The sequence below is a fragment of the Quercus robur genome, chromosome 12 (assembly GCF_932294415.1).
Source record: "Quercus robur chromosome 12, dhQueRobu3.1, whole genome shotgun sequence".
NCBI classification, from domain to species: Eukaryota; Viridiplantae; Streptophyta; class Magnoliopsida; order Fagales; family Fagaceae; genus Quercus; species Quercus robur.
This window is the reverse complement of record NC_065545.1, coordinates 7,770,351-7,842,439: the sequence shown is the minus strand read 5'-3', so window position 1 is coordinate 7,842,439 and position 72,089 is coordinate 7,770,351. Positions and strand designations below refer to the sequence as shown.

At 35.1% G+C, this 72,089-nt stretch overlaps 5 protein-coding genes across 6 annotated transcripts in view; 2 read left to right on the top strand and 3 right to left on the bottom strand.

Moving 5' to 3' along the window:
• Positions 1 to 4,110: 4,110 nt before the first annotated feature.
• LOC126708092 (uncharacterized) lies at positions 4,111 to 5,138 on the bottom strand. The gene has a single exon (XM_050407912.1). It carries the CDS (start codon positions 5,136 to 5,138, stop codon positions 4,206 to 4,208), a length of 933 nt encoding a protein of 310 aa, XP_050263869.1. The 3' UTR covers positions 4,111 to 4,205.
• A 12,239-nt stretch (positions 5,139 to 17,377) lies between these two features.
• On the bottom strand, positions 17,378 to 20,014 carry LOC126709075 (uncharacterized). Its single transcript, XM_050409155.1, has 2 exons — positions 19,882 to 20,014; positions 17,378 to 18,854 (listed from the first exon to the last, which is right to left on the bottom strand). Exon 2 carries the CDS (start codon positions 18,582 to 18,584, stop codon positions 17,643 to 17,645), a length of 942 nt encoding a protein of 313 aa, XP_050265112.1. The 5' UTR covers positions 18,585 to 18,854; positions 19,882 to 20,014; the 3' UTR covers positions 17,378 to 17,642.
• A 16,909-nt stretch (positions 20,015 to 36,923) lies between these two features.
• LOC126709650 (60S ribosomal protein L30) lies at positions 36,924 to 39,724 on the bottom strand. Its single transcript, XM_050409959.1, has 5 exons — positions 39,552 to 39,724; positions 39,351 to 39,456; positions 39,145 to 39,246; positions 37,297 to 37,365; positions 36,924 to 37,205 (listed from the first exon to the last, which is right to left on the bottom strand). Exons 1-5 carry the CDS (start codon positions 39,570 to 39,572, stop codon positions 37,165 to 37,167), a joined length of 339 nt encoding a protein of 112 aa, XP_050265916.1. The 5' UTR covers positions 39,573 to 39,724; the 3' UTR covers positions 36,924 to 37,164.
• Positions 39,725 to 42,995: 3,271 nt separating this feature from the next.
• Positions 42,996 to 51,620, top strand: LOC126709083 (aspartic proteinase-like protein 1). Its single transcript, XM_050409172.1, has 10 exons — positions 42,996 to 43,611; positions 43,711 to 43,855; positions 45,381 to 45,622; positions 45,774 to 46,001; positions 46,118 to 46,256; positions 46,333 to 46,403; positions 46,489 to 46,588; positions 47,374 to 47,434; positions 47,580 to 47,651; positions 51,159 to 51,620. Exons 1-10 carry the CDS (start codon positions 43,283 to 43,285, stop codon positions 51,389 to 51,391), a joined length of 1,620 nt encoding a protein of 539 aa, XP_050265129.1. The 5' UTR covers positions 42,996 to 43,282; the 3' UTR covers positions 51,392 to 51,620.
• A 19,038-nt stretch (positions 51,621 to 70,658) lies between these two features.
• The window catches only part of LOC126710002 (heavy metal-associated isoprenylated plant protein 24), a 1,759-nt gene continuing 328 nt past the window's right edge, over positions 70,659 to 72,089 (top strand). The window contains exons 1-3 of one of the 2 annotated variants that reach the window (XM_050410385.1): positions 70,659 to 70,741; positions 71,379 to 71,592; positions 71,885 to 72,089. The exon at positions 71,885 to 72,089 is cut by the window's right edge and continues 328 nt beyond it. In XM_050410385.1, the coding sequence (XP_050266342.1) occupies positions 71,436 to 71,592; positions 71,885 to 72,089 (362 nt within the window). In that variant the 5' untranslated portion in view covers positions 70,659 to 70,741; positions 71,379 to 71,435. Of the gene's footprint in view, positions 70,742 to 71,133; positions 71,593 to 71,884 lie in introns of those variants that run through there. The other variant, XM_050410384.1, reaches the window with a different exon arrangement.

The following is a 72,089-nucleotide window of genomic DNA, read 5'->3' as shown; positions in this document are numbered from 1 at the left end:
TTTTCAACTCATTTAAAATTGCTATCGAACATTAGAAAATGAGATAGTTTTATAAAAAATGTTTCTTGGAAAGTGACTCATTTTTTAGAAAACATCACCGCTGAAACAAACAGAGTGTTAGCCTTCCACTTCCATCTTATCAAATTTTAGCATTTATGTAAAAATATTAAATAATTGGTAAAGATACAATAAAAAATTATTATGTGATATAACATTGTTAAAAATTACACTATGTGTGAGTTTGGATAGCACATTTTGCACTATCTAGTGCGTTTGCGTTTCAAATTTGTGGGTCCATGGGTACTGTTCATGGGACCCACAACTTTGGAAAAATGCAAATTTAACTTTAAAATTAGGTCTCATGGTACTATTCACACATTTAAAAATTATTTTGCTACAATATTTTCAGTTTTTAGTAATAAGCGGTATCCAAACAGACTCTATGTATAATTTGAAATACAAATTCTCTATCTCACTTTTTGTGTTCCATCTTATTTTCACTTATTAATTATATATAAGTTTTAATTAGATGAGAACATCAAGACGCAACAGTGTCTCAACTTATAAGTGAGGTTTTCAGACCCGGACCGTTCATTGAACCATAAAAGGGAGAGATTCAAGATTTTTGAGGTCGAACCAGGGTTGAACCGTGATGACGTCATAATTAATTTAATAATTAATTAAAGCCTAAATATAGATATTAAATTTATAAAACTAGCAAAATTGACAATATATCTATATGTGAGGGAAATTTAATAATTTTCAAGCATATATTTAATAATTAAATAAGAAAGTTAATAAAATAAAATAATAACCATGAAAACATTAAAATTTATGATTAATTTTTGAAATAAAGTTGAATATCTTTGAAGGATTTTAATTATAATTTTTTTTATTCCTTGTAAGAGATGGATAATTTAATTAAGTAGAATAAAATTGTGTTAAGTTGTTTTTATTTAAAAAAAAAATGCTAAGGGGTTTACGGTTCATGCCACCGGTTCATGCTGTCCAACACCGGTTTTAAGGGTTCACGGAATTAACAAAAAATCCGGTTCTTTATGCTTAAAAAATCGATTTTCATCTCAGTTCCCGGTTTTCATGGTCCAACCTCCCAATTTGGTCCGGATCTGAAAACCTTGCTTATAAGTAGAGTGAAACAATAAAAGTGAGCGTGCTCCTAATACGTTAGACGATGCCACCTCCCACTTTACTTTAGTCCACCTAGCATAATTGTATTTCAACTAACCAACTCACTTGTCTCTCCCAACGTTGGGGATGAGAACCCATGATTTGATTTGTTGCAGATTTAACCCTATCTACACTCAGAGCAAATTCCTTTATTGGTCCTGCCACCACGCTGCAAAATGGGAGCTCGTTTGGAATCTTTTATTTTTGGCATGGTGTAATGATTATTTATGTAAAATAAAATTTTTAATTATTTTAAAAAAATTTATATGGTAAACAATTGATTAGGATAATGTTTTTTTGCTCAAGTTTAGTTATTTTGGCCACAATGAAAACAAGATAAAACCAAAATCAGAAGGAAAAAAAAGTTTAAGAATATACGCAATTAATACTTTAAAAAAAAGTGTGCATTAGTGGAAATAATTAAATATTGGGGAAATTACACTTTGCCCATCTGTAGTTTACCCAAAAAACCCTTTACTTACTTGTGGTTTAAAAGTTGATATTTTACCCACCTGAGACCGTTACCCACTTTTGTTATAAATAGGGGTAAATTTGTCTTTTATTACCCTTTTATGTCTCTCTCCTCTCAAAACATAAAAAAATAATAAAAATAAAACTAAAAAAATTAAGGGAAAAGAAGATCTAAAAGCTAGGTTTTATAAAAATTATAACATAACTTTTACATCTTCTTTTCATTTATCAACTTTGAGATCTTCTATTTTAACACATTAAAAATTGAAATGGTGGTATCATATAAAAAAGATGGTGCACTCATCATAATCTACCATCGCAAGAAGTTCTGAAATTTGTGTAGCATTATTGAGAATTATAACGTTCTTTGAACTTGTACCGAACACCAGCTTCAACCAAGAAAAATCTCTAAAGCCCCATTCAATAATGCTCATGAAATTAGTTTGAGAGTAACAACTACGATTTTGTCAGTAGAAGCTTTACAAGAAATTCTCATAAATGAAACCATATTTTTTTTTTCTCAAGGTACAGTAAGCCATGAAATTTTAAATCTTTTTTTTTTTGGATAAGAAATTTTAAATCTTCAAACAATTGCTAAAAGAAATAAATAAATACACACTGTGATTCAGTCTCCATGTAACTCAAGTCTATGGTCTTGTACCCATCCCTGAAGTCAATCCACTGCCCCCTCCTCCACACTATCTTCTCCCACTCGACCATATACCAAACAATCCATCAATACAAAATAGAATATATACAAAATGTGAATTAAAGAAATGATTATTTAACATTTTGAAAAAAAGAAGAAGAAGTTCAGACCTGGTTACAATGATCTTGCACTCTTAATTCCAATAACAAAACTATTTTGAGATATTTCATAACTTCTGACTTGCCAATAATTTGATTTTTTATTGCTCTAGTTTTGGTAATTAATTGATTAGTTCAATCTGGGGAAAAAATTATTGTGTTAAATAGGATCATAGATTTGAACAATTTGAGACTTTGGTCAATATCATTGGTAAGGAGCTCCTTGAGACAACACAATCAGGGAGTTAATTGGGACAGAATAATGAAATTATGGATGCTAGCAAACTGCATTCAACTTCAAAAAAGAAAAACCTCTATACCTAATCCTTTGTATTCAAGAAAGAACCATTGCAAACCAAATTCCTTCCTCGGTCTTCTCGTGCTCCACAAATCTTCCATTACCGCTTGAATCTGCTGCCATCCAGGAAGTCTTGTGTTCGGACATAATGCCAACTTCAATTTATAATTGTCTCTGATATCTCTTGGTTTGGTTAAGTAAGCTAATACCAACATTCACAATGTCAGTTATACATGGTCTTATTCTAGTACAACTTTAAATTTCAGTATGATTTTAAGGAGATATGTAAAAGTTAGATTATTTTTTACAAAAAACCTAGCTTTTAGATCTTCTTTTCCCATGATTTTTTAGATTTTTATGTTTTGAGAGTAGAGAGACATAAAAAGGTAACAAAAATACAAATTTACCCTTATTTTTAACAGAGGTGGGTAACTGAAGACAAATGGAGCTAACTTTAGGTAGGTAAACCACATGTAGGTAAAGTATTTTTCGGGTAAACCACAGGTGGGCAAAATGTAATTTCCCCTTAAATATTTGTCAACAAACATTAGAAATAATACCATATTCTTTTTTGTAGAGAGTTTCAACTTATAGGGTCCGCTCTTGATGATAACTCTTTATCATATTCTTAATTATATTAATTTTAGTAATTTATATTTTTCTTTTTTATTACATGAATATAATCAAAATTAATTTAAAAAATGGTAGAACACAATGAGTATTATCTATGAGTCATAAATAGATATTTATTTTTTATTAAATGAACCCGCGCATTGCACGAAACATTAACTAGATAATTACAATTGCTGAGAGTACTCAACGTGACACAAATATGTCACATATTTGATTCGATGCACTGGAGCACTGCTCGGAGGTCTTGCCCTACAATTGATAAGCCCTCAAAGCTGGTAAACAATTGATTAGGATAAAGTTTTTTGGCTCAAGTTTAGTTATTTTGGCAACAATGAAAACAAGATAAAACCAAAATCAGAAGAAAAAAATAGTTTAAGAATATACGCAATTAATACTTAAAAAAAAAAGTGTGCATTAGTGGAAATAATTAAATATTTGTCAACAAACATTAGAAATAATATATATATATTTTTTTAAAGAGAGTTTCAAATTATAGCGTCCACTCCTGATGATAACTCTTTATCATATTCTTAATTATATTAATTTTAATAATTTATATTTTTCTTTTTTATTATATGTAATATAATTAAAATTAATTTAGAAAAATGGTTGAACACAATGAGTATTATCTATAAGTCATAAATTGGTATATATTTTTTATTAAATGAACCCGCATTGCGCAAAACATTAACTAAATAATTACAATAGCTGAGAGTACTCAACGTGGCACAAATATGTCACATATTTGGTTCGATGAACTGTAGCACTGACCAGAGGTCTTGCCCTACAATTGATAAGCCCTCAAAGCTTACACCACAGTAGTCACTGGACAAAGAGGAGCCGAACCAGGGAGGGCTAAGTATGCGTGAACGTGTTCATGCTTATTGGCATTGCAATATGAGCTTGAATTGTTCAAAACCATCCCAACCGTGAGGCAGTTTCCAGGCATGGAAGAAGCTAATAAAGTCGCAAAATCCGCTTCCAAGTTTTCATTCACTTTATGATCATAGCCATCGTAATCAGCTTCAGTTTCTTGATGTTCTTCTGCACCATCTTCTTCTATCTTTTCAACCACTTCTTGATCTTCAACAAGCTGGAGATCTTCAAGCTCTAGCTCCTCATTTTCTTCGTAATTAATGTTATCGTCAAGCTGAACAAGGTTTAAGACAAGCCGACCATTTTCCCTGCGTGCTTCGAAGTACTCATAATGCTTCACTCTCTCAACTTCAAGGATTAGCTTTCCATCAGTGTAATGTCTAGTAAAAACCCAAGGCAATGGAGGTACTGGAGGTGGGAAATTCTTAGTCATTGCACAACGACGATTCAGCTTATTAACATGTTCACTATTGTAAGGCTCATGTTCCTCCAATACTTTTATGTCATATTCACTAGCGCTCAAGTAAACCACTCCACTCTCTGTACCGATCAAATCGTCCATTGTGGAAGACCCGGATGAAGAACAAGTCGAAGGACTAAGCAACATTGATGAAGAAGAGGGTGATATTGCTGGTGTTGTTTTGGAATGAACAATGTTAGCAAGATGATCTGGACTTTGAAGGCTCATTGCTTGTGGGTAAACTAGGGTTTTGAGACCCAGTTGGAGATATTGATCATGATGGGTTGGAAATTCTTTTGGGGTTTGTATAGAAGAAGGTAGCTTTGATACCCACAGCATAATTTCACTAAGTGATGAAACTATGGATTTAGCCTTACACAATAAGCTTTCGCCAAAGAAATCCATGCTTTGCATATGGACCTTGAAACCTAGCTATTTTTTTTTTGTTATGAGTGTAAAAGAGACTGTTGGGTAAATCTTTGGAATAGTTTTGGCTCAGAGAAATTCACCTACCAACCTGGTAATAATCAAGCTGCAAGATAAAGAACAAATAGATTAATTAGATTACAATTAGGCTAAATAAGAAAACTGGACGCTGTATTGAAGAATTACTATTATTGTTGGATTGTCTGACTAATATAATAGCATAATTATAAGATGAAGTTTGGAAGGTTTTGGGGATTCAGTTTTGGTGATTTGGAAAAAGACAAGATTTAAACGTCTGAAATGTGTGAGGTTGGTTCAGTGGACAGCACGTGGTTTTGATTGCAGTGTGTTTCTCAACACAAAATTTTGTTTATATTCAGCTAGCTAGCACTGCTCTTGTAACTGACTGATTTTTCTGTAAACACAAGAAACTGCCACGATAGCTTCCAAAATTGAGCCGTTAGATAATAAATAATAATCAAGTATGAATGAGAAAAAAAATGTTGTCAAGAAAACAAATAAGATGATCACCTATATTCGTATAGATCATTGAGCAATGATGAAGATTCCTTATCATAGTACACAGTTTACCATATATGTATACAGCAATTGGAGGATGAAATCAAATTTGTATATTCATATATGTTTATTTCTTTAAACCAGAAGATCTATCTAAAAACTACTAAAAAAGGTGGTAATCAATGTATACAACCCAAGTATCATGAGGGAACAACAGGCATAAATAAACATTGAATTATTGCAAATATAAATTTTTTGCTAGACCATGATCGATCAGTTACAGACAGTATTGATTTCATAAAAATAAGTTTAAAAAGTGATGAACTTTGGAGAAATATATGAATGAGATGGTGAGATCAAAAGTTAGAAAGCACATGTAACGTTGAGAAGAAGAGTAATAGGAAACAACATTGAGAGTTCTTGCTTTTGGTTAGAGAATTAACCCCTCAAAAGTGACCCTTTCTCTCAAATGTCATTCTTGCACCCTTTTCTCTCAAATGTTATAACATATACTGATAATTTTATAGAAGAGGTAAAAAAGAAAGATGAAAACAAGCAAGGAAAAAAAAAATCCATCGAGAAACAAGCTAAAACCATAACTCAAAAACATAGAAAAAAGAAATATATATGGAGACTATGACCTGAAAATTGAGATCAAATACCTAATGACATTGGCAATATACATAGAGATCTAGAACTAAAGAAGAGAAACATCTTACTCCATGGCAGCCCATTATTATATCATTTTCTCTCCCTCTGGAAAAAGAAACACAAAACGCTTCTCAACTCCAATCAAAGTTTCACCCCTCAGCAATTGTCTCAAACTGGGTAACCTGTCCCATATATATAATATCATAAAAGAAACGTTTAGCATCATAAAAGAAACCTTAGGCCACCAAACATTTCTCGAGGCTATGAAGGTCATTTAACTTGTTATGAGAAACGTATATATTTGTATATATATGGGAACTTGGTTCTAATGTGAACAACCTTGCTCTTAATTCTTGCACCAGAAGCTATTGTTTTGTAAACTAACATCTAAACCCAATTGTCTGTCATTGTGTGATTAATGGATTATAGAACCTTTTATAAATCCAGAGAGTAGGTGTGCAGTGGATCACTCAATGAAACAATCTATCTATCAAACTGAATTTGTTTGGTTCCGTAGCTCTGGCATCCATGTTCAGTGCCAAGTCTGTTGTTTGTTTTCTTCACTGAAATTTTTGTGGGACGCGTATTACTTTCCCTTTGTATTCCATCCCAATTCTTTCAGTACTTCCAAAATACAAAAAATTTCAAAACTACCGAGATGAGATGGTATTTTATCATTCGTGTTAATAAAAATGATATTAAATATGAATTCATGTAAAAGTGACTTACTCCCATCACAATTTGCCAAATCTATAATTGTAAAAATATTGTGACATTTTTGTATCTATAAAAATTACTCTATTTCTTCTTATGGTAAGTGTGATTCTTTTTTCTCCCTATATATATTTAGATATATAATTATATTTGTTATAGTTAATACACCGTGAATAAAGTAGTTTGTTAAAAATCTTGTAAGTCAATTGATTAACACTTATTTATAATTTTAATGTAGACATTTAGGGTTTAAATATGTCAACTCTTAAAATAATAATAATAATAATAATAATAATAATAAAAAAGTACTCTGTGTGATGATCTCACTGCAATTCTTGTCGGATAAGAATTGCTACATATGCTTGTAATACCCAAAAAAAAAAATAAAAAAAATACAATAGTTGGGTTAATTCTCATTTGAGTTTATCATTGATATTAGTTTGAATCTACCATTCATAACTTATCAAATCAACAATTGTGAAATTTTTTGTAAAATTTTTTTTAATCAAATTGAACAAAATTGCCCCTCTAAATCTTTCTTAAAAAAAGGGGCAATTGAAAATTATCCAATAACCTCTAAATATTAATGCAAGTGATATATCAAAAAATTTATTTTATGGATTAGAGGGTTGACCAATGACCATAAATTTAAACCTACCCATATATTTTGGCCTTTAAATGTTCATAAATAGATTTACATGTAAGTTACCCGCCGCCGCAAGTAATTGAAGAGCACAGCTGTACATTTGTAAAAAAGTCAAAATTCTTCCTAGCAAAAATACCTTTTAGTTTCTCAAAAAATCAATTTCCAAAAATATAACATGTCTTGCCAATTTTTTAGCTACCAAAGTAAATGAAAGGTAATTTTGCTAGGAAGAATTTTGACTTTTTACAAATGTACAGTTGTATTCTTACTTACTTGCGGCTGGTAACTTACATCTAAATCTGTTTATGAACATTTAAAGGACAAAATATATGGGGAGGTTTAAATTTATGGTCATTGGTCAACCCTCTAATCCATAAAATTAAATTTTTTGATATATAACTTGCATTAATATTGAGAGGATATTGGATAATTTTTAATTGCCTGTTTAGGATTGATAGTACAAAAATCCCCAACAGTTTGAACTTTGAATGCAGATCAACATGTCGATCAAATGAAACAGTGGAAGAAAATTTCGTTTACAATCCTATATCATGCGATTCATGTCACTATAACTCACAAGTATTGATTCTTCATATTCCATCCTGCATACCAATCTGAATGCCTCTAGTCTAATTTCATTTTTATCATATACTGCAACTAAATTCGTCTAATCAAATAAAACAATGAATTGTTAGTGATCAAGTTTTGTGTCACATACCTTTCAACAGAAAAAAGAAAAAAAAAATGTCACATTGTATCTATCTTTTTTCAAACTGTAATTGGGTTAAAGTTTTACTCCCTCCGTCCCACTTTGTTTGTCCTCTATTCCATTTTAGGATGTCCCAAAATATTGTCATGTTTCTAAAAATAAAAGCTATTAGTTTACTAATGTTCCTATTATACCCCTAAGCCTCATTAAGAATAACTCTTTTTAAAAAAAACTAATAAATTTATTTAAGGGTAGTTTTGTAAACTTATATATTTTTATAAGACAGACAAGATAATAAATGATGTTCCCTTAAAATGTTTGACTTTTCAAACAGGACAAACAAAGTGGGACGGAAGGAGTATTTTTTTTCCTAAACTAAACTCATTATATGGTGAATCGTGAAAATGGTATGAGAGAGAGAGAGAGAGAGAGAGAGATATTTATTATATCACATATAATGTTCCAGAGAGAGAGAGAGAGAGATATTTATTATATCACATATAATGTTCCTTAAACATGACTGTCCTTGTTATTGAAATAAATGTTGGATAAAATTAAAATGTGTCAACAATTGAGCTAATTTTTTGACATTCAAATGATTAAATTTGTTATTTTCCTCTCAAATGAATAATTAAACCTCTCTAGTAATTTTTCAAGTTACGACAAATTTATAAGTAGTACTATCAAATTATTAATTTTTCCCAAGTCAGCGAATCGCGACAAATTCATACTTTTGTATTTTGATCTAGACATTTAAAAATGGCATACCTCGTACTCTCGTTGAATCCAAGATTCCAAATATTCAAAACATTTTTTTATTGTTTGAATAAAGAAAAGGCTACACAGGAAAAATATTTAATTTCAAAATTTGTTGCTATCGTAAAGGTATAAGACTCAAATACTGCAAAATTAAATTTGTCGTGATCATGCATTATCAAATTTAGGAGCATATATAGACCAACCAATTCCAAGTTGTCTTAGGCCTTAGCCAATCAAGTCTATAGTTTATAACACGATTGTAGTACTTGCTAAGCTTAATGGCTGTATATATGTCTTCTCGAAGACTTTGAAATATTCAAGGTTGAATTAAATAGTATAATGGAGATTTAGAGTACTTTTATTGAATTAATGTTATAAGTAGATAGATTTGGAATGGGTTTTAACTGATAAAATTTCTGATGGTTGAATAAGATATCTGAGATTTTGGTTACATAAAAAACTGATTGATGTTTTGCTTTGATTCTAAAGAGCTATCATTAGGAGCAGACGTCATAGATTGAAACTCTCTAAAATATATATATATATATATATATATATATATAAATAAATATATATATATATATATATAGATTTGGATTTGGATTATCATTAATGGCGTGTATGGTAGAATTGATTGCTGCAACTAATGGAGATGGTGTTTCCTCCTGATGTATTCAAGTTATTATTTGTGATTAGATCACGATGATTACTTGTAAATTGATCTTATAATGGAATTTTTATATGCTGGGTCTTGATTTCTTTTTCTTACTTTCTTTTTTGGGCAGTATAGGGGTTATAGAAACGTTTCTTTCTTCTTTCAGCAAGACGGTATTAGAAGTACTATAGATAGAAGTACTAAATTTTTGCAATGAGATTTTGTGGAAGCCGTATTGAGGCAGCAACCTCTACTAGCTCGGACTCGGAGTTAATTTTGAGGACTTAAAATTATATAATTTCCCATTTTTGTTTCCGTTTCTTTTAAATTTCAATTTGTACTATGATAGAAACGGTTTTTTTTTCTCCCTTTATAAGAAAGAAAAGAATCATATGGAAGTACCCAGCATATCGAAGTACAATTTGTGTTGCTTAAATTAGTTGAAACAATTAAATATTTATGGATTCACTTAAGTAATATGATCATACTTTTAATTATATTAATCTTGATAATTTACATTTCTTAAATCATTTTAGTGACACACAATAATATATATATATATATATATATTTTAATTGGAAGTAATGTTGCACTACTCAATAACTTGTTATAAAATTTATATTTTGAAAATTCTATTGTCGAATTACATATTCTATATGTTCTTAACATTTATGCCAATTGGATATTATTTATCATACGATCCATAAACTCATCTTTTATGTATTATTTTCAATTATAAAAACTTGAATTTAAACAATTGATTGATGATATGGTTATTAATCTTTGATCACCTTGAAATTTTGCAAGTATAGAGAATATACAAAGATAATATAATCTAACGTATAGTGGATTTTTCAAAATTCTCAACCAATTAAAAAAATATTGAGTGGTGTAACAATACTTAAAGTTGCACCAAGTGTAATTTGAACCCAACCATATACATATATATATATATATATATATACATACATATATTAATGCATTATTAAAATCAAAACTTTTATTTATTTTAATGCATTAATTAATTTTCATATATTAATGGGGTAGATGCATCTTTATGTCATAATTACTTATAAATGGTGCACTAACTATTTATATAAAAATATTTTTTATTTTCATTTTTATAAATTTTATATAAGAATACATATTATCAAAAGAAAATTAATTAATCTGAAATATAACGCTTCTCTTCATGTTACTTTGGCAACAATTGAAAAATGAAAAACAATAAAGGCAAAAAAAAAAAAAAAAAAATTAGTGACACATGCTATCAAAAATAAATAAATAAATATAATTGTATGCTTAATTAATTGAAATAATCAAATATTTGTGAATTTATTAAAGTAATATGTTGATAATATTAATTATATTAATGTGGGAGAGGGAAGCCTGAAGAGAGGATCATAGAGTGGAATACACTTGAGGGGTAGTTGGGCCCAACTATTGATCAGATTAGGCTCAATCCAATCAGGATAACCCAATCAGGGAAATCGAGGAGGACGGCCTGCCCGAGGAGCCTAAGGAGTAGATACTTCTCAGGAGACTGGAGATAAACCACCAAGGCCATAAGGTTGAAAGCTGAGGAAGGAAGAAATGACGTGAAAGCAAGGAGATGAGAAAGTTTCCAAATAAAGCATCCATGACCTCCACATTTAATGCACCATACCAACTCAGCTTGTCGTATTAATGGCAGACTGACTCTTGAATAGTGCTCCCACAGCCTGTAGCCTACTCTAGCCGCCACTAAATATGCAATGATAGGACAAGTATTTAAGAAGGGATCAACGGCCATTTAAGTGGAACGCTAGAATACAATCCAAGCAGCTATATATAGGAGGAAAGAACCTCCTAGATGGGGAATCAGAAAAAGTTCAAGGAGAGAAATGGTAATATAGAGAGAGAATAGAATCATTGTAAGACCGAGAACTGTATTCCTAAAGAACTTCACTCCTCAGCCAGCTTGAGAAAGAACTTAAATAAGAATATTTCTTTCCTTATTACATTTCTTTACAAAAATTGTCATTCTTACTAGTTTTTCTTCTATAATTATCAAATCATGGCAACAAGAGTTTGAAGGGTTGATCTTGACCAACCACCTCTACAAATTAGTTGTATTGGGCCTCCATTCTAACTCACTTTCATCCATGTTGGGCTATGAAAGTGAGTTAGAATGGAGGCCCAATACAACTAATTTGTAGAGGTGGTTTATGTAACATAAACAAGTTGTGAGATGTTACATAAACAAAGATTTTTAGATTTGTTTATGTAACATCCCACCGGTTCAAAAATCTAAAAATCAACTCTCTAAAATTGGGGATAATACCACTTAACTTATCAACCACGGAACCACCTCTTCTGTACCCCACAAAAATAGATGTTTTTTTGGGTATAGTAGATACAATCTTTTAGAGGTGTATTTCAGATATTTACCATGCATGATAGAATAAAACTTACTATTCGGCAACTCTGAACAAAAGCACAATTTCTCATAACAATTTACCAGTTTTTAAAAAGGTTGCAGGCAGTAATCTATCAGACTTGACAAGCGGACAGAACCTGACAAGCGAGTTCAAACAAACTAGCTAGGAACCAAACGACAAAATGCAAGCTGTGATCCAAACTCCAAATATCGAACTTCAATTCTAGACTCTAGGACCATCAAACCATCTGCACCTTTATGGTCACTAATGATCTAGAAGCGATAAATTAAGAACTTAAAGCAAATATGAAAGCCCCAATGGTGCCAAATAACTAATATATAGCTTGTTCATTAATTTTTTTTGAGTAGTAAATACTACAGTAGAAAATAGTCAAAATACTAATGGAGGACCTAGTTTTTCACACTCCAATAAGGTGAGAAGGTATGGAGATTCAAGAACATGCAGTTGAAGTATTGAACTATAGGGGCTAAAACCTCCGGGGACCGTGGTTGAAACTTGGACCACCAGAATGACTATGAGAGTGACAAGCAAAGGGTTTGGATGTGAGCCTTGGTAGACGTACCAGTTAGCCCAGGCTGTCAAAAATTTATATAAATTTACTCTCTGGGTACGTGGAATATTTTCAAATAGTTGCATGAGAATTCGAAGTGAGAGCTAGCTAGCTCGGCAGCCCAATGATGAGGTCTGACAATAGTTGATATTGGGAGGTAGCTGTACCTCATGATGATGAAGATGGTGATGATTATTGATTACTTTTATTACATCCCCAAAGAAAAGAACAACAAAATCAAATAGGGGTAGGGTATAGACCTCGGAAATTGTTCTCTCTTTCACTACCTGATTCTGTCAGTGCCACATGCTCTGGATTTTTTGAGTAGCGTGGCCACATATCTCTTAGTAAATGCTTGATGGATCGAACGTAGAAATGATTCACTCCAAAGTCCTATCTGATCCAGTACTACTGCTCGTTCCCGATCAGATACTGAAGCTTTTTCTTGTCCACTATAATCTATATACATGCATCCCTCCACCTCTCAGCCCCACCAAAAATGGAAAAATTCACTAGGATATCGGAACTTCCAAGTGTATTTGTATCTAATTAATGGGTCATTTTGAAAACTACAAAATTTTATGTTATTTTATTCCTATTGAGAATGTGTGATATATCTAATTAAATGGGTCATTTTGAAAACTACCTAATTAAAATTTGTTGTTTTATTTTGATTATTAACCATTAGCAAATTTATTCAGAAACTCTCAATCTACCTCATTGCAGTACTTAAGGATAATTCACTTTACGTTCCTGAATTTTTCAACCCTATACTTCACCTGCTTGTCCATGTTGGAATAACCGAATAAAGTGAAAATTTTTTAGCCTTTATAAATGTCGAGAGGATTGAAAAGTTGAGAAATTTGCTGTTGTGTATTCATGTTTGTTTGTACAGCAGAGCAGCTAATCGAGCGTCTAAAGCCTTAGGGTTCCCAATGTAGCACACGTGTATTTTAATACATGGTAATGGAAATGTTAAGGGGCTAGTGGGAAAAAACGTGCACAGGTGGGATAAATGCAATTTCACATAACAATATGATCACCTAATAATAATTTTAATATGCATAGCAAATATGGATCCACCTTTAGGGAGTTCAAACTTACTAAGATTGATTGAGAAAATATTTTTGACTTGAGAAAGATCTCAAACAATTATTAGGAAAAAAAATTAATCTAAAAGAAAATAGATATAAAACACCAAGAATTACGTAGTTTGGCAGTAGTCTACATCCATGGGCGATGACGAACAAATTTCACTATATCAAATTTGGGGTAATACAAATTGGTGTAAATGCACTCTCATAAACCCAAATCTCAAATACATCCAAATGGCTCTCTTTCACAAATACAAACCAAAGAACCAAAGGTTCACAAATACCAAATACGAATTGCGTACAAACCAAAGAGAGAGCTACAAATCAAATCCAAAAGTTGCAACACACCAAGAGAGAGCAAATCACCAAACCGCAGAACCAAAACCAAGTGGCAACAAACCTCTCTCACTATTCTACATTGCAACCCACAAATATCAAAAAATCAAACCAAGAGAAAGCCTATTTTTCTCACACACACAAAACTCTGTAAATTTTCCGCAATACACTCTATTTATATAGGATATTCAAGTCAACAAAGATGCAAGTCCACAATAGAATTTGTAATGCAATTTCCTTGTGTCCATGTGCACCATACTAATCTAAGCAAAAGACAAAGTCTACTCCAAGTATAACTCTAAATCACATGGCTGTCTCTCAAGGTCGGCTAAATCAAATCAATCTCATGTTGGACTCCAAAGTCAAGTAGAATTCCAAGAGTAATATGAGAACAAGTCTCCTTCACCATGTGAAAAGAGGTCCAATTCAAGTTGTCCTCCACCAAATGACAAGTCATCCAAAACAAGGAGTCCTAGTTCAATTTAAACTAGGCAAAAACAAGTGAATCCACTTATAGTGGAATTACTCCCATATAGATCATGTATGTGCATAAAAAGCCCCTAAATTCAAGCCATTTTCTACACCACCATATAACTTGATGTTTAGTACTTATTAGGAGAATTATAATTTTGATTTTACTGCAAAGAGAGAGACAAATTGTTCACTAACCAATCAATCGCTGTTTGTGAGGGAAATCGGAAGTTTTAAAGGCCTAGACATGCGAGAATACAAACCATCAAGTAAAAAACTATAATATGCAAAAAAGAAAAGAAAAAAAGATTCATATTACATAGTTCAAAACGTTCATTTATTAGATAATGCTTAGAAGCCTTCTTCCAATAAGGAATGTTAGGCAATTGCCTAAATGACCTAGCTAGTAGAAGAGTCGGTTTAGAGATAAACTAAAAGAGTTGCCACCAATGTATATTATGGTCTAGTTTTTTTCCCCCTTTATTTTTATTAAAATCCAAAATGAATTAATAACTTTGCATAAATACACACATTGATAACAATTAGAAATAAGGAAAATGGGATTTGGATTTGATACAATAGTTAAAGTTGTTACACCATGCAATACCTTTAAGAAGTGGTAATAAGTTTTAATCTCCACATTTTTTTTAATTAGTGGGTGATGTGGCTATTTCTCATTAAAATAAAAGGAGATTCTAGTTAAAAAAGTATTTAAGGTAAGCCAAACTCTTTATTATAAGGACCAAAAAATAGTTTTCATTTGTAAATATGGTAACTTGAAAACCACAGTAATCCATAGTATTATATAAAACCATGGTCTACAAAGTCTACAATATTTTTTATTTTGAAACTAACACATATACATCCAAATATAACATTGGTGTAAAAAATTGTTATGCATACATGGATGCATATAAATACAAAAAAAAAAAAAAAAAAGTTTAATGACAAAATTTATTATATTTATTTTCACAACTATAAGAGTGGTGTTAATGATAAACTAATGTTGCTTCAAATACTTAAAAAATAAAAAGTAAAAATTTCTCTAGCATTGCTAAAAAGTAAGTGAGAGTGATCTAATTTGTTATGCCTACCGGACAAACTTAGGATCCGTTTGGTCGGAGAGGTGAAAAAGTTGGAGGATAAAAAATGGTAAGAAGATGGAAAAGTGGGATGATAGAAAATATTTTAATTTCTCTATTTTTAGTTTGGTTGGGAGTGAAAAAGTGGTGGGATGAAAAAAATGAGTTTAAATAAATTTACTCATATACCTTTGTTAAAGAATGATGCCCAAAAAAAAAAAAAAAAAAACAAAAAAAAAGTGACAAATAACCAAAAAAAAAAATAACCCAAATTTATTATTAAAAAAATCACGTTTAGTTTTTTTTTTTTTTGGAGAAGGAGCTGAGAGGACTTTGGTTGCTATATTCTTCTTTAACATATATACAAGTACATTATACATTCTCTACCTCTTCCCAATATTTCCTTTCAAGGTATATACACAACACTTCAATATGAAACTTCTCTCTCAAAAATAATAATAATAATAATGTGGGTTCCAGTTAGCTCAACTAGTAAAGTCTCTGATGGTTGTAAAAGAGATCTGGGGTTCAATCCCCACCTACACCAAAAACTGATTGGTGTCTTGGTCTGATGATAGCTCTTTATCATCCACCCTATCATCAGAAGTGGACGCCATAAGTTGAAACTCCTTCTCTCTCTCTCTCTCTCTCAAAAAAAAAAAAAAAAAAAAAAAAAAACAACAACAACAACAACAACTATCATGCCCAGGCCCAAGAAAATCAAAAAAAAAATAAAAATAAAAAAGGCAATGTTACTGCCAAAAAAAAAAAAAGGCAACTGGACGAATCCCATGTGCAAGTGTACATGGGTATTTTTGTCAATTAAGAAAAAATGTATCCCCACTTAGTTTTCTTCCTATTTTGGGGAGAAAACATTTTGGTGGGAGCGGGAAGAAAACATCTGGGCCTCACCATTTATTTTCCTTCATCCCCATCCAACTAATTACACTAAAAAAAAAATTTCCTTCTTATTTTTTTCTAAAGTTTCTCATCCACCCTATTTCGTTTCCAAACAAACACACCCTTAGTTCACTTTGTAGGGGCAAAGAGAAGAAAAGATCAATAAACAAAAGATATTCAGGAAAGTGCCTGTCCTGTTGAAAGCTCACGAGTCATGACCTTAGAAAATGATCTTATATGAGCTTCCTTAATTTCCCTTTAACCAATCGGAGTAAGTCATAAATAAAGTCATTCGGGAGTCCTGGTACCAAGTCATGCGGCTAATGCATAAGTTGTAAGGATAGTCCCATGATCCAGACATTACTCAGTACAATCTAATACTCTTCATCAAGTCCACAATTTTGTGATACTATAGCCAAACACAAGAAATCTTTAATTGTGTGATTGTGCAATTAAACATTCATGAAAAATAAAACAAGGGAAAGACAATTCTAGGAATTTCTCGGGTCGAATTATGCATTAGAAAGCCCCTAAAATGAGATCATATTGTGAAATACTACTGATTGTGAAAAACTTGTATGATTTGTGCTTCTGCCAAACACTAGTAATTAAAGCCAGCCCTCCCATCTATCATGTATGGATATGAAATGCGACAATAGCCCGTGGCTGCAGTAATAAGCCAATTGTTTTCAATTGGAAAATAGGTACTTTCACTCTTTCAGTAAAACAAAAACAAAATTCTGGATGGGACAAAGACAATGATAAGCAATTGTTTTCAAATGGAATGAGCTACTTTCAGTTAAACAAAAATCATTAATTGTACGGTGGATCTCATCATTTGCCTCTGTAACCATCCTAATATGCAGCATAAAACAAATAGGACTAATTATGCAATGAATTTTCCTAGAAGAAAATAATGATGATTGACAATATTGAGGAACAAAAGCTAAGTGGACCTAAGCTCTACTAAGACTAATCGCATCACATAAATGTAAATTTGTGTTAGCTATGAACTGTCCGTATTGCTGGACTGGCACCTCAAAAATACACGACCCCGGTGACGCCACATTGTTGTAGTTTAAGTTTAAGCGCTTTCCTGCTGCATTAGTGGCTGTACCACCAATCCCACCACCTCCGATCTTCGTTGATTCTTCAACCACCACACTCCTATCCTTATGGATCATCTCCTTCTCAACCTCAACCTCATCAACATCAACATCGCCGTTATAAAATTCGTATCTAGTACACAAATCTTCCACTTTTGCTGGCTCGGAAAGAGGTGATTGGTACACAGTCTTACTAACATCAACATCATTGGCCACTTCATTTTCCTTTTCCGTCTCCTTTTCTTCAGTATCATCAATGTCTGCCTCTTCTTCATCATTTGTGCCACAATGGTCGCACTGATCATCAGGAACCCAAACCTCGTCGTCTAATGGTACAAGCTGCAATGTGAGACGCCCATCAGCCCTGTGAGCCCGGAAGTACTCGTGGTGTTTCACCCTCTCTTCGGTGAGAATCAACCTTCCATCGCTGGTGTAGTGTCTTTTCAGCACCCAAGGCATATGACAAGGCAGATTCTCTGTACGTGCAAGCAATGGTATTGGAGGTGGGAACTCTCTTTGCCTCATTGCCCGCCTTTGCTCTCGCTTAACTCTACACTTCTTGATATAAACCTCGGAGTCAGACTCACCCCCACTATTCTTATCCTTCGATGAATACTGTACCTCATCGTTAATATCAAGGCAGCTCTCCATGCCAATGTAGTCCCCAATGGACCATGAAGACGCAGTGGCTAACATGTTCAAGGTTGGTTTTTCTTTGTCAGGAGAGAGTGTTAGGGCCTTGAGACTATGGCCCAGTTCTTGATTTGTATGGGACTCTTTTGAAGACTCCATATTGATATAGATATTATAAGGGATGGTTTGGTTTTGTGTGTATATCTAGAAATGCAAGGGGGAAAGCAGTGTTGGCAGTCTTATAGCTTTCAAATCAAAGTAAGAGAGAGAGAGAGAGAGAGAGAGATGGGTGTGTGTTTCCCAGATGAGATTGTGGTAATGGTATTGAAGATAGGGAAAGATAAAGAGCACAGAGACAGCTAATATCTATGACGTAGAGATTGGGATTAACTTGGCCACAGAAATCTGAATTTATTCTATGGCTAAGACCTGAAAAATTAAGCAAAAACATTATGAGCAAGGAAAGCAAATAAGTAAATGAGATATTAATGTAAAATTCATGAATTTTAAAAAGCAAGAGATTATCTTAGTTGCTAGCTAGCTCAATTAGGAAACCAAGAAATCACCTCCTTAAAAGGAATCTCAATGCATTTTTATTGCTTAATTTGAAAAATGACAACCTGTGAGCGTCTATGATCTATATATGGTACTATACTTAGAACTTAGCATATTCCATTCTTTTGATTTTAGGTGTGAATAAACGTTCCCCATTGGCCAACGTATGGGCTGTTATAAAGCACCATGTATTGCTAATATTTCATCTAGCTGGATTTGTTTAGATTGAAATGTTAAAAAAAAAAAAAAAAAAAACGTAAACGTGCATTTGGGTATACAACGCCACGTCACAGCAATTATTATACTGAAAAAAAAAACCATATAATATAAGATAACCACAATTGAAAAAACGTTACGTTTCCTTTAAATTTTATTTATTTTTATTTGTCATGAGAAATAAAGGCAGTAAGGATAACAAATAAACAGAAAAATACAAAAAGAGAGGTATATACGCGTCCAAATTGCTTGGCAGTGAAGAGAGAAGATCTGGCATGCAGTCCTTGGAGCCAGATATGCATAACTATAAAAAACAAATTATATTTTTTTATTGTTTTTGTTTTTGACAAGTCATTTAAAGAAGAAAAGAGAAAATTGGAGAAGAAAGCACCAAACGGGCTATATGGTAACGATTGAAAGTTACTACTAGAATATAGTGACAACCCCAGATTTTCTGGAACAAGGCTATTCTAGAGATTTATGAGTCTTTAATAACTCTTATCAATACATTCCATTTACTATTCACAATTAAAGCCAGCGGTAACCTAATTTCATACATTCATTTGCAACTTGAAAATGAGAAACAGGCAATTCCATCAAAAACATAAATCATTTGACACCCAAAAGAGAAAGGAAAAAAAGATCATATATACGAACAAAGGTAATAGGATATCGAAGAACTTACATGTGGTGGGGGTGATCTTAATTTCTTCTGGGCTTGTGTTTCTGTGACTCTCTTTGGTGCAGTTATATACTACGAGAGAGAGATAGAGAGAGAAGAAAAGGGATGAAATATATATTTTATATATGAATACGACAAGTAATAATAAGAGAAAAAGAGAGGCACCGAGATTCTTTTTTTTTTTTTTTTGAGTTTTTTTGACAGATATGAATGTCGTTTTTTTGGAACTTAATTAGTACATATTGCTTAATTATTAGTATTAATTAATTATTGTCTCCTCTCCTTTCGGATGTGTTTTGTAGCAGTAATTTTTGGCGAGGTTTTAGGGATTAGAGTGAAAAATTGAATAACCGAGTGTGACATGGCGATGGCTAAAGAAACAAGCACATTTTGCCGCTTCGATCTATTTATGCTAATTCTACTCGTTTTAGATTTCTTTTCTTTTATCCATTTTCTTTAAAAGGGCTTGCTCCTTAATTCATGGATAAATATTGGACTTTAAATGTTATTAGACCGACTAACACACTCAAATCTCATTCTTATCATAGCAAACAGATTACGTAATATAAGGATGAGGATGATTTCTATTTCTTTTTTCTCACGACAAATAAAGTATATCTATAAAAGAAAAAGATGGAAAGCAACTATGTTAAGATTACAACACATTATGATTAGGATGAAGAGGATTTGAATTGCCACTATCCTATAGGGTGATTAGTAAAGTCATTAGCTTATCTCATTACTTCAAAAATCCGACCAGACAATGAATCAAAAGATAGACTAGTTTTCAAATATCTGATCGGATTAAGATTGGAGTAAAGGTGAATTCATAAAAAATATAAGGTAAAAAAACTAAAAATCCTATTAGAAAAACAAAATTTAAGGTCAAAACATAAATTACACCCTTTAAGTGTATCGAATTGTTATTTCGTCCTTTAAGATTCATTTATATCATATTAGTTAGGGGTGTATACGGTTCGGTTTGGTTAGTTTTGGAAAGGGTTTTTGCACCACACCTATAGGGTGCGGTTTCACCCTATGCTTGACTGCACATCACTTTTGGAAGGTAAAAACCGGTCTACACAAAGTGTGGTTAATCTTAGCGGCTTGGTGTGGTTTGTTTGGTTATATGGGTATGGAAAAAAAATTATGTGGTTGAGTGCAAAAGAGAAGAGAAAAATGGTTGGTGGAAGCCTGAAAATCTAAGATTGAGAGGGAAACACTACTAATTGTTCAGCAGGATTAGGGTTTGGAAGAAACATTATGTGGCTGAGAGCAAAAAAGAAGAGAAAAATGGTTAGGTGAGAGCCCAAGATTTTGAGATTGAGAGGGAAGAAAAATGAAGCTGGCTGATGACTGATGAGTGACTGAGTTCTGAGTTTGAGAGGTGAGACCGTGAGAGGAGCAGAAGTCTAAAGACTAAAGAGGAGAAATGAAATTATGAGAGTAGCTGAGTCTGAGTAGGAGACAACTCAAGAGAAAAGACGTGTGTGGCTGAGATCAAAAAAGAAAAAAAATATCTTGCACAGTAAGAGCTTGTTTGGATTGGCCCTCACCTAGTTTTCAAAACTCAAATACTTAAAACTATCACTCATACTCAAAACCCATAACTTATCACCCAAACCCCACTATAATGAAAAAGTCAAAAACTCTTGTTTGGTTAGAAGATTTCCGGTAAGCTCCCGAGACTGACAGTGCATAGAAGATTTCTAGTAAGCTCCCGCATCCCTTTTCTTTTTTGCTCTTCATCCTCTTTCATACTTCCCCAGAAAATGCTTCGTTTCCCATAAGCCAAAAGCAAAGTCACCTCCTACAATACCCATTTAACGCCTTCTTCCTCTTCTTCTTTTCAATCTTCTTTCATTTTCCTTTCCACAATACCCATTTAATCTAGGAAGTTGGATCTGAATGGCTGTCGCTGTCAGAGGAAGCTGAGGCGGCGGTGGAAGAGAAGGATTCTGTCTCGGTGGATTCAGTCTCTGGACCTTCTTCTCTTTCCGGATCTTCATCTCGAGCATGTTCTCTCTTCTCTTCATCGCCACTCTCTCTGTTGTCTTAACCAATCCTTCCACCCCTGACCACAACTTTGTAAGTCTCCTCTCTTTTTCACACTTTTTAAACCATTTTCCTCAATTGAGCAAAACTGTCATAGCAATTTTACAATTTAATAAGCAAAACCCAGATGGCAATTTCACAAATTTAGCAAAACCCAGATAGCATTTTCACGAATTAAGCAAAACCTAGATAGCATTTTCACAAATTAAGCTAAACCCAGATGGTAATTTCAAAAATTAAGTAAAACATAGATGGTGATTTCAAACATTAAGTAGAACCCACTTAACATTTTCTTAGGCCTGATTTAGTGCTTCGATCATGGATTGTTCGTCATGGAGCTAGCTCGCTGAGGATGAAGAGGAAAATGAAAATGAGAAGAGGCCTAACTCTGATGTGAAAGGAGGCTGAGAGAGGGAAGTGAGAAGAGAGAAAATTTTTGCTAAAATTTGAGGGAGAAATGAAATGAAATAGGAGAGTTGCAACGGTAATAACCCAAAGCCTGACTCTGATGCGACAATGCACTAGTAAGGGGCCCACATTGTAATCTTATTTACCAAGTTTGCCACTAAGTTTCAGTTTTCAAGTTTTGAAAAGACCCAAAACCTGTTTTTATTTTCCATCACCCACATCCATTTTTTTGAGTATTTGAGTCATGAGAACAGTGATCCAAAACTCATCCAAACATATGCTCATCCGTAGGACCCACTCGGTTTGGATGATAGATCATGAAAACTGAGTGATATCACTCAGCCCATCCAAACAAGCTCTAAATGAATCCATCAGTGACTCAAATAGTGACAATACGACATCGTTTTTTGTTTTTTATTTTTATTTTTTTAATATATTTTTTTTCAAAAAACACAAGTGGCAAGACAATGAGTCAGTGACTAATACATGCAACATTTTTTTTTTCAAAAAATGCAAGTGGCAAGACTATAACCCATAGGGCCATACAACATTTTTAAAATTTTTTTTTTTCAAAAAATGAAAGTGGGAAGACACTAGAGTTACTAGACAAGACCACTCACACTCAGTGATGAGACTATTCATCTATTCCTCCTGACACATGTTTTTTGAATGAGAAAGGTAGCCTACTCGCACACGTTAACTTCTTTTTAAATTCAATTTTTTTTTTTTTTTTTTTTTTTTGGGATAAGAACGTTAGGCTAGTTCATGGATAAGAATTCAAAAAAAAAAAAAATTTTTTGACTTGTTCATGGATGAGAACGTTAGGCTTAGGTGGCCTCTTCAGTCTTCTCTTCTTAGAATGGTATGATATTATATACATAGATATATGTATATATATATATACACATATATATATATATATATATATGATGCTCGGGTTGGTTCAGTCTTCGTCAATGTGCACATCTCGGTGCCGATGGCCACACCAATCCGGCGTCGGTACTGAAGATCTATCACTGACCATCGTGCCAAAAACCTTCGACAGAGCCCTGAGCAGGGCAGGGCGGTGCAGTCAGAATGGTTCTTTCGATGCTGGTATATCCATGAACAAGCCTAATTTTGGTCCCTCAAGTTCACATTTGTTGCTAGTGCTAATCCTTTTTCCATTCATACTCATTAATTGTTGTGTAATTGTTCGATGCTTCAAAAGCATATTAAATGCATACTTATCCCTCTCATAGAGAATAATGGATTCCAATTTGAATTTCATTAATGTGACCTTTTTTTTTTTTGTGTGTTTTGAGATAGAATTTTGCTCTAATCTAATATAAATGTATGTGTGTAAAACTCCCTCTTAGAGACTTAAACTTCGGCTTTTGTCCCCCATACTCTACAGGTACTTATACTTGTGGAGTGACCATCATGCTAAGGGTGTTGGTGGTATTAATGTGACCTACTATTATGTTAGAGGGAGGAGTATGTATGTATTGTGCGCCCGAAGTACTAAATAATTACTCTCCTACATGTATTTTTGGTTTTGTTCACAATTATTTGTACTAAAGAAAATGGGTCCGATTAACAGGTGCCCTTAGGACATTAACTAATGGATTATTTTAAGAAAGCTTTTATACCACTTTTATGAGAGATCTAAAAAACTGTCAAAAATCAATAACATCTCTATGGGACAAAGGGATTACATACACCCAAGAGAATAACCAGATATTCGAAGAAGTCTGGACACCCTTGTTTAAAAAAAAAAAAAAAAAATTTGTCAAAAATCAATTACCTTTTTTTTTTTTTTTTTTTTTTTTCTCATAAAAAGTTTTTAAAAGTATCATTTAAACCAATACCCTTAGACTATCCATTAACTTTTCCCAACACCCTTAGATTATCCATTAACTTTTCCCAATGAAAATTAGTTACACTCTAATTCTTTTTAAATTGAAGATTTTTTTTTATAAAATCAAAATAATCAGGTGGTGTCTCTAACTACACTAAAAAGCTTGTCCAAGTGCCCAAACTGTCTAGAAGCTCACGATTTGTTTTGGGGGCATCAACGACTAAATGGGCAGCAATTATGTGGTGGTTTGAATTTGATTGAAAAATTAGGTTTGGTAGTGGCCCAGTGGGTAATGGTATTGATTCTATTGAATGTTGTGTTTCATGTGTGAAAATATGGAAAAATTTTCACGTGAATATCGGTGGCGGTTCCTTGAATTTTGTTTAGGGGGTCATTAAAAAATTTTAATAAAAAAAGAACTTGAATATATCGAGTTATCGACAAAAAAAAAAAAAAAAAATTAATACATGAAGTTTTACAATTTCCTTCTACAAGTATTCAAATTTTGAATTGTTATATGATAGTTCATTATAAGTATTTATTGCCAATGTGGGTAGCTATGAGCCTATAATCATTTTATTTTGTTAAGTTTATCTAATATTTTTATTTTTATGCAGTTTTTATTATCTATTTGTTATTGTTTTTATAAAAATATTTTAAACTAAATGACTAAACTAAACTCATTGGCTTTGTATTAATTATTGATGCACACAACCACACTCATTCATACATAAAGTTATACACTAGTGTCTATTTAACCAATCAAATGCTTGAACAATCACTAACTTTACATATTTTTTCTTGAATTTTGCTAACTTTATTACAAAAAGTTATTATAAGATGATAACAATATACACACATGTAACAAACTATATCTATTTTCTAATTATTAAATTATATATATTTATATTAAAGTGTACACACAAACATCCACACACATCATAATTCACACAAATAATATTATAACAAAAAGTAATGTACACAATTAATATTATAACAAAAAGTAATGTATACAATTAATATTAGACACACTTACATACATAATATAAATTTATAAAAAATAGTAACACTTACAATTCACAAATACTTACTTTTTATTCTTAGAGTTGGAAATACTTGTAATAAAGGTGTGTAAAATTTAAGTTAAGGTGTGCAAATATATTTTTAAGAAAAAAATTATAGTATTAAACTAACTAAAAAATATATTTTTTATATAATATATATATATATATATATTTATATATATTTTTGGAAGCCAGTGTAGCGCCGCCCATGTGAAACTTACAAAAATGACAAAAAATGCTAAAAATGACAAAAAAAAAAAAAAATGAAACTTACAAAACGAAATGACTTTATTTTTAAGACGATGAAATGACAATAGATCGACTCTCGAACTTAATGAATATAATTTTTATTTTTATCTACATTTAATCAATGGTTATTAAATAATAAAAATCAACAGAATAGATTTATAATAACTAGTAACTTTCATTGAAATTATTATTATTTTTTTTTAAATGAAGTGAATTCCACATTCTATGTTTAAAAATACATAGATAAGAAAGTATAGTAAACAAATTAGCATTACTGCATTAGGGGAAAAAAAAACCTTCAAAGTATAAAGCATCTTATCATCTTGAAATTGAGGTAGTGATAGCATCTAACAGGTGGGTGGTACCGACACTAGATATAGATCAGTTGAAATATTTTAGTTATACTAATATGCTCTAATCCAACTTGTAGATACTTTTCAAGAATCTTCCCATTTCTAACCATTTTACAACATTTTTATAACAAATCATAGGTGGTTAGTTGTTATTGATTCAAATTTGAAACTAACATTAAGATTACTTTTTTGCCCTAACAATAACAACCAGTAACAACTTGCTACTTAAAATATCTATTGTAAAAATGTTGTAGACATTTCATTTCTCTTTTCTTCTTTATTAAGCCAAAGTTTTAGGAGGACTCAACAATCACCACCAGACTCGTGTGTGGCACGTGCAAATGTGCAATGAAATATATTCAAAATTAATGGTAGTCTTGTAACTGCAAGCACCGGCAAAAGAAGAAACACCAGCCACGTTATATTTTTAAAGCTGGGATTCTACGTTCTAACATTGTATCTGATAGAGAAAACATTTAAAAAAAAAAAAAACTTTGGAGTGTGATTTTTTGTTTTTGTTTTTTTTGAGATGGTTACAATATACATTCTGTTAATCCCACAACTCAAACCATTTTTTTCTTCTCTAAACTTTCAAATACTTTGTACATGAGTAAGTGCCAATTAAGTTACATAAAATTTGAAGTTAAAGCTTGCACTAGATTTATTTAAAGAAAAATGCTAAAGATATTGTAAATTTACTATATAACATTTACAATCTAATGTGTCCTTGGATGATAGAGAAGGTGGCGAGGTGAAATTGAATGAGAATGAAAGTTTGAAGGATGTCACCATTGCAGCAAAAATTTTGACTAAACGAGCTCGGAATATAGAGTCTGAATCTAATTTGGAGGCCAAAGAATGGATTTAAGGTGTGTAATGTGGGAAATCACACCATCTTATTCATTTTTGACAATGAGGAGGAGGTGGAGAAAATTATGGAGGGGGAACCGTGGAGTTTCGACAAGCACTTGGTGATGATTAAGCAGTACGACTATAGCATCCCAATTAAGGATTTAGTCTTTGATCATGTCTCTCTCTGGGTGCAAGTTCATGATATTCCAATAAAATACTTGAGTAGAGAAGTTGCAGAAAAACTCTGTGAAGCAGCAAGGGAAGTTAACAAGAAATCCAACTTAATGGAGGTGGACCATGGCAATGTCATGAGGATTAGAGTAAGGGTAAACACAACCCTTCCACTCTGCAGAGGAAGAATTTTCACACTTGATAACGGGTTGAAGGGATGGGTATTATTCAAATATGAACGTCTTCCAAATGTCTGTTATTGGTGTGGCCGGTTGAATCATTTTGACAGAGATTGTGAACGATGGATAGAAAGCAGTGGGACTTTAACATAGAAAGACAAAGAGTACGGCCTTTGGTTACGAGCATCTCCTCTACTTGCGCACAATAATTCAGTGATAATAGTACCGAGATTTTATAAAGCAAAAAAGAAGGAACTTAGCATCGAAAGGGAACGGAGACAGAAAGCTAACTCCTCGGCCCATGGAAGCTCAGACACGGCGGCACAGGAAGGGGTTCAGGGAGGCAGTCCGGTGGATGACGAATCAAGTGAAATTAATGCTCCAATAAATGAGGAGGATGTTATGGACGTTACATAGACAACGGTTGCAACGGGTGGAAATTTCAGAATAATGCAGCTGGATAAGGAAACTGTGAATAAAGGAGATTATTATGAGAAGAAAATAAAGGAGGTTGATGCAGAATTAATGAGATTTGAATTGGAGGAGGAGTTAAAAAGTGGACGTGTATTAAAAAAGGAAACGGATTCTGCCTTGAATGGGGAAACCAATAATTGTGGAGTTTTGTCAAATCAAGTAAAACACAGATTGGCTACTTGTGAGGAGTCTAATAAGGAGAAATTAAATTACGTGATAAGTGATGAAGGAAACCCTAGTGCCCAAGTGACTCACGTGCTAGGAAAAAGTTAGGTAGTAGCGGCAAGCTCCAACTCCACGTGGAAGATAATAGTGAGAAAGGAAGTAAACACCATCAGTATAATTCCTCCTCTGACAGCACTAAAACGCTCAGGTGCTAAACTCTTTGATGTTGAGTTACCCAAGAAGAAGAAACAGGTTTCTCAGGATGATCAAAACACAAAAATTGAATTGGCAGTGGCTGATAATCAGCAACGCTAGGAGCAATGAATATCTTATGTTGGAACTGTCGTGGGCTTAGGAACCCACAGATAGATTAGGAGCTTGGGGGTTGATCCTAGCACAAGATCCCTTAGTCGTGTTCTTAGCCGAAATATGGCTTGACAAAGCTAGGTTGGAAGAAATTAAGGTTCGACATAAATTTGGAGGTTTGATCGAAGTATCAAGAATAAGTAGAGGAGGCGGGGTAGCTATTTTTCGGAAGGAGGAGTGTGATTTTTCTATAGACACATACTCCCTTAACCATATTGATGCTATAGTGAATAAGGGGAGGGAAGACGAATGGAGATTTACTGGTTTTTATGGTGAGTCAAATACAAGGAATCGACATGAGTCTTGGGCAAAATTGAGGAAATTAAAAAATAAGTTCAATCTTCCATGGTTGTGTGCGGGAGACTTTAATGAAATCACAAAGATAGATGAAAAATTGGGAGGTAGGTTCAGAACAAGGAGACAAATGGAAGCCTTTCGGGATGTGCTTGATGAATGTGAGTTCAAAGATTTGGGCTTTGTGGGAGGAAAATACACTTGGTATAGGGGAACAGGAGGGGGCAACACCATTTGGAAGAGGTTAGATCGTGTGGTCGCCACCACTGATTGGATAGACATGTTCCCTGCTACAAAGATTGTGCACTTAGAATGTGGGTCATCAGATCATAAGCCATTAATCATGCAGTTAAAAGGGATTCAAATTAAGCAACGAAAACCATGGAGATTTGAACAGATGTGGCTTGAGGATGCTGGATGCCGGATGCAGTGAAGTTGTTGATCTAGCTTGGAGACAAAATTTTTCAGGCAACCCGATGATGCAAGTGGAAGGAAAAATAAAGGAGTGTCAAGCAAAATTAAAATAGTGGAGTCGAGATTCATTTGGGAGTATTACCCGTGCCTTGAAAGAAAAAAAAAAAAGCAACAGTTGAAGCAAGCAGAACTGATGGCAATTAGGGGAGGAACAATGGAAGCAATTAACCGATTAAAATGAGAGATAAATAGATTATTGACTAAGGAGGAAAAGATGTGGAAACAGAAATCAAGGGCTTTGTGGCTGAATGAAGGGGACAAGAACACTAAATTTTTTCATAATCGGGCATCCCACAGATACAAGAGAAATAGAATTGAGGAGTTGAAAAATGAAGCAGGAATTGTTTGCACCGATGAAGGGGAGATCTCAAACATCCTGATTGACCTTTATCAACATCTTTTCACTTCGGCCGCACAATCACATATGGAGGAAGTTTTAAGGGCAATACCAACTATAATTACCGAGGAGCGAAATGCCATGTTAGCTGTGGAGTTTGTTAAGGCCGAGGTTGATGAAGCACTGAGACAAATGGAATCATTAAAGGCACCAGGGCTCGATGGTTTACCTTCATTGTTTTATCAAAAATTCTAGCCATCTATTGGGGAAGATGTTTCAAGTGCAATCCTAAGCTGCCTAAACTCAGGTTCTATCCCTCCCTCAATTAATCGCACTTTTATCACTTGAATCCCCAAAGTAAAAAGCCCTAATGTAGTGTCTGATTTTCACCTTATAGCTCTTTGTAATGTCATATATAAACTTGCATCAAAGGTTGTTGCTAATAGGCTCAAAAAAGTTTTGCCAAATATTATTTCTAAGTCACAAACTACTTTTTAGTCTAACAAAGCAATTTCAGATAATATTTTGGTGGCCTTTGAACTTTTACACCATATGAAGACTCAAAAATCAAAGAAAGCAGATTTCATGACCCTAAAGTTAGACATGAGTAAGGCGTATGACTAGGTAGAGTGGCAATTTTTGATTGAAATTATGAAAAAATTGGCTTCTATGATACTTGCTTGACCCTCATATATGAATGCATAAGCACTGTGTCCTATTCAATCTTAGTAAATGGGGAACCCAAAGGTGAAATCTCTCCTACTAGGGGAATCCGTCAGGGGGACCCATTGTCAGCATATCTTTTCTTATTGTGCTTGGAAGGATTGAATAGAATGTTTCAACAAGCTGCAAGGGATGACCTGATTCGGGGTTTTTCATTATGCAAAAATGGACCAAAGATTACTCACCTATTTTTTGTAGATGACAGCTCATTATTTTGCCAGGCAAGGATGGAGGATTTGCAAGCTATCCAACATATTTTATCACTATATAAGGGGGCGTCCAGACAACAAATAAACCGAGGAAAGACAACGCTATTTTTTAGCAAAGCAGTAATGGAAGACAAGAAGGAGGAAATTCTAAATTTTCTAGGGGTCCCAGAAATCAAGGAGTATGAAAAATACCTTGGGTTGCTGGTTGTTGTGGGAAAAAAGAAAAAGGAGAGCCTCAATTTTATTAAGGAAAGGGTGTGGGCTAAGCTCCAAGATTAGAAAGAAAAAATCTTATCTCAAGCGGGGAGAGAGATTTTGCTTAAGGCGGTGGTACAAGCAATCCCTACATTTGCAATGAGTTGTTTCAAATTGCCGGTGGGTTTGTGTAAGGAAATAGAGATGCAAATCAGAAAATTTTGGTGGGGTGAACGTGGTGGTCAAAGAAATATCCATTGGAAGAGTTGGGAAGTTTTATGCAAACCGAAATCAGGGGGAGGAATGGGGTTCAAAGATTTGGTGAGATTTAACGAGGCTATGCTTGCTAAACAAGTGTGGAAGCTACAAACAGATCAAACTTCCCTACTGTATAAAGTTTTCAGCACAAAATATTTCCCCACAGGTTCAGTGTTTGAAGCAAAAAGTAAGAAAGGATCATTCACTTGGCAGAGCATCCTTAAAGCAAGGCATGTTATTGAGAAAGGGATGTTGTGGAGAGTGGGTGATGGGTCTAAGATTCGGGTGTTCCATGACAATTGGATTCCTGGGTGTTTTCCAACAAAGGTTGTACCATACACAAAAGACTTTAAAGATGACTTAAATGTTTGTTCACTCATTGATCAGACAACAAATGAGTGGAATGAGCAAATGATTGACTAGAAGATTGCTCCATTTATGGCTCACAGAATCAAAGTCATTCCTTTATGCAAAACGGCGCAGGGAGTTTGTTCACTCATTGATCAGACAACAAATGAGTGGAATGAGCAAATGATTGACTAGAAGATTGCTCCATTTATGGCTCACAGAATCAAAGTCATTCCTTTATGCAAAACGGCGCAGGGAGTTTGTTCACTCATTGATCAGACAACAAATGAGTGGAATGAGCAAATGATTGACTAGAATATTGCTCCATTTATGGCTCACAGAATCAAAGGCATTCCTTTATGCAGAACGGCGCAAGGAGACTGCTTGATATGGCTGCGAATTCGGGATGGTAGTTACTTAGTAAAAACGGGCTACCAGTTTCTTGGATAGGTGGAGAACAATGGGGTTGCATCGGGGTCCAACAATACTGAGCTGAAGAACTTCTGGAAGGGTGTTTGGAGTTTGCAGATTCCGAATAAAATGAAGCATTTCTGTTGGAGAGCATGCACGGAGTCCCTCCCAACCTTGGTAAATTTATATCGGTGAAAAGTAGTTGAGTCACTTTGTGCAGTAGCTGTGGAAGTGCAAATGAAATGGTCATTCACGCTATTTGGGACTGTGATAACGTGAAACAATGCTAGGACCTTGGCTTTAACAAATTACGAAGCCAACACCACACGTTGAGATCATTTGTAGACTTGATGTTCTTCGTAAGGCAACACGAGGAGAACGTTAAGTTGTTCACGGCTTTTACCTGGTCCATTTAGGGTAGGCGAAATAAATGTCATTTTAATAAGCCAACTCTGCCACCTGAGAAGCTTCATGAAGCAGCAGCAGACTACTAGCAGAATTTCAAGGGAAAGTTGAAGCCAAACCTGAGAGGAAAAAAATCGAGCCTTAGCTTTGGACACCACCAGAATAGGGAGTTTACAAGGCGAACTACGACGGAGCATATTTTATGGAGGAAGAAAAAGCTGGGATCGGAGTTGTGGTAAGAAATGACTTGGGTCAGGTAATGGGCTCATTAGCAGAAAAAATAGAAATGCCTTCAACTGTGGAAGTGCTCGAGGCGTTGGCTGCAAGGAGAGCATTGATTTTTATGGAGGAGCTGCGATTGAGACATGCTATATTTGAAGGAGATGCGGAGATTGTTGTCAAAGCTTTATTGGGTGATTGTCCAGTCTAGTCTAGTATTGGACATATTGTAAAAGACTGTAAGTCTTTAATGGGTTTGTTTCAAACTTGCACTTTCTCTCATGTTAGGCGGCAGAGCAATGGTGTAGCTCATGCTTTAGCTCAGAGAGCGAGGAATTCTTCCCCTTTATCTGTCTAGATGGAGTCTATTCCACCAAACATTTCCTACCTAGTCTATATTGATGTAACACAATAATTTTTCACTGATTAATAAAGTGGTTCTATATTTCTTCTCAAAAAAAAAAAAAAAAAAAAAAAAAGTAATCATGACATTTATTTATTATATTGTTTAAGAATTGGTTTGCGCCACCATAATTGAATAAGTGAAATGGATATTATTGTGTACTCTCGGAGTACCATAAATACGTATTCTCTCTTCTCACATGAATGGTGGGAACTAATTAAATTCATGGTGGGACCTATTATTCATGTGAGATGGGGGAGTACACATTTATGGTACTCTGGGAGTACCTAATAATTTTCCTAAGTGGAAGCCGTGACATAGAAATGACGTAATAATCAAAAGCATGAGCAAGGTGTGATCAAAGATGGAGCTTGGAAGAATTAGGTGGTTGTCTTCCTGTTCAGGCCAATATATATGCAACTCAGCCTGTAATAAGATAAGAGAAACCATCAGGAAGGTACAAGTTGGTTTGGCTTAATACAAGAATCCCTCAATGTTCCTCTGGAGAATCTAGCCTTTTGTCTTTATTTGGCAAAAAATTTGGCAATATGCCCATGTTTGCAAACTATATAGGTGCGTGCCCCTGTTTCGAAACTTGATTACCTTAAAATCGAGTTATGCCCGATTAAACTTAAAAATTAAAAAAAAAAAAAAATTGCATAGAACTCGATTTTATGGAGATCGAGTTCCAAAACGCCACTATAAGGCTTTAAAACGCCACTATAGGGCTCCCTCAACCTGCCATGGGACAATCACACTTTAAAAAAAAAAAATTGCAGGAAAATGCCGCTATAAGGCTTTAAAACGTCACTATAGGGCTCCCTCAACTTGCCATGGGACAATCACACTTAGTGTTCGTTTGGATAGCACTTAAAGTGATGCGCCTGCGTTTTTTCTTTTTTTTTTTTTTTTTTTTTTTTTTTTTTTCCTCTTTTCAGCCGCAACTGTTGACCTGGTCTTTTGTGAACGGTGCACTTGTACACTGTTCACGGGTCCCACAAATTCTATTTTTTATCAACTTTTTCATTAAAAATGGGTCCCACAGTACTATTCACACATTTAAAAATTATTTTACTACAGTATTTTCAGTTTTCAGTTTTCAGTTTCAGTAAAATAAGTTCTATTCAAACAAACCCTTAGAAAAAGTTTTTTATAGGAAAACGCCGGTATAGGGCTTTAAAACGTCACTATAGGGCTTAAAAACGCCACTATAGGGCTCCCTAAACCTGGTATGGGGTAATCACACTTATTAAAAAAAAATTTGCAGAAAAATGCCGCTATAGGGCTTAAAAACGCCACTATAGGGCTCCCTGAACCTTGTATGGGGCGATTACACTAAAATTTTTTGTGCATGGAACTCGATTTCCAGGAACTCGAGTTCTATGCATTTTTTTTATTTATTTTTTATTTTTTTAAGTTTGATCGGACATAACTCGATTTTCTACAAATCGAGTATTTAACTGAAACTCGATTTTAAGGTAATCGAGTATCGAAACAGGGGCACACCCCTATATAGTTTGGAAATAGGGGCATATTGCTAAATTTTTTTAAAAAAAGGGGTAAAATGCCAGATTCTCCATGTTCCTCTATATTATGGCTTGCTTTCTAGATTCTAGTACTTGTGAGTTGTGATAGACTAGCTAGGTGCATGATATAAGGGTGATGATTATGCATGTATTTCAAATTCTATTAGGAATAGAATTATCTTTTGTTATAATTGGAAAGTACTCTTTTTTTCTCACTTCCCCTATATAATATATTTAGGGTCTGTTTGGATACAACTTATTTTTACTGAAACTGAAAACTGAAAACACTGTAGCAAAATAATTTTTAAATGTGTGAATAGTACCGTGGGACCCATTTTTAATTAAAATTTGGGTAAAAAAAGATGTTTGTGGGTCCCATGAACAGTACACGGGACCCACAAACAATGCCATTTCAGATCAATATGTGGCCGTCCAAGTGCTAGTGGGTCCCGTGCACAGTGCACGGGACCCACTGACAGGTTTGTCCCCCACGTGAAACCAACTTCAGGTAAAAAAAAAAAAAAAAAGGAGAAATTGTGAAGGAGAAAAACGCAACGTGAATAAGCTGAATACAAACATACACTTACTGTTCTATTCAAGATTTTTTCATGGAAGAAGGGGAAGGGTTGTTGGGGAAGACATATATGAGAGTGATGTCACAATCACATGATTGGGAAATGAAAACTTTGACTTCACATTCTTCTTGTCACCGACATGAAATGAATCTTCCTAATTCATACGTAAGAGAAACTATATATATATATATATATATATATATATATATATAGACACACACCACATACGTACGAGAAACATTGTTTATATTAAAGCTACGTAATTTCATGAAATGAAAGAACTGTATATTAACATGCTAAGCTATCTATGCCAAAGGCTGCTGGTGGAGGCCAGCTGAGGAAGGAAATTTCAAAGTGAATTTTGATGGGTCAATTTTTACTGAAAAGAATAGAGCAGCTGGGATCATAGGAGTGATTGTGCGAGACCACCATTGAAATCCAGTAGCAGCAGCAATGAGCTAAGCTAGAAGTGAATTTGGGAAAGGAGCTCAGCATCAAAAGAGCCACGTTCGAAGGTGATTCAGAGAGAGATTGTCCTGAAAGCAGTCAAAGCACTGAAGGAGGAAGATAGTTGTTTGACTTTTTTTTGGACAGGTCATGGAATAGAGGACGCGAAGTGTGATGCTCAAGATCTCAGTTGGTTATCGGTTTACTCAAATCAGACGTGAAGGGAACTCCATAGTTCATGCACTAGAAAGAACCAGTCATAAACTAGGAAATGCATGAGAAAATGTAATGTAAAATTTGTTGATTAAAATCAATGTTATGAGTTTCATTTGGGACGTATTTCAGTTTGTTCAGTAAAACAAAATATTTCAGTATCAGCCTATTTTGATATATCATTTCAAAATGTTCTAGGGTTCGCAAGAAAATTTTAAAATTTTGGCTAGAAATGGAATGAAATCGATAACATTAGATTAAATAATGCATGTATTATTAAAAGCATTTTCTATTTTTATAAATTTTATGTAATGGAACATATAATGTACTCCCTCTGTCTCACTTTGTTTGTCTTGTTTGAAAAGTCAAACTTTTTAAGGGAACATCATTTATTGTCTTATTTACCTTTTAAAAATGTATAAGTTTCCAAAACTACCTTTAAATAAATTTATCAAAAAATTGAATTATTAATAAAATAAGGGTATAATAAGAACATTAGTAAATTAATGACTTTTATTTTTAGAAATAGGACAATATTTTGGGACATCTCAAAATGGAATAGAGGACAAATCATATAATTATAAAAAAAGTAATTTGATAAAAAATTCAAATCATATAATTATAATATTTTTTTGTATAAAAGAAAAAAATATTTTTAAAAATTTAAAATGACTTTTTTTTAAATATACCGTAATCAGTTGGTTAATGTGAACATTTCTAAGAATATATTTTTTTTAAAGAATAATGCTACAACTACAAATTATTTTACAACATTTTTACAAACAGTTGATATATCTAACTTCTAATTGGTTTTTATTTAGGCTCATCATTAATATCACTTTTTCATTTACCAATAACCACTCACCGTATCAGCAATTTGTAAAAATTTTTATAAAAAACTTGTATCTCTAGCATTACTTTTTTTTTTTTTTTTGAAAACTAGCATTACACTTTTTTTAAAATGTACAATTTCATTCTATGAAACACATATAACATGTTACATTAAATTTAAATTATTATATAAATTTAGAATTATAGCATTTTTTTACAATATTATTGAAACTTGTATTTTAAAATAATTTATTATTTTTATTGCTTTATTAGGGCCCATGCCTCTAATTAGTAATGCTTATTTTATTTGCATTTTTAAACCCAAAACTAAAGAAATAAAATTTCTTACTTTTCTACCCAAAATTAAGAAAAATATAAAATTTTGAGCCAAAAACTAAAAAAACAACCTACAAAAAGAATCAATTAAGATCCAACTAATCCAAAATGTACTGAATTGGATTAAAATGCTTATACTGAAATGGCTCAACAAAAACATAACAATAAATTTTTCAAGAGACCTACTCTTAAAACATGGCATTTTTAGCCCTTAGATTAGGAACTGAAACTGTGAAGAAATGGAATATATTGTTTATCTTTTTTCTTCTTTTCTTTTAAGATTTCTTTCATGAGAATGTTTCAAAATTTTATAATAAAATTAAGGCCAGACTTGCGTCTCAGCTGCCCTGAAACCAAGCCCAAAACCGGAGCACACCAGGGATTGAACACAAGCTCAAGTATTCATATGCACGGATTTTAAGAGGCAAGGTATGCAGGCCAACCATTCAGTCTAGTCCTTAAGGTATTCAGGCCAACCATTCAGTCTAGTATACATAACCGGGCTAACATAAATTGAAACCTTCAGTTCAATTTAGCTCAGTGTTCAAACATAATTCACCCACTAAAAAAGGTAAAATAAAAATCAGTCTATTTCTCAATAGCTTCTGTATTTATGATAGCAAGGATTCAAATTGTAGCAGCTTAAGTTGAAATAGTCTAGCATGTTAATCTTAAATGGTTAAGATGACTGAATCATTTCATTAAACAGGCATCAAATCAAGTAACAGAAACAACTTCGCGCAAATAAAAAATAGCAGGGTCTTTGAAAGCTCATTAACATAACAAAATTTTGCTAATGGAAGGATGCAGTGGTGTATTTTAATAACAGCTCAAATTTGAAACTCTACCAAAAGTTCTAAAGAACAAAATTATACTAGTTTTAGGACTTGATCACCAAAAAGCATCTCAATGATCACCAGGGAGTGACTTGATGATATCTGAATCACCTGTAGAAAATACCAAACCGTAAAAGAGGTCAAACCAATCTGTCACAACAATGATAAAGTCATATAATGAGAATACAAATTTGAGGTGTACCTGGATCAATAATGCTAAGGCATGACACACGAAAATACTTTCCACATGCTGTCCCCAGATCAACATTGTCTGGAAGCACAAACAAGCCACAATGGGAAAGGCAAAGAGTTTAAGAGATTGAGTACCATAAATCATATCATATTAATTATAAAGAAACATATCAATAATTGAATTATATAATGAATGACATCAACCAGTACAGAGTTCCTGCCATGTAAGTGAAAATAATCTGTCACGTTCTTCAGTATGGTTATAGACAATAAGAGGGAACAAAGGAAAATTTTTGCAAATATGCTTTAAGCAACATAGCATGTTCTGGATGAATTTTTTTTTCTTTGTATTTTCTAAGAACTAAAGCCAGCTAAAATCTCCTTTTTTTGGCCTCGGCAGCTTGGCATGAGCATAAACTGCTTAGCTTGTTAGAGGCATGCCTTTAAATTACCCTGCAACTGGTTTTGGCAGGTGGAGTCAATTTCCTGTAAGTTTTACTAGCTAGAGGTGAGTCCAATAGGCTATTATTTAGAAAGGTCCCTATATTATCAAAAGAATCTACTTCTTTTTCTTCGTTTTTTAATAAATCTACTTGGTTGGCCTAATGATTTCAAGGCTGATATGTTGAGGCTCACCAACCCAAAATATTGAGACTACGGATTGGTTGTTGCAATAAAAGCACTTCAAACAACAAGCAGAGTAGTCTTCAATAATAGAAATTCATACATATTAACAATGGCAACTTGATGTCGAACATTTAGTACATCACAGTAGGACAACTAATCATATAATCTTGGTGCCATATGTTCAAGAGTTATAACCCAGAAAAATGAGAGGAAGAAAAGGGGGCAGGCGCAGTTGACCTGAACAACTGATTATCCAAAGAAGAACAAGATGTGAACCCAAAAGGGTGGCTACTTGTGCACAAGAAAAATTGCAGAGTAGGTTTATGGAATTAAAGAAGAATACACCTAAGTGCTCTTCTATGGTGAGTAAACCAAGCCAGGACACCCCCATTAATTTTCATGTATGAGACACCAAAGCTTGCTTTTGAGCAATGAGGCACATGAACCTTTTAAAATTGACATCAAGAGATAAACATTCATTCAAGCAAAATATAAGGGAATTCCATGTTTACCATGTTTTGTCCAATGATAACACAGTGCAGAAATCCTGATTCCCTTAGGTAATGGGCAGGTATCATATGCATTGTATAGTTCATGCAGTTAATAAATTGCGAAAGACAGGGGGTCACTGCCTACCAAATGACCTGAAGAATTGTTCCAAATCAAAACAGTCTTTGAAGTTTGAACAAGGCTATGTACTTAAGAAATGTTATAGGATAGTCGTTAGGTCCAAACAAACCACAACCTATCAAGAGATTCCTGATTTTTGAGTTAAACAGAGTCCATTACAAAGCTCACTAAATAGCATCACACCATTTTCACTATTCATACGAAACCAATCAAAATCCATTTAGCCCAGTTGAATAAACATTCTCCGATCATCAGGCCGTAACAATGATCCAACCTAATTTAGTTTTAATAGGACCATCAAGTGAACTGGTTTTGAAATGTCAGTTTAGTTTCCAAAATTAGTGTTTAGATGTTCACATAAAGAAGACTAGCACACAATTATGAACTGTTTATACAAGCTAGTTCAAAAACTAAACAAAATTTTGATTAAATGATTGGTCCAGAACCAAATTGAACCAGTTCTACTGTTCCAATCCAATATCCAAGAATGTTGGCACTGTAAACCTCAAAATGAAACACATGTAGACAAAATCAACAAACTAGGAAATAGGAGCAGATGGTATGGTATGGTATGGTATGGTGTGAAGTATGAAAGACTTACTTCCGCTGAAATGGTGGACCCCAACCTTGGCAAGCATGGCGTAGTATTCAATCTCGGACTTGCGGAGAGGTGGGCAATTGTTAGATATCAAAATCAGCTTCCCTGCAATTCCCAACAAAATCTCAATCACCCATACTATTCAGAATCATTGAGAAAAATATACATGTAAAAAAAAAAAAAAAAGACCCAGAAAAGAAAAAAAGAACCTTTGGAGCTACGGAGAGAGCGGAGGACGGTTTTGTAACCGAGACTGTACTTGCCGCTCTTCATAACCAGGGCCAGCCTGTTGTTTATGTTCTCATGAGTCTTCTTCTGCTTATTGTATTTTGATTTGTGTTAAAAACCTTAGTAAATCAATTTAAACTTAGGCTATAATAGAAGAGTTTCAGAGAGAGAGAGAGAGGTACCGTCTTCTTCCCCGCTGCCATTTTTGCTGTTGATTGCTCAAAAAATACGATTTTGGAAAATGGGGTTTTGGTGAAAGAAGCTTTCTGCAAGCGGCGATGCGAGAATAATGATGTGAAGGAAGTGTGTGTATATCACTATGTTGTAGGGTTTTGGCTACAACAATATTAGAAGCTAAAAGGGCCATGAAGTTTAAGGTATCACTCTCGGCCTTGTCTCTCAATCCTTTTTTGTTCCTGGGCCTTGCAATCTAAGACAAGGGGTTTTGATAAAGTAATAGAATCTATTTTGAGGATGAGATATTTGAAACCCAATTGCCATATCAAATTTGGTCCAAAATGAACGGCCCAAAGTTCAGACTAAGTGCTGGTGGTGAGAGGCCAAAACGGCCCAATACCATGTTTTTTTGAAATTTTTAGCAACAGAGTACTGTTTCGGAAATAATTTGGGATCTACCACTTTTTGTGGTACTCGAACTTGGTGAGCTCGAGTACCACATTTTTCCATTCCACCGTCGCCCCATATTGAAGGAGCCCTATAGTGGCGTTTTTAAGCCCTATAGTGACGTTTTCGGATTCTATAGCGGCGTTTTCCTGCAAAATTTTTTTTATAAGTCCCATACCAGGTTAAGAGGCCCTATAGTGACGTTTTCGGGTCCTATAGCGGCGTTTTCCTGCAAAAATTTTTTATAAGCCCCCCAGGTTCAATGGGCCCTATAGTGGCATTTTTAAGCCCTATAGTGACGTTTTCGGGCCATATAGCGGCGTTTTACTGCAAAATTTTTTTATAATTCCCCATACCAGGTTGGCCCTATAGTGGCGTTTTTAAGCCCTATAGTGACGTTTTTGGGCAACTTTTTTTTTTTTTTTTTTTAGAAGATGTTGACCAATGAAAAGATGGTACTCAAGCTCACCAAGCTCGAGTACCACAAAAAGTGGTAGATCCCAAATTATTTCCGAAACAGTACTCTGTTGCTAAAAATTTCAAAAAAACATGGTATTGGGCCATTTTGGCCGGTGGTGAGATCTATCTCTCTGTATATTAGGGGCCTATTCTTATTGGATGCCATACTAATATATTTTGGCCCTACTAGCCTACCTTTTGAACGGTTAAACCTTATGAAATATCTTGTCGTTTGACTGCGTTTTAAGGATCTTTTTACACCATCCCATTATGCAATTTTGAGGCTCTTTAACCATCCATTAACTCCTACACTTGAGTAGATTCTCCTTAACCTAAGCCGCCCAAATTGAACAAATATTATTCCAAATTTACCTCATGATTGTCGCATTGTTCAATCCCCAACCCTTTTTCTTTCTTTTTAATCATTTTTTTTTTGGTATGGTTCCACCGTTTTTTTTCTTTGGTACCCACAATCTTCTATTGTGTCATTTATCAAAATCTATATAACATATAAAAATTAAAGCATATTATTTATTATTACTACGCTTCTATTAAGTCATATTAGCATAATATTTTGGTTTATTTCAGTTTATTCAGTCCACTTACTTAAAGATAATATATTTTCAATTTAAAAAATGTGTATGTAAGAGCATTAACATTAGGAATGCTAATTGCTAAAATTTTAGCATTTAGCACACTAAACACCAAAAAACTACCTACATCATTTGTGCCAAATCTCAACACATTTGGCATGGAGCTAAAATAATATTCTAATTTTTAGCATTAATTCCTCTCTCCCACTTAGACCTCTCACTCTCTCTCTTGTCCTTCTTTGGTGGTGGGTTTTTGGGATGGCAATTTATGATCTTGTTTTTTATGGTAGTAGTCCGTGAGTCGTTGATCCCTATCTCGTTCCTCTCTCTATGGGCTGATCAAGGAAGTAGTTTTGGGTTTTGATTGGTTTTGACTTTTGAGTGTTGAGTTATTAGATTGCTGTTCAGTGGTCAATGGAGTTGGGTTTTGAATGTGGGTTGTGGTGCTAGTGGTTGTGGGTTGCGAGAAAGGGAGTGGTAGTGCTAGAAGTTGTGGTTTTGGATGTGGGTTGTGATGATTGGGTAATACTGTGGTTGTAGTTTTGGCAGTGTTTTTGTTTTTTTAATAAAATGGTGGATTTTTTAAAATTATTTTAATAAGTAGTGTGTTAGAGTAGAATATGTTATGCGCATTATAAAAAAGTGTGTTAAGCTAAATAAAGTAAGTTTTAATGAGGTTTGGTGAGTCTACAACTCCACTACACACTTAGGCTGTGTTTGAATCGACTGAAAATCATTTCCGGAAATGATTTTCCGTAAAACTCACGCGTTTGGCAGCGACAGAAAATAGATTTTCTGGAAAATCATTTCCGTTTGACCAAAATTTACACTTGTTAACCCGGAAATCATTTTACATACTTATTTTACCTTCAAACGATTTCCGTAGCACGCGCAAAAGAGAGAAACACACTCAGCCAAAACGCAACAAAACACAAGAGGCGAACAAACGTAGCGAAAGAGAGAGAGAACGATCCAGACCCAGAAAGAGAACGAACCCAGAGCCCAGAGCCGTTCGACTTCGCCTTCGCGCCGATCGCCGTTCGAATCGCACCCTTCGTCGTCCCCGATCGCCGTTCGAATCGCACCCTTCGTCGACCCCGATCACGAACCCAGATTCGTCGTCCCCGATCGCCGCAGTCGCAGCACCAATTCGTCGTCCCCGATCGCGATGGTCGCACCCCAAAACCGATTGTCCTCGACCCCAAAACCGATCGTCCTCCCTCTCTTCCTTCTTCTCTCAATTTGACCGGAATATGATTTTTTTTTTCTGGGTTTTATTTGTGTTTTGGTGTTCTGTGTGATTTTGATTTTTGGTGTTGTTGTGGTGGTGGTGTTTTAGTGGTTGTGGCTTTTGATTGCCGGAGTTTGCTGCCGTGAGTTGAATTACCGTGTGAAAAATTTGTAGGAAAATAGCATTTTCAACCATACAACCAAACACCAGAAAATATTTTTCACAATATTTTCTGAAATGCAACCAAACACTTAAAAATATTTTCCTTTCCGAAAAATAACATTTCCGAAAAATAAGTATTTTCCAGAAAATCACTTACATGAAACAAACACAGCCTTAGGGGCAAGTTGCAAGTTGCGACAAAAACAGTGTATTTTATTGTAATACTAGAAAACTCTTTCACACACTCCCTCCCCGAAAGTCCAAAAGCCAGAGCGCAATCCCGGAAATCGAAAAAGGCTAAAACACGTAGGCACAGTCACAGGCACAGCACATAGTTTGCAGACACGTAGTCATCGGATCCCATTGCGTGGCACTATCTGGTTGCACCACCTTAATCCCAACATCATTACCCCTTTTTTTTTTTGTTCATCTTCACTGTCTTATCTTAATCCTCTCACTTAAAAAAATACTTCCAAAATCAAAACAAACACAAAAACCCAAAAACCCACTCCACGTCTCCACCCATATATAATAAACAAAAAACACAAATCATCACACACACACACAAAAACACTTTCAAACTACTCTGCATGTGATGCGCACTGCGCCCACTCTCCCTTCTCGAAATTCCCACTACTCAAGAGTCAGCCCCCCTTGCTCTCTCTGCCACGTTCACGGGCACACACTGTGCGCACTACACCCCCAATGCGCACCTTAGCGTCATTTTCCTCACTCTCTCTCATTTCAAATTCTTCATATAACAAAAAGCCACACTGATCAATAACACTTCACTCATCACTCTCTCAAGTCTCTCTCTTTCTTAACTCTCTCTGCGTTATTTTCGATGGCGAATCGTGCGGTTCTGTTGGTTTTCTTGGTGGTGGCTGGTTATTTCGTTGTTGTGATGAATGGGTCGGGTGGGGCTTTGACGTTGTCGTCTTCGAAGCTGATACACCGGTACTCCGAGGAGGCGAAGGCGTTGTGGGTTTCGAGGAGTGGGAATGTGGATGTGAAGTGGCCAAAGAAGAACAGCGTGGAGTACTTGGAATTGCTTGTGAGAAACGACTTGATGAAGAAGAAGACAAGGCAAAACGTGAAGCTCGTTAACCACTACGACTTGCTTTTCCCTTCCCATGGCAGCCAAACCTTGTTCTTCGGCAATGACTTAGCTTGGTAAACTCTCTCTCTCTCTGTTATTTTTTTTTGAAAATAATTTAAATGTCATTAAGATTAGTAAGAATTTTTTTTTTTTTGAAATGGTGGATGAGACAGGTTGCATTACACATGGATTGATATAGGAACACCGAATGTGTCGTTCATGGTAGCGTTGGATGCTGGAAGCGATTTGCTTTGGGTCCCATGTGATTGCATTAATTGCGCTCCCTTCTCTGCTACTTATTACAATAACACTATGTTGGTACGTTCTTTTATTTATTTTACTGTTTTTGTTTTTGTTCTTCACTTTTTGTTCTACTTCCCTGACATTCATTTTTTTTAAATACTCGCACTTTACTATGATTTCTTTGCTTATCTATTACAATAGACCATGTTTTGATTACTAAGATTTATTGTGTTTCTAAAACATATGCTAATAATGAAGTTACATTCTGAACAGTGATGAAATTCTGAATCTTACTAGTTTTCTGATCCGCACATAATATTTGTTGCTAGAAATTATACTTGATAGTGTGTTTAATGGATGAATACTTTAAAAAAAAAAAAGGTAGGATAAGAAAAATCTGTTGTGTCCCCAAGGTAGCATTATTGGGAGGGGACCACGTACCAGGAAGTTCAAATTCTATATTTATCCTCCCTCCATTGAAGACGGTATCTCATGCCCCTCGGTATATCCGTATATACATCACCCCTCTCTTCAAAAATTATCTAACAACAAGATATGTTCTTTTCTCTCTCTCTCAACACGTGGGTCCCACACAATATTCAATCTTTTAGGGGTGCTTACATCTATATATAAAAATGTGTTCATTTTTTGAATGGGTTGAAATGGGTCATGTTCACATGATTCAAATACATGTTTATTAAACGGGTTGAAACCCGCACGGTTTAGGGGTTTTGACATATAATTATTAAATGAGTCGGGTTAGGTTTAAGGGAGTAATATTTAGGAAGTACTTCCGGAGCACCGAGAATGGTGCTCTCTCCACTCACATTCATGGTGAGTCCACTCATTATATTTATTGTGGGGTCCATTATGAATGTGAGAGAAAGAGCACCATTTATCCCTCCTCGGGGGGGGGGGGGGGGGGAATCTAAGAATTTTCTAGGTTTAAGCTATGTATTTGAATGCCTTACCTCAGCACAACATGATCGCGACCCCTAACACGAATTGCTACCCCTACTATGGGATGGGGTCCACATGTTGTGAGAGAGAGGATATGTATGTCCAATGCATAAGATAATTATATATTGCTTTGCTCCCCTTGGAGCCAAAAAATTACATGTATAAAATAATTCTGTGTTGTGCTTAACTGCATCTCATTTAAATTCTCTCTCTCTCCCTCTCTCAAATGATATATTTTTCTTCCCTCCATTATATACTTGTTGCTTATTCATGTCACTTGAACTAAGAGTGCTTTTGCTTCTATAGATTACATGTTCTTGTTCACCAATAAGACCAATGGATTGGTTACTTGTAAAGGAGTTTAAATCGGCAAAATATATTTGTTAAATTATATTTTTTATTGTTTCTTATCCAAAAAAATTAACCTTTTTATTGTTATTTCTTTATAAATCTTTCCATCTGCTCTCCCCCCCCCTCTCTCTCTGCCCTTTTATTCTACATTTTAATTCCTGAATAAGTGTGGAATGTAATTGCTTTGCACTGGTGCAGTAGTTGAGCTAAGAATTGTAAAAGGTTTAGCAGTTAATTCCAGTGATTGATTGGCAGGTGCTCCCTCGTGTTTGGGGCATCAATTATGCAGGATAAGGATTTGAGTGAATATAACCCATCTTTATCAAACACCAGCAAGAATCTACCTTGCAGCCATCATTTATGCAAACTGGGTACCAATTGCAAAGGTCCTAAGGAGCCCTGTCCATATATTGTTGATTATAGCTCAGAAAACACATCAACTTCTGGATTTTTGGTTGAGGACAAATTGCATTTGGCATCGGTTAGCGATCATGCAACAAAAAATCATGTGCAGGCTTCAGTCATTTTAGGGTGTGTTTGTTTGTCTTCCTTTGTTTCTGCTGCTGTTATTATTATTATTACAATTCTTTTTTGGACTGGTATGTATAGCCGATTTCTTTCTGATGCTTAAACTTGTTACGTTTCCCTTTTTTTTTTTTGGTATTCAATTTTGTCAAAGCAGCTGTGGCAGGATACAAAGTGGTAGTTATTTGGATGGAGCTGCTCCTGATGGTGTTATGGGACTGGGACTTGGGGACATTTCAGTTCCAAGTTTGCTTGCAAAAGCAGGACTGACTCAAAATTCTTTTTCAATTTGTTTTGATGAGAATGATTCTGGGAGAATTCTTTTTGGGGATGAAGTGTTTGCCACCCAACAATCTACTCCATTCTTGCCTTTTGCAGGAAAATCGTATGCCTTCTATTTCTGACCGTTGTTTGCTAAGTGAATTCTCTTGGCAAGGTCTTAGTCCTAGAGATTGTATTCTTGGCATGCCATTTTCTAATTAGTCTGTTTTGCTGTTTCAGTGATGGCTATTTTGTTGGACTAGAGCATTATTGTGTTGGGAGTTTCTGTCTCAAGCTAATCCAATTCCAAGCTTTGGTTGACAGTGGCACATCCTTCACATATCTTCCAGCAAAAGTCTATGAAAAAATTGTTTTCGAGGTGCTTCCTGTTTTTAATTTTATAAAGCTTAAGTTCTTCCCTATCGTGGCCTGAAGTTTGTTTTTTCTTAGTACAGTTTGACAAGCAAGTGAATGCTACCAGGATTCACCTTCAAGAAAGTCCCTTTGAGTACTGCTATAATGCTAGGTTGGATTCTAGATGAGATGATTTTTTTTGGAATCCTCTTACCAGTTCTTAAGAACTTATAGTCATCTGTTCATTTGTGTAACAGTTCACAAGAGTTGCATAGCATTCCTAGCATGAGACTCATGTTTACCACGAACCGAAGCTATCCAATCCATAATCCCTTATTAACTGACTCTGAGAATCAGGTAAGTCTATATTGTAGATTGTATCCATTTTAACATAAACTCATGCTTCTACACTTCTCCAAGAACTGAGTTTGCAAGAAAGTGGACCGTGCGTCTAATATTGCATCAAGAAATGAAAGTCCACATTAAAAACAAAATTTATTTTGTCTGCATGTGGCACAAATGTGAAGTTTATTGTGTGTGCGCACCTCTGTGCACAAGCGTTTGCGACATAGTTGTCAATATCTAGTACTCCTTGGGTGGATCTACATGTCATTGCCACTATACTCATCCACGTTTCCTCAGAGCCATCTGGTGATGTGAAATGATATGAAACACATCAGGAAAAGTAAAATAACTGGTTGCGTTTCTGTAGTAGATGTAATTTGTGTTTTTATGCCTTTTTTTAATTTTTTTTTTCCTTTGGGGGTTGAGGGGGTTGGTCATATTGAGTGCATAAACCTCTTTATCCCCTGATTGTCAACCATCTGTGGATTTAAATCATTTCTTGTTCTTCCCATCTGCAAATAGATATTTGTTTCTTTCCTCTCAAATATATTCTGTATACTCACTCTCAATTTAAAAAGTTGTCATGTCTATGGGATTTCCAGAAAGAACATAAAAAAATCATCTTTAATTACCAGGAAACATGACAAGCACATTTTTTCGTTATATTTCTAGCAAGGTCCTACTTAACACAAAAAGATTTTTCTAGTAAGATCCTATAGTGATTTGATGCAGGGACTGCTCATATGATAGGATGCCGTTATAATGGATAGATATTAATTTTCTGGAATGTGGTGCAGGCATTTTCTAACTTTTGCTTAACTTTACTACCAACGGATGGTGAATATGGTATTATTGGACGTAAGTGTACCTCTCTGCTTCTTGTATTCCTAAACAATTCGCTTGCTTCTTGTCCTTCATCTTTATGTGTTTGTGTGTCACACAAACACATACTTGTGTGTACATATGATGTATTGATTTCTCTGGGTTAACATATCTGTTGCAGAGAACTTCATGAAGGGTTATCGCTTGGTTTTTGATAGGGAAAATTTGAAGTTGGGCTGGTCAAAATCCAATTGTAAGTAATGATGGTTTTCTCATTCTGCTTATTTTAGATATTCATTTGTTTAATCCCTTTGAAGGAAAACACTGTTTCTCATCTTCTTCAAATCTGGTTTCCACAAGCAGAATTTGCAACTTTGGGTTAGAAATTGGTTTTCAGTTTAATTACGCTGAATGTTAAAGCAAGTAATTGGCAGAATTTCTTTTTGGCGATCCTTTGAATTATTGCTTAGTTTTTTCTCCTCGGTTTCAAACTGCTTGTGAAGAATTGATATTATTTGAAGGATAGGTTTAGGTCTTTGCAAGACTTGTGAAACTTGGCAGAATTTTTCACCACTTTTTGTCATTCAAAGTCTGTCTCAGCTTTGACACAAGCTAGCCCTTACTAGACTTTTCGTATCGTTCAATGTGATATTAGCTGATCTGAAGTCCATAATGAAATCTGATTATCCTAACAGCAAATCCATGTCTAGCCTCAGGTTTATTTTTGGGCTTCGATTTTTCGTTAAAGTGAATCAGACTTGAGGAAATTATATAGAAGATATAATTTCAAGTAATTAAATAAATAGATGTATAGGTCAATTTAAAATTTTTGAAGAGAGAAGAATACTATAAATCTGTGGTACATGTTGAGTACAACAATAATGAATGGGTCATACAGTTGTGAATGAACTGAGCTGAGCCGAGTATTGGAAGTTTAGGATTTGTTCATTTAAATTTATTTTGAACATGAGCTAAGCTCGAACTCATTACCAAACAAAATTGCATGTTCAAGTTGGTTCATATTCTTGTCAAACAAGCTTGAGTTTGTACACGAGCTACTTGATTACAAGTAATAATATGATATCTTTTGAACGTGTTTACAAACCATGTAAGAGCTCCTATCTCAAAGTTAATTTTTATGGGGCCATGTTTAGGGAAGAAAATGAAGCGGGTGTAGGGAAGAAAATGCAGCAGATTAACTTTGAGATAGAAGTACATTATTACGTAAGAGCTCGGCTTGTTTAATAATTAAGCCTAAATTTAAGCTTGAGCTTGGCTCATTTGTTAAATAAATAAACATAAACTAGTTTTTTTTTTTTTAGCCGAGTTTGAGCTGTTCATTTACAGCTGTGGCCTCCAGCCTCCACAGCTACTGTGGTCTCTAGGGGTGTCCACGGGAACCCAGAAACCGACCCACCTGCCTAAACCGCTCGGGCCGACCCAAAAACAGGTCGACCTGACGTTGGTGACGGTCGGAGACGGGTCTCCGCCACCAAAAACTGACTTAGGCAGGTCGGATGGCAGGTTTTCTTCTTCAAAACCAGATATACCCGATTTGACTGACGAAACCCATGAAAGAAGGCCGGAGTTACCTAGATCCAGTTAGATTCATGGATATTCCAGTGAAGGTTTGGTAGTTTTTGGTTAGATCCGGTGAAGATCTAGGTTTTCTTCCTTAGATCCGGCGGTGAGATGAAGATTTTGCTCAGATCTACGCTTGATCTGGCAGTGAGATGAAGATTGTGCTTCGATTTTCACTTAGATCTGGTGATAGAGATGAATTTTTCGCTTAAATTTGAGCTTGATGTGATGGTTTTTGCTTCGATTTTTGCTTAGATCTGGTGATTTTGGCTCAAATTTGGGCTTGATGTGGTGATTTTGAGCTTCGATCTGGCGAAGATCTGGTGCTTGTGCATCAATTTTCACTTAGATCCGGTGATAGAGATGAATTTTTCGCTCAAATCTGAGCTTGATGTGATGTTTTTGCTTTGATTTTTGCTTAGATCCAGTGATTTTTGCTCAAATCTGGGCTTGATGTGGTGATTTTGAGCTTCGATCCAGTGATTGTAACTCAGTATGAGGCCGACCGACCCAACCGTTGTCCACTGGAGTTTGATCCGACTTGACCCGAGGTCATTTGTGGTTGGCGGCGGGTCGTTCAGCCATCCACCTGATGTAAGTGGGTCGGTTGCGGGTTGGGCATAAACTTGACCCGGACCGACCCATGGACACCCCTAGTGGTCTCCCAGCTGTTCAATTTTACTGCCTTCTTATACCTTTCACAATAATCTCTCCCTTCACCAAAGGAAAGGAAAAAGAAAAAGATGAAAGACCACATCTTTTCAAACCACTAGTATAATTGAGAACTTTCGAAATCTAAAACTAGTAAAAAGGTCAAAGTGTTTGGTGACTATTTGCAGGCACAAAGTTATCTCTACTAAAAAGCTTGACCCCAGGAGTTGTTTTAATCTGCTGATTGGACTGCATCTGTTCTAAGAGCACTGGTTTGTGCTTAGAGTGCGAAATGAAAGTGGCTACCCCTTGGACAGATTGGGTGTAGCTTGGTTGCATGCTTCTTCTATACCCATACCAGATAGATATCCATATAAATATAATTAAATATTTGGGATTAATAGGTGGCCCATCAGTGTGTGCAATAACTTTTTCATGGAGCCCTTCAACCTTAAAAAAATCAGTCTGTGATAACATTGGATGCTTTTTTTTTACTATTTTATGCTGTCTCTGTGTTTGGGGTGGAGGGGTTGGGGGGTTGGGGAGGGCTCTTACATTTCTTTTCAGGCTTAATCTGTGTTGGTAGTTCAAACTGCTCTTGCTTGCATAGTTCTTAGGGTGGCCGTTGACTGTTGTATTGTATTTCCAGGAAAAGGTCGTTGAAGGTGTTGGTTATACCAGTGCATTACAAGTGAATATATTGCTAAAAATAAGTAATGTCCTTGATGATTCCACAATTTCATTGAGTTCTTGACTTAATGCCCATGAACAGTGCAAGAGGCTTTGGTAAAAAAAAAAAAAAAAAAAAAAGAAGGCAAAACGCTAAATGTGGATGTGGGATCCAAACGGTCGCTAAATATGAAGAAGTTTCATATTATTATTATTATTATTTTTGAGAGAGAAGTTTCATATTGAAGTGTTGTTTATATACCTTGAAAGGAAATATTGGGAAGAGGTAGAGAATGTCTAATGTACTTGTATATATGTTAAAGAAGAATATAGCAACCAAAGTCCTCTCAGCTCTTTCTCCAAAAAAAAAAAAAGAAAAAAAAAAAAAAGCCCTCTCAGCTATGACCTGCCGGAACATTATAAATAATCATTATCTAATGTATTGCCAAGTGGATTTTGTATGTTTGAATAAAACTAAATTTTGCAGTTTGCCATCTTATGAGTTGTGTAAAATTTTATTTTTGGGTTATTATTATTATTATTATTATTATTATTATTTATTTGTTTTGCAGCTTTCGCCAACCAGTCCTTTATATTTAATCATTATCTTATATATTGCGAAGTGGATTTTTTATGTTTAAATAAAACTTAATTTTTGCAGTTTGCCATACTTTAAGTTAAGGATTTATTTTTGGGTTTGTTATTATTATTTTTTACTTGCTTTGTCAGCCAGTCTATATTTTTAGTTAAAAAGGCAATTTTGATCTGTCCTCAATACTTTGCTTTCTAATCTGGGATTGAATTTGCTTTCAACATGTAATTCTCAGAGTCTTGACATTTATTCACCTTGAGTCTACAGGTCAAGATATAAATGGTAACCAAGCGCAGCTCAAACCTCCTTCACATGATGGATCACCAAACCCATTGCCAACCACTGAGCAACAGAGCATCCCTAATACGCATGCAGTTCCACCTGCTGTTGCCGAAAGGGCCTCCTCCAATTCCTCTGTAGCTGTGCCCCAGCAAATTCCCTCTTGGCTTGGTTTGATGATTTCATTAGTACTGCTAGTATTCTTTTTGCCAGTCACCTAATTAAATCCCTTCTTGACTTGTAAATCCTATCTACTCTTTACAAGCTTCTAAACCCAATGAAATTTGCGTTTTCTTTAGGTTATTGTATTGATTGGGGGTTGATGTGATAGTCATAGTCACCTGTTTTAGTTATCTACTTTTGGTCTATAGGTGTCTTTTGTTTTTGATTTGTAATGTTTAAATGTTGCTGTTAGTACAAAGTTATTTTGAGATGCCTCAAATTTGATCATCCTATGCTTTTATCACTTATGTTTAAATTATTGTTGAACGTGACAGGTTTGTTGAACTATAAATTTATTTGGACTAGGGGTGCTTATGGGTTGGTCGAGCTTGGGTTAGGGGTGTAACCTGCTCACTCAACCTTACCATCTTTTGGACCTGCTATCGAACTGATGGATCTGGTGAAATGGTTTGATTCAAAGTTTCAAAACTTTGGGTGGGAGATTGGGTGTCAGGATGTAATTTTCTAAAGAGAAATGTTATGTCTATAACGGTTTCACAACAAATACTAAGTAGTAAGTAATTATTAGCTATTACTAGTGAGTAAAAAAGTAATTTCAATTCTGAGTTCAAAGTAGAACCAATAATAACTTATCATCTATTATGAAAGTATTATGAAAATATTGTAGGCATAACACTTCTCATTTTTTAAAACATAATCAAAATAAAGACTTAGTCATGATTTCATGAATGCTCATCCATTGGAACTATCTTAGGGTACAAAATATCAATATTTTTATTTTGATTTTTTTGCTTGAGTTATTTAAGCAACTAAGAGTGATTTATTTTCTATAATTTCTATTTTTCTGGAATTTTAAGTGAGGTTGAACTGTTGAAGGGAAAATTTTGTGCAATTTCTTGTGTAGATGTAGGGAATTTCAGGTGAGGTTGTGGGTGGCATTATATGAAATTTCTTTTTTTATTCATTTATTTATTTATTTTTAATATTTAAGTGAGGTTGAATTGCTGAAGGGGGGCATACAACTTGATATCTCATTTTTCTTTCCCCTTCCTTTTTAAAAAAATAAAAAATTTTGGGTATAAAGTTTAGCTACAAAATTAGTTATAGTCTAAAATTATAACCTTACTTAATATCATTAATATTATTACATATTTTAAAAATCTAGTTGTTGGATTGCATGTTTTTTTACATTTTTAATATACATATTAAATTTTGTACTAATTGGATATTATTTACTATATAATCTATAAGATTATATTTTATGTATAATTTTAAACTATAAAAATTTATAATTTAAACAATTTATTGATAACATAGTTATTAATTTTTAATTTTTTAGAAATTTTTAGAAGCGTAGAGGATAAATGAAGAAAATGTTATCCAATAGTGAATTTGTCAAAATTTACATTCAATAAAAAGATATTGAGTAAAAATAACCTTAAACTACAATCAATTTTATAATTAAATTTTGTCACTTGAAAAATTGGTTGCTTAACCATCATTCGGACTTGTCTGTGATCCTTTGAGTTGGGTTGGGCCTTTGAGGTTTCCAAGTAGTCCTAATTCAAACTATAGTGTATTGGGTTTTGATCAACTACACACCAATGTTTAGTTCAAATACATAATTTCAAACATATATTTTCAGTTTTTAAATAATATTACACGTATTTTCATACACTTTTTCACCCATACATATTTTCACACATATTTTCAAACAATAAAATATATATTTTTAAGTGCATGTATTAAACACTTCCTTAGTATTCCTCTTAGATATCTAAATTTCCAGGAATATGATGCCCAAAAATATAAGTATGCCCATATTTTGTTTGATTAGAAATTGATAAGGTTCTTAGAAATATGAGATATTCATATTTGATTAATTTCATGGTTTTAAAAACCGAACCGAGCATCAAATCGTTTTTTTTTAATTTTCGGTTCAATCTCGGTTTTACCTGGTTTTTGACCGGTTGTTGACCAGTTTGGGGGTTTTAACCAGACCGAACTAGCTCTCGATTCTCGATTCTGATCGATTTGGTCCGGTTTTTAAAACTATGATTAATTTTAGGAATATTATAAGTAATTTATTCTTATCTCATATTTGATTAATTTTAGGAATATTACAAGTAATTTATTCTTCTTAAACTATCCTTACGTTTATAATACAATTTTTTTTATTTTTTGATGAATACGTTTATAATACAATCTTAAGGGCATTATCCATAACTTTTATATGACTTCTTATAAATAAATGATAAGAAAAATAAAAGTTGTCAATTAAGTCAACTCTTCTAAAATTGTAGTTCTAATATTTTTGAATAACATATATGTGGGGCCCGGTAATTTATGGGCCAAACCCGCTTGCTCATGGGAAGTCCACAGGCCCAAACTGAAAAATATTATGGCCCAAGCTCGAAAATATAATGCTGAAGGTGGCCCAGAGATACAGCCGAGGACAGCTTGGTCCTCGGCAAACCCAAAGTCTCATTGATGAAAGTGGCATGCGGGTAAACTCTAAAGATCAGAAAATATCTCAGGGAAGTTGTCCTTAATACCCTTCACTGATAAGACTCTGCACCTAACAGAACCTGATTTTTAGGCTTTATTAACCATCCCCAACAATTCTGGGATTAGATTGACGGGACAAATATCAGTCCTAAAAAAAGTTGACCCTACACGTGGATGAGGGACAGCAAACGTAGGCTAGTATAAAAGGAAAGGTAAACTAATTGGGAAAGGGGCCCATCTCACTTCCTGGGAAAAACTCTAGGGATGAGAATGCACAGATAATATAGGTAAACCACCACCACGAAAGACCCACCGCCGGATAACCGGAGAAAGACATTAGTGCTCCTCGGATATGATCCGAGGAGTCCAATCCCTCAAGTTACAAAGCGGTAGGGCTTGGATATCCAGGCTGAAGCCTTCTCTTATCTGAGTTTCCCTAAAAGTCCGGTCTGGGCCTACGCCCCGTGACCAAACGCTAGCCTTTCAAGCCCATTCTCTACAAATCTCATTGTGAGGGATCCTTCACGTGCGAGCCCAACGTCCTTGTTGGGCCGTTTGAGAACCATGTCCCTACAATTGGCGCCGTCTGTGGGAAGGTTTGCGCGTTGGCACGGGTGGCGCATGAGTCAACTCTCTAGCGAGCAGAGATTCGCGAGTTTTTCCCATCTCCGGCGACGTGCAGTCGTTGCTCTGACATAAGCTTATGCTAGGGGCTACGCCTTGCACTGCTAACGGCGCGGGCAGCTCTAGGGGCTTCCGGCCTCAAGCCAACTCTCCCTTACCTGGCCTAGGGGTTAACCTTCGAAAAATAAATAAGTATAGAGAAAAAACTACTTAAAAAGAAATCTTACAAGTTTTGGACAGAACCAAGGCCTTGTATGGTCCTCGGACCCAAGCCTATGGGGAAACCAAGTACAAAAAAGATATCTTATAAGTTTTGGACAGAACCAAGGCCTTGTATGGTCCTCGGACCCAAGCCTATGGGGAAACCAAGTACAAAAAAAATATCTTATAAGTTTTGGACAGAACCAAGGCCTTGTATGGTTCTCGGACCAAAGCCTATGGGGAAACCAAGTACAAAAAAGATATCTTATAAGTTTTGGACAGAACCAAGGCCTTGTATGGTCCTCGGACCCAAGCCTATGGGGAAACCAAGTAAAAAAAAAAAAAAAAAAAAAAAAAAGATATCTTACAAGTTTTGGACAGAACCAAGGCCTTGTATGGTTCTCGGACCCAAGCCTATGGGGAAACCAAGTACAAAAAAGATATCTTATAAGTTTTGGACAGAACCAAGGCCTTGTATGGTCCTCGGACCCAAGCCTATGGGGAAACCAAGGAAAAAAAAAAAAAAAAAAAAAAAAAAGAAAAAAAAAAAGATAGATTAAAAGTTTTGGACAGAACCAAGACCTTGTATGGTCCTCGGACCCAAGCCTATGGGGAAACTAAGTACAAAAAAGACATCTTATAAGTTTTGGACAGAACCTAGGCCTTGCATGGTCCTCGGACACAAGCCTATGGGGAAACCAAGTACAAAAAAGACATCTTATAAGTTTTGGACAGAACCTAGGCCTTGCATGGTCCTCGGACACAAGCCTATGGGGAAACCAAGTACGTAAAAGAAAAACCAAAAGTTTTGGACAGAACCTAGGATTTGCATGGTCCTCGGACTCAAGCCTATGGGGAAACCAAGTACACAAAAACACAATCGAAGTTCCCTACTTCCCAGTCGACTGCTCGCATGGATTATTTAGAGATTATCAGTCTTGGACGGTATTCACGCGCTTATCACAGAATATTCAACTGTTACCCCGGTTAGTTTCCTAAGTTTGATTTACTATGAATTATTGATATAATGCATGGTAGTATTGGTAAGTTAGAGTTAGTTAGATTATGTTTCAAGGTATCTTGCTCTAAATATTCTTGAAGAAACACACACATAGAGCACACCCATTCACAAAGTAGTGTTGCCAAAAGATCAGTACTCAAAACATGTAAATAAATTTCTATTTTTACTAAAACAAAGAAATAGTACAGCGTACAGTGAAAAGCTGGAATCAGCTTATGTCAGAGCTCAATACATAATTGAGTAGGAAGATAGAAGAAAAAATATATAAAATAAAGCCGAGGAGTAGTACAGACGAGAGGTTGGCTACTAAAGCTAACCACCTAATCAAAAAGAAAGATACAAGAGAATAAGAGAAAGCCGATGAGGTGGGTCAGAGGAGAGGTTGGCTACTGCTCCAAGACCTCATTCTTCCTCAATGCTTTTACATACCCATGACTCAGGCAGCAAAAGAAACCCAACTTGAGCCTAACACCGCTGAAGGAAAGGTGCAGGGAGCCGGAAGTTGAGGGGCTTTCTCTAAATATTTGCCCGCCACAAGGCAGAGGCGCTGACGGCGGAGAATCTTTCTTCTGACGCACCAAAACTCTGGCATGAACAGAACCTGCTTCGGATTTTGACTAAAAGAAGGAGAGACGCCCTCTCCCCTCGATCGAAATGGAGTATTCTCTTGAACTTATGCTTCCTGTGCCCATACCTTACTATTTTGAGTCTCATGAGGACACGGCGCTTCCGTGGCGGAGAGAGTTCTTTCTTCCCAAACTTCGCCTCAAACATGTTATGTTAAGGGAGGATAGCACTGAATATAGGAGTTGTGATTCGGGAGGAAACTGGAGGAGCTGTGTGTATATAAAGCAACTCTCTCTCCCTCCTGTTAATTTGAAAAGACAAGGTGGTGGCAGTCAACTCACGCAGCGTCCCAAGGAACGCTACAGACAAAGTGGCTCTGGCCCAACTTCCAACGTCAACTGCAACCACAAGATTAAAGGAGCCTCGTAAAGGCGCACCTCGAACACTGGGACATTAGAAAGTACCGCGTGGCCAAAGACTGCATAAATACCTCTTAATTCGTGGGCCTAGTGAATTTGCGGCCTAGGCCCGTTCTGCATAAGGGCCCAGGGACTATGGCCCACGCCGAGGAATAGCCGCTGCCGAGGGCAACCTCCTGCTCGGTGCCTCGTGATATACCTGAAGAAAGGGAGAAATTGAACTCAAAACGTTTTGGACAGAACCAAGGCATTGCATGGTCCTCGGACTCAAGCCTATGGGGAAACCAAGTACTGGAAAAAGTTTTGGACAGAACCAAGGCATTGCATGGTCCTCGGACTCAAGCCTATGGGGAAACCAAGTACTCTAAAAAGTTTTGGACAGAACCAAGGCATTGCATGGTCCTCGGACTCAAGCCTATGGGGAAACCAAGTACTCTAAAAAGTTTTGGACAGAATCAAGGCATTGCATGGTCCTCGGACTCAATCCTATGGGGAAACCAAGTACTCTAAAAAGTTTTGGACAGAACCAAGGCATTGCATGGTCCTCGGACTCAAGCCTGTGGGGAAACCAAGTACTGGAAAAAGTTTTAGACAGAACCAAGGCATTGCATGGTCCTCGGACTCAAGCCTATGGGGAAACCAAGTACTCTAAAAAGTTTTGGACAGAACCAAGGCATTGCATGGTCCTCGGACTCAAGCCTGTGGGGAAACCAAGTACTGGAAAAAGTTTTGGACAGAACCAAGGCATTGCATGGTCCTCGGACTCAAGCCTATGGGGAAACCAAGTACTCTAAAAAGTTTTGGACAAAACCAAGGCATTGCATGGTCCTCGGACTCAAGCCTATGGGGAAACCAAGTACTGGAAAAAGTTTTGGACAGAACCTGGGCCTTGCGTGGTTCTTGGACTCAAGCCTATGGGAACGCCAACTACTCGGACGGGAAAGTCCTCGGCTCAAATACTGTAAAATGTTAAGGCCAGTATGTTAAGATGGCAAAATGACCCTCTATTCAATAGCCTAAGGAAACTGTTCGTTTTGCGGATGACATGTCCTCGGATAGTTACTTCTTACACCGTATCGAATACTCAGTCCTCATCTTGGCTAATTTTGAGGTAAGTGTCGTCCCTCCCTGGTCGGCATTGCTATGTCAAGTAATTCTGTTAAAGTTATGGTGGCATCTTTTTATTAGCAAGTATTTTGGCCTTAGTTGTCATTGATTCAAATGCTATACTATTGTGCCGAGCAGTGTTTGCAAATTTATTAAAACATATAAACAGAACATGCGAAGTAGAATAACAAAAACTTTTATTAATATGAAAAATTGTTACAACGTACAAAGAAGGGCTTAAACAAGCCTATACAAAAAATGAATTGCCAAAGCAACAATAGCATCCGCAATACAGATCAGTAAACAGTCAGTTGTCTTTTAAACTCGCCTTCAAAGTCTCTCCAATCTCTGCCTCAGTACCGCTCATATCAGGAGAAGAACCTTCTTTAAAAAAAAAAATGAAGGAGAAGGAAGAAGAATTGGAACACATGGAAGCACCTCAGCAAGCTCTTGTCATCAAGGAGCGCAGAGGAAGAAGAAGATGGAGGACATGAGCAGAAGATGGAGGAGATGAATGAAGAAGATGGAGGACATGAGTAGGAAGGAGGAGAAGAAGAGAGAGAGGCAAAGGGGGGCGCCAGTGAACGAAGAGAGGAAGAAGCAGGGGCACTTAGTCCCTGCCCCAGTCCTGACTCCTAACACGCTGGCGCCATGTTAGATATGCTCGTGAAAGAGCGGGTGGTACTGATGATGTGCTTCCTCGGCTCAATCACGCCAAAAATGTGACGTGACGAGTCCCTGCTTCGGATTTTGGCTAAAAGGACGGCGGGACAAATCTTGAGCCTCCGCCATCTTTGCCCTGACCGAGCCATTTTGAGCTTCGCTAAAACATAGTGTTTCTGGGAAGGAAATGGTTCCTTCATTGCTTAATACTACGGTGAGTGTATTTCAGGCTAAGATGTAACCGGAGAGCAAGAATAAACTCCGGAGGGAATCTAAGGGTTTCAAATTTTGTGGGGATTAGAGGAATTCATCTGTGGGAGAAACAACTCTTGTTTCTTCTCTTTATATAGGGGACGAAGAGGAGATTACTTAAAGAGTGCAGATCTCCAAGGAGATCTGCAAACATCAATACACCCGTTGAATCTGGGAGGTCTCGTAAAAGGGAGATATTAAAGGCATGCTTCAGATAACCAAACGGCATAAACGCATCGCGCGTAAATTGAGGGGAACGTCTTGTAGACCGGCGTATTCCTCGGGGAGGTGAAGAGCCGCCAGCATCGGTCAAAGATTGGAATAAATGAGCCATAATAAAGGCTCGATATTACCAAAACCCACATTTCCAACCAAGAGGTTGGACAGCAGGGTTTTGAGGGGCTATTGTGGGGCCCGGTAATTTATGGGCCAAACCCGCTTGCTCATGGGAAGTCCACAGGCCCAAACTGAAAAAGATTATGGCCCAAGTATTATGGCCCAAGCTCGAAAATATAATGTTGAAGGTGGCCCAGAGATACAGCCGAGGACAGCTTGGTCCTCGGCAAACCCAAAGTCTCATTGATGAAAGTGGCATGCGGGCAAACTCTAAAGATCAGAAAATATCTCAGGGAAGTTGTCCTTAATACCCTTCACTGATAAGACTCTGCACCTAACAGAACCTGACTTTTAGGCTTTATTAACCATCCCCAACAATTCTGGGATTAGATTGACGGGACAAATATCAGTCCTGAAAAAAGTTGACCCTACACGTGGACGAGGGACAGCAAACGTAGGCTAGTATAAAAGGAAAGGTAAACTAATTGGGAAAGGGGCCCATCTCACTTCCTGGGAAAAACTCCAGGGATGAGAATGCACGGATAATATAGGTAAACCACCACCACGAAAGACCCACCGCCGGATAACCGGAGAAAGACATTAGTGCTCCTCGGATATGATTCGAGGAGTCCAATCCCTCAAGTTACAAAGCGGTAGGGCTTGGATATCCAGGTTGAAGCCTTCTCTTATCTGAGTTTCCCTAAAAGTCCGGTCTGGGCCTACGCCCCGTGACCAAACGCTAGCCTTTCAAGCCCACTCTCTACAAATCTCATTGTGAGGGATCCTTCACGTGCGAGCCCAACGTCCTTGTTGGGCCGTTTGAGAACCATGTCCCTACAATATATATGACCAAAATAATTATTTCAATTTTTTAAATGATTTATCAGGACATTCTACTTTGTGAATCATAATTATTTAGTTTTAAAAAGATGACAATTTTTAAGCAGGAGATAAAATTAATAATTAAAAAAAATAAAAATACATACAATTTTGAATAGGAGATTGTGGCGGCTCAACCCAAAGTACTCTGAGGCCTTTGAGGTTGGGCTCCTAATTTATTTGTTTAGAGTGGGTCGAGGGTTCCCTATTATGAATAAATCCCTTTGAGGCTAGCCTAACAGCCTAAATGAAGAAACTTGTGGCCAAGCTTGAACCTTACCTCGTGCATGTGTTTCCCATGGAGTCTCGGGCTGGGTGCCAAGCTTCCTTCTCTTTAACTATTTTTCTCTCTTTGCCTTTTGTGTATTTCTCTCTCTTTCTTTCCTAGATTAGCCAACCTCCTCTCACACCATCTCTTCCTCCTTTTATAACCTTCCCTTAATGGGTTTGCCATCATGAGTGGTGGCTATTCCAAAAAATGTGGGCCCCATTTTGACCTATATTCTTAATCGGATGGGACCTACCGCATATTTCTGAATTGACCCCTTTGGAACTTGTGCCAACCTTCAAATCTATGCTCGGTGGGTGGATATCCCCAAGGCATTATGTGATGTTCTCGGTGATGCCTTGGGTCGATTTGTACTATACCGTGCTTGGACCCTCCATCGCTTGTTTGATACGATTTGGGTGGGTCTGACTTATGTGAGCCTTGGTTTTGGGCCTGTATTTGAATTTTGGACCGTACAAAGATAAAAATCAAATTCAACAATAACTCTTAACAAAATTTAACCATAATATAAAGAATTTTGAATACATAACATAAGCATTTGATTAAAAAATGTTGTATTTCATATAGTACAAATCTTTTCAATGTGCTCAACTAACATACTGTTACTAGGTTGGAAAGCACTAGTTATATCTATACTACCCTAAAAGTTTGAGAAAGCTTGAAAGCTCGGAGAAAGAGAGAAAAATAAGATGAAAACAATTTGAGAGAAAAAGCTTAATAGAACTATGATTGTATTTCTGAGCTTAAGAAAAATATCTATACACAGAGACTTTATTTATAGAGCTCTATAATTGAACACATGGGGATTCAATCCTAACAAACTTCTAACAAACTCTATAAATATCTCTACTGTTACAGCTAAAAATATCTAATAGAAACAGTGGCGGTTCTAGGATATATTTTTAGGGAGGGTCAGTAAGATGATGCATTTTGGGTTTTAAAAAAAAAGTGAATATTGTGGTTTACGTGATTTCTTTATTACAAAATTTTTCATAGTACATACTAGCAAGAGAACAAAAGATGAGAAGTGTTACATCTACAACATTTTCACAATACTTTTTCAAAAAAATTTAGATTATAAGTTGTTGTAGGGACACGAATCTCTAGCGGCCCAATGACGATGCTGGGCTCGCCTACAGAAAATCCCTTACAATAACATTTGTAGAGCGTGGGCTTGAAAGGCCAACGTTGGGTCGCAGGGCGCTAGTTCGGGCCGGACTTTAGATGAACCAAAACAAGAAAAGGCTTTAATCTGTATATTCAGACCTTACACCTTTGTAACTTGAGGGATTTGGCTCCTCGGATCATGTCCGAGGAGCACTGAAGTTTTCTCCGGTTACCCGGCGGTGGGTTTTCCGGGGTGATGCGCATATACTAGCCGGGCATTTTCCTTCTTGAAGTTTTTCTCAGGAAGTTAGATGGGGGCCCTTTACTTCGTTACCCAACGTTTTCTTTTATACTAGCCTACGTTCGTTATCCCTCGTCCACGTGTAGGGTCGACCTTTCCAGGACAGATATCTGTCCCATCCATCTAATCCCGAAATTGTGGGAGATGATCAATAAAGCCCAAGAATCCGGCTTTGTTAGGTGCAGTGTCATATCAGTGAAGGGTATTAAGGACAACTTCCCCCAAGATATTTTCTGATCTTTTAAGTTAGCTTGTAGGCCACTCTCATCCATGAGACTTCGGGCCTACCGAGGACTAAGCTGTCCTCGACTGTATCTTCGGGCCACTTTGGACTTCCTATTTTTGAGCTTGGGCCCTGGCCTCCTTCAGTGTGGACTTGTAGACTCCCCATAAGCGAGCGGGCCGGGCCCATAAACTATCGGGCCCCACAGTTGTTATTAGTTCTAATTTAAACTCACTATTGAAATTACTTTTTTTCTCATCAGCTTTAGCTGGTAACAATCTGCCACTTAGGCTTTATTATGAGCGTATTATGAACATATCATTTCTTATATAAGATAAACTATAAGTTCGTTGTTTACAGTGCCGGCTCAATGGGTGAGCTACATAGGCAACCACCTAAGGCCCCCAATGAAAAAAGACCCCTAAATTTTTTCCGATAGAGATATTCTTATATCAATGGAAGTATTAATTAAGCCCTAAATTTTTGTTTTTTATCAAAGATAAACCCGTTAAAGAAAAATGTTTTCATTGGATGGGTCAATCATTTAATCTCTCACACATAAATGTTAAAAGAACTCATTAATCTTATACTAGTAAGTAAATTTATACTCAAATTTTATTTAGAGATATCAAATATATGACTTTATTAAAATTTTCAATCATAATTTTTTAGTATTTGGTTACTTCATTTAATAAATAGTATTTATTTTAGTTGTATATAGCCATTGAGTAATGCAATGGGTTTGTATTAATTTGTAATATTTTTCTAAAAAAATTGATTTTTAAATGAAAAAAAACCAAAAGTTAAATAAATATTCTATTAATATTCAAAGTATAAGAATAGATCTCACTTAAATCAATCGCCTTAGGCCGCACAATACTTTGAGTTGGCCCTGATTGTATATTGTTTATTAATACGATGAAGATACTAATTATTGTTGCTAAGATTAAATCTTAGAAATCATCTATTGTTTTTAAAATGTAATCAACATATGAATTATCGTTGTTAAGTGAACTCCGAGTGAGATCTAAATACAATAAACTTTTATGTATTAGTTTATTTCAAATTTGTTAAGATCTAAATGATTTTTTTAAAGATTTAAGATGAAAAAATTTATGCTTTTGTTGTTAGGCTTACTATTTCCCCCCCATATTTTAGATCAAATTGGTTTGTTATTGGGGTTTTTGTGTGTGTGTGTGTTTAAAAAGACCAAGATATTTTCAAGATGATCATATTCAAATTTATTTCAGCTAGGCTTAAAAAAAAATTTTAGGTCTAGGGGGTTCAAAATTTGTTTTAGGAGGGTCAAATAAAAAAAATTAAAAAATTATATATAATTTTTTTTTGGCCCAGCTTAGGGGGTTCATTTGAACCCCCTGGACTGTACCTAGAGCTGCCCATGAATAGAAAATATCTAATTCAGCATTATGAAGACTATAGCTTGATGTTGAAGAAGATGTAGAGCTGTGGAAGATATCTTGCCAAGATAACGTTGTCTCTTGATTTAGAATCTTAGTGCAACTAAACAAAACAATGGCGTCTTCATTAAAATATTGACATGCTTCACTTAACCAAATAATGTCGTTTTCAACAACTCTAAAGCGATACCATTTGGAAGTTACCATCAACTATTTGAATAGTCTCCTCTTTCATCTCTTCTACTTTCAAAAAGGACTAGTACAATTACAATTGGCTAATCTTTTCAATGCATTCGAGTCACATGGCATTACTAGGTTGGAAAGCAAAAACCATATTTACACTCACTCTTGATTTAGAATCTTAGTGCAACTAAATAAAACAACAGCATTTTCATTAAAATATTGACACGCTTACTTAACCAAATAATGTCGTTTTCAACAACTCTAAAGCTACACCGTTTGGAAGTTTCCATCAACTATTTGAATATTCTCCTCTTTCATCTCTTCTACTTTCAAAAAGGACTAGTACAATTACAATTGGTTAATCTTTTCAATGCATTTGAGTCACATGGCATTACTAGGTTGGAAAGCAAAGACCATATTTACACTTAGACCCTAAAAGAATTAGTAAATTAAGTTACAATTATTTTTCTTGTAATCACTTATATAATTTAGTTCAGTTTATAACACATCTGATATGGACTCAACACACACATGTGAACTGAGAATTTTTTCCCGTGACCTAATCAGTAAAAATTTATATGTATTTTTTATTTTTCATAAAAATTGTAAGAGATAGGAAAGGATTTTTTAAAACCTGGGGGTGGGTGGGGAGCCTGCTCCTCCCTCAGCTGCCAGTATGTATTCAAAAAACACATATATCCAATCAAATCCATATAATCTAGGATATCAAAATAAAAATATCAAACATAACACATTTGCAACAAATTCTAGGTGATAAGTTTTTATTGGTTCTAAATTGAACTCATTAATCATTGATATTACAATCTGGTTTGTTGTGTAAAAATATTGTTTTTCAACAGTGATATATATTCACGTCTTATGAATTGTCTTAAGCTATTAGTTGCAACCAAACTACCAGTAAGAATACAGTGACTTGCAGAATCAGTTTTCCCCAAGGATCCTGCCAAATCTAAGGAGATTCAACTACCTAATTTCCATGAGGACAGGTTTCGGTACATTCGGACCAAACTGGGGCAGGTTTATCTGTTACAATATAATATTAAAAAAAATAGAAATCTTTTACAAGATTCAAATGGGTAAAGGTTTATCAAAAAAGATTCAAATGGGTGAAGATTCTTAGGGCAGCATAGATTAGGTTACAAGATCTACTCGACTATAAATAATGATATATATATATATATATACATATATATATTGTCGATGTTGAATTTACTGCATGGGTATGGACTGTGTCCAAAAGCCCATGGCAGTTACCACTTTTTAAGGATTGGGCGGTGGTGGTTACATTACATTACATGAACCCCACTCTTTAAGGTTTGGGCGGTGCTTACGCGTTAACGGTATATATATGTCGGTGCATTGGAAATAAGCTAATTATCATTGACTCATGGACTAAGTGACTGTTTTAATAATCTGCATGAGCATTAGTGTGGTAACTTGTTTAGTTAGTGCACACGAAACTTTCTAAATATTACTAATTGGATAGATAATGATTCTTTGTCAAACGGTAGTCGGTTTCATTTCTACATTTTACATTCATGCTAATCTTTTTATCTGTAGGAGTATTTTATTTTGATATATAATTTGGGCAGATGATGAAAGTTCTTAGATGCTTGTCAAAACTATTAATGTAGTGAGGCATTTTCTAATATTGACTTGACTTTGAGTACCAGGTCTGTGGAAGACATGTGCCTTGATTTGTGTGTGTGTGGGGTTTTTAAAACATATAGAAGACTCATAACTCTAAAAGTCTCACAAATCCTGCGTATAAAATGGGTTAATCCTAAAAGCAAGAAATGTCTCACTAAGTTATAAGGTCATTGGTTAGTATAGTGAAAAATGATGCTTTGGTCAAAGTGTGAGAAAGAGAAATTTATCATTTTGAAACAGGCATAAGGTTAATTTTTTACCTACAATATATATTGCGGTGAAGTTTTTGTATATAAAATCATTGTAGGTTTTTCAAGTCAGATACGTCAGGAAATTTGTCCAAATGCAGGATACATGCATGACAAGCTAGGCCACCCAATCGTTGGTTTTTCCCCCTTTAATTTTTTTAAATCATTTAAATTCACATTCTTAAGTCTTAACAGGTCTTTATTAACTAAAAGTAACAAAAATTCACATAAGTTGAGACTTAATTAAATCGATCTATCTGAACAAAACAAATCATTTGATGCAAAACTATAAGATCATTGGTATATATTATGGGAATTATGAAATTATATAATATCAATCATTTAATTAATTATTGTCTTCATCAAAAGCCTTATCGCTTAACTCATATCTCCTTATGTTTTTCAATAGAAACATCCAAGGTTCAAATTCATACATCTCCAACTATCCATGTAAAAAAAAAAAAAAAAAAGGTTATTGTCAAAATATTTGTAATAAAATTTCATATTATATAAACCTATGTCCATATCATATTCACATATTTAGTTGTGTTAATTTACTAATCTACCATACTTGTTTGTTTTAATATTAAAAATTGGGTTGTATATATCATGCTTGCAATATGTAGCTCAATGTAAGTATAACTAGTTGTATGGCATAATTTCATCATGTGTCTCATTATAAGTATATTAAAATTATAAACATAGTTTACTTAAAAGTGTGAAAAAATGTTACAATTTTTATTAAAAAAATTAATTAAAATACTACACCAATTAAAACTCAATTATCAAAATTTCAAGATATTTAATTGGAGTTTCACTATTTATTTTAAAGCATTTTATAATCTATCATTTTATTTAATTTTTTTAAAACTTTGGTTTAAACTTTGGAGTTTCACTATTTATTCTATTATTGAATTTTAATAAGTTATTAAAATATTTTATAATTTACATATAATTTTTTTTATTAATGTGTTTCAAATGCTCCATAATTTGGAACAGGAATTGGAGCGTAGGTAGGTTGGCATAATATTAGTATATAATTAAGAACAACCTTGACATCTTTTCCATCAAATAGAAAAGATACTAATAAAATGATGGAGGATATAAAGTCTTGAAAAATGAAAAATAATGATGAAATATATATATATATATATATATATATTTTAAATGGAATATTTACATTATAGAGCTAGCAGTCTTTTAATGAAAGACTGCTAGCAGTGTCTTGAATTGATAAGAACAGGTAGATGCATTGCACCATGCTGTGTGCATTGATGTCCTATTAGTCTTTTTCAGTGCTAACAAAAGAAGTAGGTTAATTAGACTGATAGTATAGACTACTAGTGCTTTGCTTTTTTTTTTTTGTTTTTGTGAACAATCATTTGAGTGCTTTGCACATTACAAATCGGGACATTGCTTAGCCCTCGGGGGGCCTTCTAACCTCACAGTTGGCCCTCCCTCTCACCTCAACATCGTCTCAATTGGCTTGGCCCCCCCCACCTCTCACCCCAACATCGTATCAGTGGCCATTTGATCTGACATGACTTATAGTGAGGAGCTAGTTCTAGACATGCAATTACAAGTTATTGCAGATTTGATATATGTTTTGACCAAGTACTCTTGTCATTTCAATTCTGATGCTTATCAAACCGAGATAGAGAAGAAGAAGAAAAAAAATGTGATATCCTTAATAAAGTAAGTCTGAAGTTTAAATAAATGGCATGGCTTAAGTAGGACCTAGCATGAATGTTTGCACGAGCTTAGCAAAGAAAAAAAATGACCAGGTATAATAATAGCCTAAGGCATATATATACACATTCAAGTGTTTCCTTCTCTAGGCCAAGTGTTTTTTATTTATTTTTTAATAAACCCTAGTCCAAGTGTTTGGAATATACAAACCTACAACACATTCATTATTAGCATGATGATTGGGGTTACATACATTGACATGTAGGCATAAATTACCTATAGTGTGTTATTTTTTTCTTTTCTTTTTTTGTTGGCTGAATGTCCATAACCTGAGGCTGAGGCTGCAGGTTCTTGAGGTCCAAGGAAATTGTGATCTTAATTTCATATGGTGATGTGAATGGAAGTGATAATGGTGACACATCTATGTCACCAAGGCATGCATGTCATGCAGATTGCGAAATGATAGTTGACTGGGACCTTAGTCCATAGATATATGGTGGCCTATGGTGATGGTGGGCAATATTTTCTCGCCCAGTCAACACAAAGAAATCTACTTCGTTTATAAAGATATGGCTCCAATTATTCCTCAAAAAATAAGCAATGGACTGGTGGTATACACGTTCATAATTTATATAGGTGTTGCAAGTTGAAAATGTATGTATGCCTAACTTTTTAATTTTATTTACTATTTTTTTTTTTTGGATGTATGCAGTTTCTCATCCCACATGAACCAATTATTACAGGGAGAAATTCTTTAGGTGTGACCCTAAAATATTAGAGAGATATTTTAAACTCAGGATTTCATAGATATTATGATGACTTAGAAACCACTTACCTATTCGAATGTGTGAACGTCTATCTAATCATATGTGTGAACATATTGGGCAATCCTTGTTACCAGGAAATAAGGTCTTGGATTGACTGAGGTGAATTCGCCATGATCATAAGACAATTACAGATTTTTTTTTTTATTTGATCCCAATTACAGATTTAATGAAATTTTGTATATATAATAATCACATTGGCCCACCTATCAGTAATGAAATCTAAGAGTACTGTTGATCAGATCATAGGTACGGGAGCACCTCTCCTTGATACATCGAAAGCGAACAGTCGGGATGAAATGATGCATGCATAAAAAAAAAAAAAAAAAAAAAAAAAAAGAACGAACATTTCTTTATGAGTGGAATTGGTGATTAATTTGGATGAAATTATTGGCAAAGTCGAATAAATATTGTCAATAAATTGTGTATATTCTAATATATAAGGTGTTGGATATAGTTTAATATTATTAGTGATATGGGAAACGACAAAACTTTTTCATAATTCAGATACTATAAAACATTCTATGATTAAAGAATGTGGTTGTCCTTTTTTTTATCTCCACTCTCACTTATATAAAGATAAGAAAAGAAGAAAATTTAGTTTTCATGGGAGGCTTTAAATTTAATTATTGAAAGACAGTATTAAAGAAATAATTAGAATTATTATGAATTTTATTATTAAGGGTCTATAAATTGATATAATAAATGTAATGTAAGGACTCAATTTGTATCGATCCCAAATTGGTATTGGGTTCGAACGTTAAAGGTCTAAACAATAAATTTGTAGAGAGTGGGCTAAAAGGTTAGGTCTTGGTGAACGGACAGTCGTTAGTCATGGTGTTCATGATGATCGCACAGGGGTGAACTGAGTGTATCCATGATCGCATAGGGGTGAACTGAGCGTATCCAAGAAGACTTTATCCTCGGCATGGCCTAGGTGGTTCCGGTCCTTGGACCTCGTCCGAGGAGTTTAAGGTTCTTATTACTCCTTTTATGCTAGGTTTCAATGGTCCTAGAGACGATACATCATGCTGTGCCCCCCCCCCCTTTCTGGACTGCTTCCTCCTCTTTTTATACTAGCTTTTCCCCTCTCTCGAACGTCTACGTGTAGGTTCAGTTTTATAGGGTTGATACTTGTCTTATCAGCCCATACCCAAAGTGGTTGGGGGTGGTTGTAAAAGCTGAAGAGCATGGCTCTATCGAGCGCAGAGTACTTAATTGCAGTAATGACAGCCTTTCCCTTGTTCTTTGCCGCCACATTGTTCAGGGGTCCTTTCCTCATTAATACGGCCAGGACGTTTGTTGGCGCATTCAATGCGGAGGTGATAGTTTTTCCTTGAACCGCTCCTACACTGTACTCGCCCTTTCTTCTGGGAGCGCTTTGGGGGCTGCCTTTGATGGCGTGCCGTTCCTTCCTTCTAAGTTTTAGGATGCCGAGGACAGGATCGTCCTCGGCTATATCTCTAGGCCATTTGAACTTTCGTTGCATGTCCTCAGCAACGCTTCTTCTCGGCGCGGGTCTTGGGCCCTAATGTAAAGTGGGCCGGGATCACAAATTCTCTGGCCCCACATGTAATTAGCATCATTTCAATAACATAATAAATATTTTCTATAAAAATATCATAATAAAAAATTATTATTATTATTATTTTTACTAATGTCCCACATAAATTTTATATAACAATGCTATCATTACTCATTTTAAGAATTTATTTGGCATCAATTTTAACTTTTAGCTTTTAGTTTTTATGTAAAAAATTTTAAAACCTTATTTTTCTCGCAATCTTTTTTATTTTTTCAAAATTTTTCAAGGTATAAGTATATTTTAACATACTTTCAGAAAAAATTAGACTCTTTTATAGTGGTATATTGATTATGTGATGTATTGTAAGCTTGTTTAAAAAAAGTCTATATATTATTTTCGTGTGAGTGTATTCTAATAAGTATTATTGTTTTTTTATTTTTAAAAAATTTAAGCCACTTGGCACAGCCGCCTACACCTTTTGCGGGTTTTGTTTATTCTATTATTTTTCTTAGTCCGACCGCCCAAATAATCACACCCTCAATCAAAAACACAGTTCACAAAAATAGACAATTGCTAGTGATTGTGAACACTCAACAAGACCCTTTTCAAACAGGTTGAAGCAACTACCGGCTCCCATTGAATTGTTTGTTGCCACGTGCATCCGATCTCAATCGTTGATATATCTACGTGGCATCTCATCCAAGTACTCCATGTTGCACCCATTATATTATGATTATCATCGTGCATTGATTTATAAACTTTTGTTGGGATTTTATTTTATTTTATTTCATTTCAAACTTTTGACAAGTCTTTCCACGAGCATAGCAATCAAACTTAAATCATTGTTGTTACTTTCACATTTCGTGTGCCCAAAGAATTAAACTCACTATAAGCACAACAAATTTGGACTTTGGAGGCAAAACCAAAGTCTACTTAAATTTAAGCTACTTTTAATGCTAATTACTATTAGAGTAATGCTCAAGACACAGAAAAATGTACAGTTTTATGCTATAACTCACTGTATAATGAGTTGTGATTGGTGCAAATATATTCTCATATAACTCACCATCACACTTACACTAATCACAATTCGCCACGCGGTAAGTTGTGACACAAAATTATGTACTTTTCTTTGTTCTAAGCATTATTCTTACTGTTAAGGTCTCAACAGCTTTTCTTTATGTACGTACGTAATGAAACTCATATATAATAAGTGCGAGTAGCAAACGAAGGTGTACTCATATTTTAAGAGCTAACAAAGCTTAAAGGGATAAAGAGCAAAACTTTGAAGCATTTTTCTTTTGGGTTTGTTGATTTGTTCTCTCTTTTGAAGGTAAGAAGGAATCCCCTGATCTAGAGCGAAGTTTCGTACAGATTCTAGGAAATCCAACTTTATATTTTTTTTATTTGCTCATTTATTTTGTGTTTGAATAATACCGAGGACAAAACAACTTTCACAAATTGCTGATATATTTAACTTGTTATGATTAAAATAATATCGTTTTTTTATCTAGTTTAACTATTAATAATTTGATACTGATTTTTAATTATTCAATCACAGTAAAATATGTCAACAATTTTAAAAATATTGTGAAAAATGTTATGTTATTTATATTTATTGTTTTTTTAATGTCTTTCCTACACACACCATGGATATTTTTTCATTGATTCATCCGTTACTGTTAGACCACCAGCTATATATAAATCTATACAAGCCATCAGAACCCATGACAAGAACCACTACTAGTCCTTCATTTCTCTTCTCCTACAATTTTTTTTTTTCCTGATCATTCAAACAACAAGATCAAGTTTAGACTTGTCCTTGTCTACTGCTTCGAGTGTTCTCTCTTGTCATGTTTGCTTAATTTTCTTTAATTAAATTTAACCTTTTCAACTACTCTCAAGCTTATCTTTAAGCTTTTGCATTTCCGGCCCACATCTGCTTTTTATTTATACAAAAAGTCTTGCAGAAACTTCTCTTAAGACAAAAATCATCCTGAAGCTAGAGATTTGAAGAAACAAAAAAAATGGGAGTGGAAGGCACTTTGGAATACTTATCCACTTTATTAAGCAGTGCTAAAAAACGCAAGAAGAAGAAGCAAATTCAAACTGTAGCGCTCAAAGTCAGGATGGACTGTGAAGGGTGTGAGCGTAAGGTCAAGAATGTTCTCTCCGGAGTAAAGGGTATGTTTCATTTCTTATTATTTTCTTTTATCTCTATTTTTTTTGTAGTTTCATGACAGTAATTAATATCAAGGCTACAGACAAATCAAAGGTTTCTTGTGTCATTAGACTTATTGGTGTTCAATAATAAGTCTTGAGTTACAAAATTTTCTACAAAAGAATGTCAGTGATGTGAACCAATTTTAAAAACTTAGTAACTTTATTATTGTAAAAATTGTTGTGTTTGTAGTATCAATTGCTTTATTATCATGGGACTACCTAGAGATAACACTTTTTTTTTTTTTTTTTGCAGGGGCTAAATCTGTGGACGTGGACAGGAAGCAGCAGAAGGTGACTGTTACAGGTTATGTTGAGCCGAAGAAGGTGTTGAAGGCAGCTCAATCAACCAAGAAAAAAGTGGAGATGTGGCCTTATGTTCCATACACACTGGTGGCTCATCCTTACGTTGCTCAGGCTTATGACAAGAAGGCACCTCCTAATATGGTCAGGAGCATTCC

What these genes read in the sequence shown, in the direction of transcription:
- LOC126708092 (XM_050407912.1), bottom strand. Translation starts at nt 5,138, where the DNA reads ATGGATTTCTTTGGCGAAAGCTTATTGTGTAAGGCTAAATCCATAGTT.
- LOC126709075 (XM_050409155.1), bottom strand. Translation starts at nt 18,584, where the DNA reads ATGGAGTCTTCAAAAGAGTCCCATACAAATCAAGAACTGGGCCATAGT.
- LOC126709650 (XM_050409959.1), bottom strand. Translation starts at nt 39,572, where the DNA reads ATGGCAGCGGGGAAGAAGACG. An exon ending in CTCTCTCCGTAGCTCCAAAG is followed by an intron (nt 39,247 to 39,350) that starts GTTCTTTTTTTC and finishes TGGGAATTGCAG; the next exon opens with GGAAGCTGATTTTGATATCT. An exon ending in GGTCCACCATTTCAGCGGAA is followed by an intron (nt 37,366 to 39,144) that starts GTAAGTCTTTCA and finishes TTGTGCTTCCAG; the next exon opens with ACAATGTTGATCTGGGGACA.
- LOC126709083 (XM_050409172.1), top strand. Translation starts at nt 43,283, where the DNA reads ATGGCGAATCGTGCGGTTCTGTTGGTTTTCTTGGTGGTGGCTGGTTAT. An exon ending in CAGGCTTCAGTCATTTTAGG is followed by an intron (nt 45,623 to 45,773) that starts GTGTGTTTGTTT and finishes TTGTCAAAGCAG; the next exon opens with CTGTGGCAGGATACAAAGTG. An exon ending in TAACTGACTCTGAGAATCAG is followed by an intron (nt 46,589 to 47,373) that starts GTAAGTCTATAT and finishes AATGTGGTGCAG; the next exon opens with GCATTTTCTAACTTTTGCTT.